Below are 72089 nucleotides of genomic sequence, written 5' to 3' on the forward strand. Positions count from 1 at the left end.
CTAAGCTATTAAATAAAAATAAAAATAAATAAAATAAAATAAAATCTTCCAAATTCTATTATTTTCTTGAAAATCAGCCAATGCCCTCTGAAAACAAAAACGTATCTACAGTATATACTCACAGATAAGCCAAGAATTTTAGGTGCCAAAATATACCTCCCAAAATGGATTTGGCTAATCCGTGGATGGGCTTATTCACAATCATATACAATAATACTTTTTAAAAGTACCTGTACATCCCATATATCTTCACATATAAGCCCATCTATCTTTGGATAAGGAGATCCTTACATTTTTAATCAAAATACCTTCCCTGGCCACCCAATACATTCTGAAGGTTTGGCAAGCTCCAGGTCCCATGTCTTATACATTGTCATCTTATGGGACCCAGAAGTGTGTTCTCTGCCATAGCAGCTGTCCTTTGCAACAGCATTCCCCTAAGATCTAGGTAACCCCTAACCCTGCCTGCCTTTTGTAATGTTCTGAAGTCCTTGTTTTTCATCCAGGCATTGGATCCAAAGAATTTGTGAAAGCATCTGGGCAAATTCTTTCAATTGTTGGATTGCTTTCAACAATATGTTTTATGCTTTATTATATTATTTATTGTTAATTAATGTTTTAATTATATGCCACTTTGAATTGCTAAGAAGGTGGCTATATAAATATTCTAATTAAATAGGTACCTAGATTTATTTATTTTTAATTCCATTTATATCCTGCCCTTCTCCGAAGACTCAGGGCGGCTTACAAGCTTAGCAGTAGCCCTCATTCTATGTATATGCCTGCTTATTAGGGCTTTCACACACACACCCAAGCGGCATTATTACAAAGTCAGCTTAATTGCCCCCAACAATCTGGGTCCTCACTTTACCTACCTCAGAAGGATGGAAGGCTGAGTCAACCTTGAGCCAGGTGGGATGCGAACCTGCACTAATTGCAGGCAGCTGGTGTTACTTAAGGAGGCATTAGCCCACTGCTCCACCAAGGCTCTCTTACTAAGATGCCCTTAGTAAGAGAAAGGCAATCCATATAAGAAAGGAACCAGGAAGGTAAGAAAGATTCAAGTCATCTCCTGCCCTAAATTGCAGAAATCCCCTATGTTGTGGTGATGCTGCCACCTCTTCTCCAGCTGGGAATTCTAGAAATTACAATCCTAAAATATTAGAAGATACCTGGTTGGGAAAGGTTGTTCAACCATTTCAATAGGCCAAGGCCAAGGTCTTTGCTTCCAGCTATCTGTCATTTCATATGAAGACAGCTCAAGTTTCAATAGGCAGTGAGTGGATGCCATCACATATGTCCCATTTCATAACTGAAAAACAATATTTGTGTGCTATTACAGTAGTTCTTTTAGGGATGTTTCTGTAACTCCATCAAGATCCATTTCTCTCCATGCAAAAATAAATCACATTGAGTTAAATGAGACTTGTTCCTACATAAGTTTTTACTATATTGCACCCTTAATGTGTTTCTGTCTTTGTCTCATTAAGTGATAATTAAATATATTTTGCTGATGTCCACCACCAAAGCTCCAAGCTGAAATAAAGAGAAAGGCAGAGGGAAGGAGGTTGACCACCAAGTTCCAAGATTATGTATATGTACACTAACTCAATAGCATTTCCCTGCAACCAAGGTTCACAAATTCCTCCATTCTGAAGATGGATTCTCATCGATTCACCAAACAGCAATTTTTGCTGTCAGCAGCTTGTTTTTAACTGCTCCTCACCCTCAGGAGGTAGAAGAGAAAGATTAGGTCTAACAGTAAATCCAGAGTTTTAGCCATTTCAGAGACTGATGGGGAAAATGGAAACAGAATCTCAGATGCAGGTCTTTTGATATTTAATATAAAGGCTAATACCATCTGTTTTTAGTACTTCAGATAATCCTTCAAACGTATTTCCAGGACGATGTTCATAAAACCCTCAGTATAATGAAATAAAAAGAAAATGATGCCCTCAAGTCACGTTTGACTCCCAGTGACTTCATCCATACCACTTTTTTGATGATGTTATAGAAATCATATGTCATTGCCTGGTTTTAGGTTTTTGTTGTTGCTGGTTTTGTGTTTACCTCAGTCTATCCAACAAGGCTGAAATTCCCAGGTGATCATCCAAGTGCTAACAAAGAGCAATTCTGCTTAGCTTTCAAGATCAGCTAAGGTTGGGCTAAATATTGCCACGGAGACACAGTGAAACATAACATTTTAAAAAGCTCAAAGAAAACAAAGAAATCAATAGTTGAACATACAAGTTTGTTTTTTAAAAATTGATTTAGTACTGAAAGTTATATGCCTTTCTTTAGCAGATGAAGACAGATCTATCTACTCAGCTATTTCAGTGTGAATCAACCTAGGTTGAGAATTTGTAGCTACTTAGTCTAAAATCATCCACTTAGCTCCAAGGTTGAGAATAGATCCTGGCCCCAATCCACTACCTTAACTATTATATTGCACTAACCAAAAGCATTTTCCAGTTTTCAGTAACTGATGACATTACCTAATTTGGTTAATGAAATGTGTGCAAGCAAGCTCAGAGAGCACCAAAGACTCCTCAGCTTTCAATAATTCTAATTCATCCAAGTTTATCACCCTTAAGCCATCAGAAGGATGATAGGTAACATAATTTTGTCGACTACACTCTGACAAAAACCAAATTAACTTCCTTTCCAGGGTTAAATTTTTGGCAAGAAGTTATTCATCTTACTAAATAAAAGTTGCAGAGAAAGTATTCATACTGAAATAATGCAAATGATACATAGAATTCTAACCATTGTAATCTGGTAATTTTACAATTACTTAGTTATGTAAAGCAATGCATAAATAAAAGTGTGCATTATTGAACTCATTATCCATCTAGTTGTTTCAAAAACCATTTGCACAAGAGAAACAGATTCTACTTCTAGTACCTTCCCATTTTTTCTGTACACACAGTTATAGACCAAAGAAAAGGATAAGCCATATTTTAACTTCTATGGGGCATTAGGAGATCGAGGCCATTATGGGATCACACCTCAGATACCACATTTTAATTTATTTTATCCATAGGCTTGGAAAGGGGATATCTTCTTTTTTTAAATTATTCTATTTCAGGTCCTACCATAATAATGTTCCAAGTGGCTTCAGATATCACAAAAGATGCATCAAGGGTACATGCTGGGCCTCAAATTTCTCATCCCTACTCTACAGATATTTTCAGGTAAATAAAAGAGATCAGAATTATCTCTTCTCCAAAACAAAGCAAGTTTGGTTCTAGTTTTATATTAGTATGGTCTGCGTTTTTAAATAAATTGGCATAATTTTCCCAATCTGGGAATTTGTGTCTGTTGATTTAGTTGTTTCTGCTTTAGTCTATTCTTTAAATAGCCACTCTCTTACTGTAGCTTGGTTGACATATGGCTGAAGTAGCTTGCAATAGCTCACTTTAAAGAGGGATTCCTTGACAGCTGGTACAGATGTTAAGAATGCTGCTGCAAGAAAATGATATTATCAAGTTATATAAACCACTAACCTATAAATCGTATACCTAATTCCCCAACTGTTTCTCTTAATGTACATGTTCAAGCGATTCCAATATACAAGAAAAAAATTGAAGCAGGTTTACAAAACATAATCCAGCATTGTCTACTTGAATGGGAAACCAACAAAACATCTCAGGGCTGTAGGTTGCACAAGGAAGTCAAATACACATCCCAAAAGATGACAATGGCAAACTACTTTCCTATTGTTGCCAAGAGATGACGGGACTGTATCCAGGTAGTCCAACATGACTTGAGGGGAAACAAATTCTTTATTTAATTTGAATTTAGAACAACAACTTGGCTTTCAGAAATTGGCAGTGCTGGGTTTTAGCAGGGTTATTTTTTCTGGCAATGAGAAGAGACACTGTTCCATGAAGCCCAAGTCCAAATAAGCACATTACTGTCCAAATAAAAGACTTAACTGCCTCTTCAGAATGTAAATGGCCATATACTGACTAATAGCAAACTTGATACCAAAGTAATACTGAGGACCAAGAAGAAGGCATGAGCCTCGGCCAATAATCTCCAGGATTTAAATAGAAAAATGTTCAGGAAAATAGTAAGATAAAATGTGAACAGAACAATGAAGACAGAACTAGCTTGATGGCTATATAATTTTATTCTGCAAAAGAGAGAAAAGTTTCCTGATGTTTGGTTCCCACATCTAGTGATATCTGACAGAATGCCTCTCTTCTGTACCATGAAGAAATGCAGGAAGCCTGCTGTGTGTTGATCTCGGCATCCTGCAAGGGGCAGAAATAAAACAGTTATATGTAATGGTAGAATTATAGATAATTAGAAATTACAACTGAAAATTAAATGAGATCCTTCTGGATTCAGATGTTCTGTACCAGCCTACTACCGGCCCTGCAGATAAGGCAGGGACAACCTCTTTACAAGAAGGCAAGAGGCTGGAACTAAGCCTGCCAAATTTATGGACACAAAAGCAAACAGAGCAAAAACAAGACACGAACCATGAAACAGGAGCTATTCAAACGGTTGCCTTCAGCAAACCAGCCCTCCCCCGCATTCCCCTTTTAAACAGTTCAGGGCGTGGCTTCTCTCTGCCTCCAAGGTGCCCCATTGCCTTCCTCTGTTTACTCCTGATTGACTGCCTCCTGCGTCGGGCGTACTTGAACAGGGCCAGCTGTGGGTCATCTTCATCCACGCTGTCAGGCTCACACAGCTGGGTCTGCGTCGTAACCAGGTGGGAGGGGCCTGGCTGAGGGCTCTCATCAGCAAGCTCTCCAACACCCTCAGCAACCTCTCCAACACCCCCTCCTCCTCCTCCTCTGAATCGTCCGACCCAACTGCCGAACCCACAGGCTGACCCTGAATCACAACATCAGAGACCGAAGGTTGCTCTGTTGGAGAATTGCCCCTTCCACTGGCTACAAGTGCATTTTATTTCTTTTCCCACTTTTTCAAATTCAGTTGAATGTTTTGTGCTCACTTTAGCAATGCTTCACCATGTATTTTGCAGAGAACACATATACCTTCATAAAATAAAATCCACTCCATCCTTCAAAGTTTATAACCCTTTCTCTTCTAAAGAGAATCAAGATGGCAGCTAAGTTCACATGACCAAAGCTATTTTACATAACATAGCATATACTTAAAGGGGTTGGACTTTGATCATGCATTTGTGTCTACCATCTTGACTTTGCTGACATCCAGAGCATGTCACTGCATGCACCCTCCTGCTATCAAACACCTTTACGTTTATTTTTGGATTGTTGCTAGATTCTGTTAACTTTCTGATTAATTGGATTTATAATTAACCTGATGGAACTTATTTGATTTAGGCACTGCCAGACTCCAGAACAATGCTGGGCGGCACACAATATAACAAAGAAACTAAAATTCAATATGAAGAAGAAAAAGCAAGATAAATAAAAAGTTATAAAAATACATAACAAGCCAGCTATGAATGCACAAAAACCTCACATTCAAATACTACCAGCTGCCCTAGCCAAGGATCTGGGAGAACATCCAGAACTTTGAAGCTGGCCGAAGCACCTCATCTCCAGGTTGTATGTATGTGGTAAGAATTACTACTATTGCATTTATAGAGACATTTAAAATACATGCAGTTACAGTATCATTTTTAAAAAAAAGAATGAAAAACCTATTTGCTTATTAAGAATCGATTTGTGCTGCCCAATATCAACAGTCTATTGCCAGTTTACACTTTCCAAGTAGTAATAATCAGTGATCAAGTAAACAATAAAAAATTCCTACAATTCAACCTAACAACTGTACAAAAGTAATTTTCTTATTAAGATTCTGTTATGAACTGTATTTTGGGTGATATTTCTACAGACTTTTTACATAGGCTGCTGGCTCAAGACTGCTCAAGCTTGAGGAACTTTTCTAGAATGACTCATTTCAGCCAATGGTGTGAAAAGTCCCGTGACTTAATTACTCCACTGAGTAAAATTTCTAACATTAATAATGTTGCTAAATTAGCTGCAGTGCATGCACGCTCTGTGTGTGTTTGTGTGTGTTTGTCATTTTCAGTCATTATTCCTACTGTTTTCTTCAACACAAACAATGATGAAAAAACAGATTTCGTAGAATGCACAGGAAGTGTTCCTTGATAGAATGGGGTCTTTTCATCTGAATCCTTCAAACACAGAGATTAAACAAAAATAGAAGTCTGTAAATAAGGAAGAAAGGAAAAGGGGTTTTTTTTCCCGACCACTATATCACATTTTGCTAAATCAAATACTGTAGATCGCTTCTATTTGTTTTTCAGGTATTTGTAGAATATATTGTAGAGTCCTGAACCTAGATGATAATAAAACAAAAGAAAAACAAAAACCCTAACCTTGTAATGGAGGCAAAATGACAAATGTTTTAAGCAGCCTATTATATATTTAAAGTAAAGGTAAAGGTTCCCCCGCACATGCGTGCTAGTCGTTTCCGACTCTAGGGGCTGGTGCTCATCTCCGTTTCAAAGCCGAAGAGCCAGCGCTTGTCCGAGGACGTCTCCGTGGTCATGTGGCCGGCATGACTGGACGCCAAAGGTGCACGGAACGCTGTTACCTTCCCACTGTAGTGGTCCCTATTTTTCTACTTGCATTTTTACGTGCTTTCGAACTGCTAGGTTGGCAGAAGCTGGGACGAGTAACAGGCGCTCACTCTGTTACGCAGCACTCGGGATTCGACCCACCAAACTGCCGACCTTCTGATCGACAAGCTCAGCGTCCTAACCCACTGAGCCAACCATAGCTTAATGGAAACTTCCTGCAACAGTAAACATATTCATATGACATAAGGTCCCCATCTAAATACTTCTTATATAAGAATTCATAGTAATTGTTCAGGATGACTGAAATGCTCAATGATACTAGGTATGTTTGCTGTGAGCTAATTAAATCCCAAAGAATGGAATTTGGAGAAAAATCATGGAAAAGAAGGAAAAAAAACAAGTCTGAAATTGGTATTTTTAAATAATGAATCTTTTCTCGGTGATTCTTTTGGCCTGATGTGGTATTATATGTAGATGCATAGGAGGTCTCATATCTCATTCTGACCTCAAATAATGCAATAGCTTATATTCCCAAATTCTGCACTATATTAAGCATAGGTCTGAACAGACACAACAGCTCTCAATTGCACTGTTTCAGTTCCTGACACTGTAAAAGAAAAACACTGACATGTCCAAACAAATACAGTTGGTACAGCAGAAGAGTGTTGCATGAAGTTTCTCCATCATCTATCAATAGCTATTTTCCCCAATAAAACTTCAGGCATCTTTTAGGGCTCTTCCAAGATCAAAGAAATGGCAGCAAAGCAAAACCCCACAGCTGTGAGTGCTCCATCACTGGAGGTTTTCAAGAATACTGTAGACTGGACAGCCATTTGTTCAGAATGGTATAAGTTCTCCTGCCTTGAGCAGGATTGGATTAGAAGACCTCCAAAGTCCTTTCCAGCTCTATGATTCTATTATTCTAAGATGCTACCCCATTGCTAGTGAGGAAATCACCTGTTGCATTATCAGTTAATTTTCCCTGTATAAACCGCCCTGAGTCCTATGGGAATAGGGCGGTATATAAATTTAATAAAATAAAATAAATAAATAAATAAAATGGGGGAAAAACTGAAAGGTTCAGCAAAGCCAGCATTTAGGCAGATATTTTCAAGAGTTTAATTAGTTCCAACAGGAATGGTCATCCTGGCTGGAAATGTTTGCTGCCTGAGGCAAAGCAACAAATGGCACACAAATCTTTAAGCAAAGCTTCATAGGACCCAAAGCCAGCGGAATAATTTGGGGCTGGAGGCAGAGCATCCCACAAGCCCTATTCTTGTGTCAAATCTGCAACATCACGTGATGTCACGCAACGTATTGGAGCCTTTTCACCATTGCTGGCAATAGGGTGGGCGCGGCTTCAGGATGACACGTCCGGCCCGCTGGCTGGCAGTTTGACACCCCTGCATCACCATGAAATGACCATCATTTTGCCATATTTTCATTACACCTCAAGGCAACTCTTAGGGTTCAGCCCTGAGATCTTAAAGTATTATGAATCAGAAGTAATGGCAACAAAAATCAAACTGCTATATAGCCTTCACTGTCTCCTTTTTACTCTCTCCACCACTCCCACTGTATTAGAAGCCAGCTTCTGAAGGAAATTAGTCTGGCAATATAATAAAAGTTTGGCCTGGGTAATTCAATTCCATCAATGAAGACACTAAGTGAGTATTAGGTGAATGGCCTGATGGAGGAAAGCTATCTAATTTATTTCAATCAGCCAAGTCAGAGATATGCAATTGTATTTTTTTTCTTTAATCCTCTCACTCTCTCTTCCCCTTCATTGCCTATGAGAACCAATTTTCCAACTCCCTGTGCTTAATTGGACTTCAACTTTGAACTGCTTCATGCTTAATAGAGCTTAATATTCACACTGAATATATTTAACAGGGCCTGGTTTTCATAATAAATGTTTCTGTGTCAAAAGAACAAGGGCTTGCCAGTACAGCAAGCAATGATGTAATCAGAGGTTTTTGGATCTTTGTTTAAATTACATTTCATTTTCCACAATTATAATCAGTATCATAATACATTCATGCTAAATTACCAAAACTGAAGTTGAAATATACAATAAAAAGCTTACATAATTGGAACAAAAAAGTAAAAAAGATGAAAAGATTAACTAAAAATCCAAAATTGTTAAAAAGTAGACAAGAAGGCAAGTAAATTTCTTGTAGCCTGGAACTGGTTTCAATGGAAATCACCCTTGCTCAAAAAAATGTATATAGTAAACTGATCCTTTAATAATCTCAAACTAATATCTAGCTTTTTCTCTGTAAGGGCTACTGTATATTCCACATCTTAGCAAACCAAAAGAGTCTTAGGCAAACTTGAAGGATCCTTGTAACATTTGGCTAGCCAACAACAAAAAAGTAGGCAGGGGTTGTGTGTGTGTGTGTGTGTGTGTGTGTGTTAACATCATATTTAGAACATAAACCTAACCAAATTTAAGCAAGAATGGTTCCCTTATATATCATACCTTATATAACAAGGCAAACATAAATTTTTATAATATGCTTTCTAAGGGAAAAAAATAAAAAAACAGAAAGAAACTAACCAAAAACCAAAAACAAATATTAATGCTTGTAAAAACATTGGTTAGCAGAAGGGCTACTGCATTTTAGATGTGATTTGGCAATTGCATTCCAACATAATTCTAATCATATGTCTTTTGATAATGTAATCTTCCCTATTGTAATTTGCATATTAGGAATTTTACTCATTAATTTCCATGAAATTGCATTCAAAAATAAGTGCATTTCAAATGCCATACATTGGATATGAAAGCCTCTTCCTTGTTGATGTTCGAGATGATATTCAAGAACTTTGTGTCTATATTAATCTATCCATGCTAACAAGAAGCAATTGGAGGGCTGAATTTAGCCCTAAGCCAGCTCCTACCATAAGTAACATATAAAATCATGCTAAATAAGTATCTTATAAACCTAGACAATTTTTACACAAACATCTAAGAGTCTGCCAAGTGAAACAAAATGGGAAATGAAAACTCAATATTTTGAGAAGTTATCATGGTATTCTTGGAATTGCAAAAATTATTCTTGAAATCATAGTTCTCTGTTGCTAGAAACATTTTCTTGCATTCATAAAACTAGTCATATGCAGAACCTTTGCAGTATTCCACATCAGCCAAGTTATATTTTTAAATTAATTCATTTCCATTCCTTTTTTCTGTGCATGGAATCACACTTAATGAGCAGACCTAAGATTTATGTGATGCATGTGCCTTATTGACAGGCAGGTTAGAAGGTTGGAGCTGTAATATTACTTATATTTGCATAAAATAAGGACTTTTAAATAATTTAAATGCTGATTTAGATAAAATGATACTGACCATATTATAATTAGATGGGTAAAGTAACCTTTGCTAGTTATCAGAAACTACTATAATACAAATAAGCTCTGGTTTTGTATCTAATTCATTTTCCTGCTGTCTTTGAAACTGAGAAAAGAGAACACGATAGAAAGAAGCACCCAGAAAATATAATTGCAAACTCACTCCCCTTCCAGGCTTAAGTTGTTACAACATTTTATAAATCACAAATGCTTAATTGTTAAATAAAATGTTTAGGGCTAATGCACACTCATACTCTTTCTGTGGTAGAAACTAGATGGCTGGCTACTCACAAAAACCGGAGCAAAAATTGACTATTTTGGATATACACTTAAGGACAAATTTGTCTTCACAGCATCAAAGAAAAGGAAAGATTTTTAAGAGAAAACAGCCTCATGTGGGCAAGCACAAAAGAATACCACCTGCCCTTTGGCTTTCCAACCAACTTGTCCTTATAATGATTGGTTCCAAAAAGCCATTTAATACACTATGAGTGCTAGAATAGCACTTTAATGAATAAATTGTTCACTGGCCTTTTTTACCTCAGTATGCCAAGAAAACTTGGCTACAGAACCTATTCTTCTGTCATAGCAAAGCAAGTGTAATTCCCTGCAGCAAGGCTAAAAAGTTGATGTTCTAAAACAAAGATGAAATTCTACTGATACAGTCCAACGTAAAACAGCTATTTGTGGACAGTCAAATATCCTTGCTTAGTATTCTATCTGGCCTTTCTCATATGGCATTTTTGAGGGAATCTATGCGATTGTGTTATGCAGAAAAATGTTATGGCTGTTTATCATAAAAGCCGAAACGATGGCATTTTTAACCAAATCTGATGTCTTCTTCCCCACCCACCCACCCCCAAAAAATATTTAAAATAAATCAGATTGCATACTTGGTATACAATACTTGGTATCAAAGACATAAATCCAAACTAATGGGGAGATATATAATTGGATCTGCTGGTGGGCTTGGGGTCCTGATAAGAGTTGTCTATGTTGGAGTGGTTGGTGGAGTAATCCCACCACAGTTATAGTTTTTAGTTTTATATGATTCTTGTTAATATAATTCTTGTTAACAAAAATTTAAGCCCCTCAGAGTTGCTTTGGATAATGAGATGGATGGCATAGAAATTTAATAAATAAATCCAAAACCTCCTATGATTGTAATATTGCAAGAGAGTTTCAAGCATTTAATAGAATGTTCTGAAAATAAGGGTACTGATTCGTTTCTGCTGGTTGAGGATTTTATAGCTAATAGACAGGATATTCTACACGTTGCAATCTGAATATGCCAGGTATGTAAAGAAGTATGCATTCGATCAGTGTTTCTTGACCTTGACAACTTGACAAATGTGTTTGGGAATTGAGGTACACATATCGTCAAGATGTCAAGATTGAGAAATACTCCCTTAAATACATGATGGGGTGTGTGTGTGACTGGATTAAAGGTTTATCATGATCAAATTATAACACAAGTTTCAATTATGGTTCCCAATCCAAGCAAAGAACCCAAAGTCAACTTTTCAAATGGCAGCTTCAGGCAATGAGAATTTTGTAGTACTACAGTGCTCAAAACTGAGTAAAATAATAATTGACTTTTATTGATCAGAGGGGCAAAATGCAACCATCAGAGAGAATGTTTCAAACTATGATACTTACTATGAATCAACCTATGTCTTTCTCCCTGCAAGCTTCCCACAAGCAAAATAAATGAGGGAGGGAGGGAGAGAGAGAGGGAGAAAGGAACTGACAGAAAGCCGGAAGGCACTCCCATTCCCCCTGCTTTTTTGCCCACCCATGATCATTCTGTTTCTCTGTTAAGTAAAGAAATATCTCCGAAACAATGACTCAATGGAGCGTGGATTTTGTAGTCCTATATTTTTCTCACCACAATTTTTAAGAAATCTAATAGAAGAAAAAGATGGAATAGAGAGTTTGGAAGACAGTAATTTCATTGATAGAACCATACTAATAAATATCTATGTGAAATATAATGAAACATCTGAGGAAATTATACTGACAAAGGCTAGTGTTGCCTATTAGCCAAATATTGGAGATATTAAGTTGACATGTACTAACCTTTCCTGTTTGGTGGCCCGGAAGGAAAGGGAGGAGCAGGGAAATGTGTGCATGGCCTGCCTCTGCGCACAAGCAAATGAGCATGCGCATGGTGGTGGTACTAGTGTGCATGTGCATGCACAAGCTGGCAGCGTGCACATGTGCAAATGGGCTGCTAGTGTCCGTGTGCTGCTGCTGGTGGTGCTAGCGCACCCATGCATGCACAAATGGGGCTGCTAGCACCCACATGGTGGTGCTACCATGAGGGGAGAGCTCGCCAGCTATTCGCGAGGCCCAGTGGCCAATAGGCCACAGCCCAGTATTGGGCCGCGAACTATAGCTTGGCGATTCCTGTGACTAAGATATATTCAAAAAATCTCCCAAAATATTTCTATTAAGATAAACATTGATGAAATTACCAAAGGTAATATATTGAAATGACATAAAGGTCATTCAGTCACATTATTTTTATACTATGTTTTATAATCATATTGTTTTTACAACCATTCAGCAACTACTTGAAGTTATGATGGTGCTAAAGGAAGTGACTTATGATCAGTTCTCAAAGTTTGATCAGACTTTCTGCAGTTTTGGATAATGTAGAAAAATTATTGGGAAGCACTGCCTTTATCTACTAAAGCACCAGACCACTCTGAAGCATCAGGAGGAAAAACTCAATTCTCCAACTGTTTTCTACAGAACTGCCTTTCTGACATTACTAAATGTGCCATTTCAGCCACTTGTCTGCATATGTTTTAAAACCTGACTGCAAAATGTAATATGGAAAAAGTCTAATGTGCAATTGATGCAGCAATCTGTGCACACGAATCTGACCTGCCCTAGAGCGGCTTCAGCTCTACTTGTTCACTGAATATGATCAGCCCTTAAAGCATTTATCAGACTGTCGCTTTGGTTTAGAAAGGAGAGGGATGCATTTTCTAAAGATTTCTTAGAATAAATGATAGTTTTGCATAGACAATTCACTTAGTTTTCTTGATATGTCTACAGTATATTCTTCTTTACACATGGAAGAAATATTTCTTTTTTATATATCTTTTATATATCTTTTATATATCTTTATTAATTATTTACAATAAGAATGACAACAGAATAATACATAGGGAAAGGGACAAGGGGTTTAAAGATACAAACCATATAATCACATAACACAAACCGTTGAAAACAAACAAACAAACGAAACAGACCGAGAGTTATATCTACTCTCCTATTAACAAAAAATATATCATCCCAGCTAAACTTTCCAATGCATAGAATATCCTTATCATTAAAAGAAAAACAAAACTACCATTGGTCATATTTTGTCAACCTTGTAAGCCTAATAAATTACACAGATCGATTAAGTGGGCAATCTCATCACTCGTCTCGAGTTGAACCTTCTTTTAAGCCATACAAAACATTTGTTCCAACTTATATTATATAGTGATTCACGTTTATCTTTTAAAATGTACGTTAACCTGTCCATCTCGGCACAATGGAGAATCTTGTTTATTATCAAATGGTCAGGGGGTATGTCTGGGTCCTTCCACAATTGGGCAAAGGCCATCTTCGCCGCTGTTGAGACATGAACAAATCTATACCAATCTCTTTTGTTGATATTGTCCGGTCTTATGCCCAATAAGTAGAGGTCTAGCTGCATAGGGAAACTCATGCCTGTTAATTCCAATAGCCACTGTTGAATTTTTCTCCAATATCATCTGGCATATAAACAGTTCCACCATTGGTGAAAGAAGGTACCCTTGGCTGAGCAACATTTCCAGCATCTATCAGAAGATCCTGGAAACATTTTAGCGATTCTAACAGGGGTGAGATACCAATGGTAGATCATTTTATAGAAATTTTCCTTAAAGGAGGAGGATAGAGTCAGCTTCATGGTCTTATTCCATAAGTTCAATATTTCTGTTGAAGGAACAGTGGGAAAAAGATTCTCAACCTAAAGTGGAACTGGTTTAGCGGCAAGGAAGGACGAGGGAGACGCGTCTTTAGTTAACAATCTTTATTAACTCAGCCCGGACAAACGAGAACAATACAACACGCCTTATATAGGCAGCTGTGAAAATAGTACAGCAAATCAGCTGCGGGAATTCTTCCCGCCGAGGGACCGTGTCCAATGGGTCAGCTGGCAGCTTTGACAATCTCCCCAGTGATAGCGCAAGCGCGTTAGCTGGGGGGAATCCCATCAGCTGGTTTTGGCGGGCGGGCGGTGTTTTGACACCTAGCCGCTGTCAGGGCGCATGCGTCAGTTTTGACAGTTCACGGCTGCTGCTGTTGACAGCCCGCGGTTTTGACAGCTTGCGGTCAGTGCGCATGCGTGGCGTTTGACAGCTGTCAAACCGCCGCATGTTAGACGGTCTTTAGTAGGCCGCGGGTGCGACTGCGCATGCGCGATTCTTTTGACAGCTGTCAGAGCGGCCGCGTAAAGCGGCCTGTGACAGCTGTCATTATTGTTATTAATATGTTGCACCCCTTCCCCCCCCCTTGGTAGGAACATATAACTTGAACTAAGTTTTTAACTGGTGTTGGAGCGCGTTGGCGAGCTTCCGGCCCATTCAAAATCCGTCAGGTATGCTGGAGGCCTCTTCGGTCGAGTGGATCTGCGTGGTGGAGGTTTTTCTTCTGTCGCGGGGGCCTCCTCGGGGGTGATGGGTTGGAGATCGGTGGGAGTAGGGATGTCTTCTGGGTAAATGGTGCTGGGGGGTTCGGGATTTTCCGTCGCTGTTTCTGGCGCGGTGTTGGTGGGTGCTCTGGGTCGAAGTTGATCGGTGTGTCTTCGCAGTGTGAGTCCACCGCCAACGTTGATGGTGTAAGACAAGGGGCCGGTTTGATCGAGAACTACCCCCTGGGTCCATCTATCCCTTCCCCCATAATTTCGGGCCCAGACATTTTGTCCCTGATTAAATGTTTTGTGTGGCAGGTCGTTTGGTTTTTCTGCTGCTGGCCTGTCAGGGTGCAGTCTGTCAAGGCGAGTTACCAGCCGGCGACCCCATCTGAGTTCTGCGGGGGATTTCCCGGTGGTGGACACGGGAGTGGTGTGGTGTGCGAGGAGGAAGCGGGCGAGTTGAAGGTGCCAGTTCCCGATGACCAGTCTGCGGAGAGAGTCCTTGGTGGTCTTCACCATGACCTCTGCGAGGCCATTACTGGACGGGTGGAATGGGGCCGATGTCGCGTGCCTAATACAGTTGCTCCTCGTGAAGATCTGAAAATCACGGGAGGTAAATTGAGGCCCGCTGTCAGTGATTATTACGTCTGGAAGACCATGGGTTGCAAAAACTCCCCTTAAGGCTTGTATGGTGGCACTTGTGGTGGTGCTTGAAACCGGGAGAACCTCCAGCCATTTAGAGTAGCTATCTACGATAATCAAGAAGGTCTGACCCTGGAATGGGCCGGCAAAATCGAGGTGGATGCGGGACCAGGGGTTGGTTGTGATTTCCCATTTGTGTACTGGGGTGTGGGGTGGGGCGGGTCTGCTTTGCTGGCAGAGATAGCAGCCAGCTACATGCTGTTCTATGTCCCTGTCTAGGGATGGCCACCAAACATAACTGCGTGCCAGAGCTTTCATTTTAGTGATGCCCGGGTGGCCGTCGTGAAGGGTTTGGAGAACCTTTGTTCTGTGGCATGGTGGGACTATCACCCTGCATCCCCAGAGGATGCAGCCTAAGTGGGTAGAGAGCTCATGGCGCTTTGCAAAATATGGTTGGATGGAGGGGCTGGGGCAAGAAGATTGCCATCCAGATGTAACCCAGGAAAGTACCCTGCTGAGGGCGGGATCCCTACTTGTGGCGTGTGCGATGTCTTTTGCTGTTATTGGGCATTCCGAGAGTTCTTGTATGGCCAGGACTTGGCCAGCTGGGGCTGGGTCTGGGTCCATTTGAGGTAGTGGGAGCCTGCTGAGGCCATCAGCGTGGAACATCTCCTTCCCGGGCTTGTAAACCAGCTGATAGGAATATGCAGATAGAAATGTGGTCCAGCGCAGCATGCGCGGGGACAGAATTTGGGGGGTTTGGCGGTCCCATGTGAATATGCCCAGGAGAGGTTTGTGATCCGTGTAGATTGTAAAAGGTCTGCCGTAGAGATAATCATGGAATTTTTTAATTCCAGCTACTATGGCCAGGGCTTCCTTATCTATTTGTGCATAGTTGCGCTCGGTTTTTGAAAGGGTCCTGGAGTAATATGCAATTGGAGCTTGAGTGCCATCGTTGAGGGAGTGGCTGAGGACTGCCCCAATGCCATAAGGTGAAGCATCGCAGGCGATGCATAAAGGTTTCGTTGTAATGCGATATGGTGGTATCGCTAGAGAGCAATTGTTTCAGCTGTTTAAAGCTGTCATTGTGCACTGAGGTCCACTGCCAGGGGGCTCCTTTGTCTAAGAGCCTATGGAGGGGCTCCGCTATAGTGGCTTTTCCAGGTAAAAAGGAGTGATAAAAGTTCAGGAGCCCTAGGAATGCCTGAAGCTCCGTTTTATTTTTTTGGAGGGGGTGCAGCTTTGATTGCTTGTATTTTGGAATTGGTGGGGTGAATGCCTTTGCCGTCTATTCTATATCCTAGGAAGTCTGTAGAGGGAACTCCTATTGAGCATTTATCTCGTTTGAGTTTTAACCCGGCTGCCCGGAACCTTGTGAGGACTTCGTGCAGCCTGGTTGCTAGTGTATGGGTGGAGTCGCCCGCGATGAGGACGTCATCAAAATACGGGCAGACTCCGGGGATGCCTTTAAGGGTTCGTTCCATAACTTCCTGGAATATTCCAGGTGCCACGGAGATGCCGAATTGGAGGCGGTTCACTTTGAATGCCCCTCTGTGAGTTACTATGGTCTGGGCGTCAGCTGTTTCCCTGGTTACTGGAAGTTGCAGGAAAGCATGTGCTAGGTCCAATTTGGCAAAAATGGAGCCGGAGCCAATTTCAGAGAGAACATCCCTTACTGATGGGACTGGGTACGCATGGGGATTGAGTGCGCGGTTCAGGGTTGCTTTATAATCTGCGCATATTCTCACTTCCCCGTTTGGTTTGACAGGCGTCACGATGGGGGTTTCCCAAGTTCCGCTGTCAGTGGGTTCTAGGACTCCTAGATCGAGTAAGCGGTCTAGCTCTTTGTCGATTTTTTGTTTTAAGGCGAAAGGGACTTTCCTAGCTTTTATTCTAATTGGTCCTATCTCAGGTTTGAACTTGAGGTCGATGGGGGCTCCATTGTATTTACCCAGTGACCCATCAAAGACATCTGCAAAATTTTTGCAGATATTTTCTAGTGAATGGGAGTGAATACGGTTGGTCCCTTCGAGGCGAATGCCTAATGCCTCGAACCAGTCCAATCCAATGAGGCTGGTTCTGGGTTGTTTAGTTATTTGGGCTGTTAGGTGTCCTGAAAAATTTTTAAAATCAACCTTCAGGGTGGCCTGTCCCTTTAAATCTATTTGCGTGCCCTGGAAATCTGCCAGCATAACCTTGGAGGGTTGGATGGGGATGCGGTGATTGGTTTTGCTAGCTATTCTCTGGAGAGTGTCCCCTGACAGGATGGAAACGGAGGATCCTGAATCGACCTCCATTTCGCAGGGGATTCCCTGGATTTTGACCCATGCTCTGACTTTGGCCCTGGGGAGGTGGTTTGCGGGTGATTTGGTTAGGGAAAATACAGACCCTACAACCCCCTGGGGAGGGCGGGGAAGGACAGTCCTACCTGCGGGGATCTCATCAAGGTCGTGGAGGGTCTCCCGGTTTAGGCTGCGACAAGCGGAGCGGATGTGGCCGGTCTTGCCACAGCCGTGGCACTTCGCATTCCTAAACCTGCAAGTAGCCCTTGCATGGCCTCCGCCACAGCTCGCACACTTCGCCCTGATGCTGGACTGCGCCTTCTTCGTGTTGGGGGCTGTCTGACGGTCTTGGTTGCGGTTCCCTTCCCGGCCAGCGACCATCCGATTGAAGCGAGAGAGAATTGCATCGACCCCGGAGTCGGGCTCCGGTGGCCCTTGGTCGAGCTACCTGGCTTGATGGACGGAGGTGCCTGAATTTTCGCCGAACGTCTGGGGTTCGTCACGATGGCTGTCCTCATACGCCATTATCTCCAGGGTGAGCTCTGCGAGGTCCATTGTGGGACTTGCCACAAGCTTCCTCTGCAGGCGCACGTTTTGGAGACCAGCGATGACTTGATCCCGAATTCGGTCCTCCAGGTCAGGGAAATGGCACTTGCGGGCGGCGTGCCTGACGGCTGCGATGAAAGCGGTGGATGGTTCACCGGGTTGCTGCCTTCATCGAGCGAAATAGAGTCGCCAATACAGCTCTGACCGCCTCGGCATGAAGTGTTTGCTGAGGCGATCTGTGAGCTCAGCGTACGGTACAGTGGCGACCGGGTCCGGGCTGCAAAGGCCAACGGCGATGTCATATACTGCTGGCCCGCTGAGGCATAGGAGCGCGGTGGCCTTGTGGCGGTCCTCCGTGATTTTGTTCACGAGGAGGTACCCCTCGACCTGGCCCCAATGCGACTCCCATCCTTCGGGGTGCCGGACGTCGAACTCCCTCACGTGTCCTAGGTTTGCCATGCTGGCACCAGAATGGCTTGCTTGTCTGGTCGGTGACTTAGCTCGTGACTTCAGCGATTGACCGGACAGCTACGCTCCTGGGCCGTGACTTCAGCTAGTACCGGGATCCCACCCTCGTCGCCAGGTGGTTTAGCGGCAGGGAAGGACGAGGGAGACGCATCTTCAGTTAACAATCTTTATTAACTCAGCCCGGACAAACAAGAACAGTACAACACGCCTTATATAGGCAGCTGTCAAAATAGGACAGCAAATCAGCTGCGGGAATTCTTCCCGCCAAGGGACCATGTCCAATGGGTCAGCTGGCAGCTTTGACAATCTCCCCAGTGATAGCGCAAGCGCGTTAGCTGGGGGGAATCCCGTCAGCTGGTTTTGGCGGGCGGCCGGTGTTTTGACAGCTAGCCGCTGTCAGGGCGCATGCGTCAGTTTTGACAGTTCGCGGCTGCCGCTGTTGACAGCCCGCGGTTTTGACAGCTTGCGGTCAGTGCGCATGCGCGTGTTAGATGGTCTTTAGTAGGCAGCGGGTGCGACTGCGCATGCGCGATTCTTTTGACAGCTGTCAGTGCGGCCGCATAAAGCAGCCTGTGACAGCTGTCATTATTGTTATTAATATGTTGCAGGAACAGTTTAGGAGAAACTGCATTTTTATTTTACCAAATGTAAAATATTTTATACCAGAGGTATACTCTGTGTTACACTAAGAGCTGCCAGAATAAACTTGTAAAGCAGGGTTGGTCAATCTTTGAGCTTAGAACTATTATGCATCTTCCAAGATCCTTTTCTGTGCCTCCCTTCCATATAACTGTTTTTGTTGTTTGGTTGGTTGGTTGGTTTTTGCTGTTCTCCGTATCTCTCCAGGGACAAAGGTTTAATTTGGGGACCAGTTGACGTTCACCTGCCCAAAACTACTGAAGATATTCCAGGTATTTTGGAGTGATATCTCCAAATTGTCTTGGAGCTCTGAAAATAGTCTAAGACAGTGTTTCTCAACCTTAGCCACTTTAAGAAGTCTGGACTTCAACTCCCAAAATTCCCCAGCCAGCACACCAGGGAATTATCTGCAGTGCATCTGGGAACTACCAGAAGGTTGTTAAGCTTTTAAATATCTCAATTTTAAAATGGCATTGCTGATAATTATTGTGTAGATTAGAAATATAATAAATAAATAGCTATGATAATTTCAACTATCTTTCATTTTGATCGATTATGTGTCATCAAGACTATCAACTCTTGTAACCACATATATTTTCTCCAGGATGATCTGTCCTCAACTTGGTCCTTCAGGTGTTCCAAAATGTGCACATAACTGCTATCATTCTAGTCAATCCAACTTGCTATTGGTTGTTCTCTACTGCACTTTCCTTCCAAATTTCCCATCAGTACAGACTTCTCCAGACAGCTAAGCCTTCACATATAATTTCAAAGTGTGGTAATTCGAACCTTATCACAACTCAGAACTCTGATTTGATACATTTGGCATCAATGATATACATAAAATGCTGATAGATTTGTTTGTTCTTAGCTCTCCATGGTGTTCTCAGACCAAGTTCCAACACCAAAATTCAAAAGCATAAATACTCTATTCTGCTTCTTCAAAGTCCAATTTTCTTGTACACAGAGTATCAAAAGGAAAACCACTGCTTGAACTATTTTGTTCTTTGTAGGTCTAGGTCCATACCATCTTCTGAGAATCTTCTCCAAGGCTTTTATTGCTACTCTACAAAGTCTAGCCTGCAGCATATTTTTGACTGCTGATTTTTCTTTTGATACTCAATCCTAAATGACAAAAAATTCTACCACTTCAGTATTTTTAGTCTCAATTCTAAGGCTGGTTGCTGTACCCATTATCATTAGCTCTTTATATTTAATCTTACTTCTGTTTTTTCATTATATTCCTTGATTTTCATTACTAGAGCTTGCAGATCATTTGCATTTTCAGCAATCAGTCATCTAATAGAGCAACTATGTCATCAACGTAGTTCAGATTATTGATGTGTCTTCCTCCAGTTTTAGAATTTGCAAAATACTGCTTTCCTGTAATGTGATGGAGAGGCTCACATTTCCTATTTAATGTGTATGGTATAGGGATTTGAGATTTTTTTTCTCATTAAATTAAAAGGCTTTAGCTTTGATGGCGAATCTTGTTAACATGGTGCAATTTTCAAACATTAAGGAAATGCTGTATTTTCTCTTAGACTTATATTTCTGCTGTTTTTTAAAATACATTTTAACATAATCTCCTGCTCTCAAAGGGACTATAATGGAATTGATATGTTTAGTTTAAATTATGATGCTAACTTGGGGATGCAATAGTATCTTTGAAAAGTAGTATATTTATGTATGCATGTGTGGTAGAATATTAGCAAGCAAAACTTTCCCATTCTTACAGCAAATAGTGTTTTTAAAATTAAAAAAGTAACTTATGTCTGGTGAAAATAATGTAATAGTATCCCTTCATCTATATCCCTCAATCACATTGCCATAGTCCAAAACTCTTTTAAAGTCTGACCTGACTAATCCTACAGATGGTTAATTGCAGAACTTTAAAGTGTATAGACATATTTTTAAAAGTTTAAGCTTTTCATATTATACAAATGTTACTTGATATAACATTTGTTTATTGAAGTTTTTATTGTTTGAATGTTTTTGTTTTAGAATTTTAGAACTGTAAGTCAGCCAGAATCACTTGGTTGAGTTGAGAAGCTATAGAAAATGAATGAATGAATGGTGTTTTCCTCTACCTCCAAAACCACAGCACCTAACAATCTGAATGGTCAGTTGCTTGATCTGCAGGAACTTTACCTTCACCCTGCATCCTCAAACCTTTACTGCCTGGCTTTAACTACTCACAGAGATCATGAAGAGGAAAAATGACTTGATACCTCCGTAGCTCCTTCTCCTCTAAGAAACTACCTGGATACTTTCTATGAGACATCTGCATTAGTTGTCAGTGTATTTCCAAGTTTGCTTCAACGTATTATTTCTAATACAGTCCTAAGTGAACTTAAGACAAAGATCTCAGCAGATATATTTTGATCTTCTGTAATCTGGTTTCCTTCAAATGTTATGGAATACTACCACTCCTAGAATTGCCAGCTTGCATAAAGATCAATAAAATTGAGGGACTCTGGCAGCTCGTGTTCATTTGTCATGTCTCAATATGCCATTTTATCTAGTTTAATTTGAGTCAATGAGAACTCTAGGACATATTTTAAAATCTGGAGAGGTTTTCTCCAATTTGGCACCCTCCAAATTGTATGTATTATGGCTAAAGTTTCCCAGGCTTAAAGAAATGTTATGATTTAAATCCTGAGCTAAGTCTTTGGGGTCCATAGCCATGGTCTGTGGCCACAAAAGGTATTTAAAGGGGGTCCATGGTGAAGAAAAGGTTGAGAACCACTGCTATATACTAGCATACATTTAAACTCAAGCTTCTAAACCAATATAATGAATTGCTTAGCAAAAAATAAATACAATTGGTACATACTTACATGTAAAAAGAAGTATTTCTGAAAAAAGTACCATAGTGATCTTAAATGATTTAGGCAAATTACAACTATTATTTCAAAGAAGTATTAGTTTATGTGAGCTTCTTAACATTTTTATAAACATTGCATTAATTTTTAAAACATTATACCCAATAAATAGGAAAGATTTTTAGTCTATTTATCTTTTTTAATCAATTAAGTTTTGCTTTTCTAAATATAAATATATTCCGAACTATGCACACTATTACTCTATAAACAGACTTAAAGATATCCATCTATCTGTTTTCCCCGTCCCCCAAATATCTCACAGATTTTCATCCCTTCCTGTCACAGATAAACATTTGCAGCAAGAAATCTTTAACATGGGAAAATTTGCACGTAACCTGAGCCCAAGTTCACATAGTTCCAGCTTATACTATTTACCCACATGGACATAATGGCCTAACAACAGCAACACTGAATAACATTAATGCAAATAAAATTAAACTTCCAGATATTCACAAGCAATTTAAGCCTTGTGCCACTCATTACTACCGATGTCATAGAAAAGATTCAAGGATTAATGCATTTTCCTATTGCTAGTTACATTTGAAAAGGAAACGATAAATTCAACAAGGATATTTTCATCACATAATATATCTGAATTCTCTGAACATTTATGGTGCAATGGACAGGTGCCTACAAAAGGTCTAAATGTTAAATTTTATAATATATTTTATCTCTTGCTACTGTTTGTACAGCATGTTTCATACACGTTTATTTTGCTTTGCAATAGATTCTTCCTCATTACTTCCACACCTCATGTGGCCTAAGCATTAGCAGAACAAAATAGTTTTCAGGTGTAAAAGCTTTAAGGAATATTCCCAAGATACCAAAACAAAACGCTTTTACAGAGGCCTCTGATATCAGCCAAGAGAGGCCACACATCAGGTTATCATGAATCGGAATGGAGACTGAAAGGTACAACAAATGTCAGAAAACCATACCTGTCATTACCTGTCAACATCTCAAGATTCAGTTATCAGGTTTCCTTGCTACGTACATTGAAATATAAGCATACCTCAGAGATATTGCAGATTCAGTTCCAGACTACTACAATGGATATTGAAATAAAGCGCATCACATGTTTTGGTTTCCTAGAGCATAAAAAAGTTATGTTTATGCTATACTGCACTCTATTAAATATGCAATAGTATTGTGTCTTAAAAATGTATGTTCCTTAATTAAGAACACTTTATTGCTAAAAATACTAATTGTCTGTGTCTTCAGCCAGTTATAACATGTGGCAGGGGCTGCCACAAAGAAGAGGGAGTCAAGCTATTCTCCAAAGCGCCTGAAGGCAGGACAAAAAGCAACAGATGGAAACTAGTCAAAGAGAGAAGCAACCTAGAGCTAAGGAGAAACTTCCTGACAGTTAGAACAATTAACAAGTGGAACAACCTGCCTCCAGAAGCGGTGAATGCTCCAACACTGGAAGTTTTTAAGAGATGGCACAGCCATTTGTCTGAAATGGTATAGGGCAGACATGTCAAACTCGTGATGTCACATGATGTCGCGAGACATATCGGGACTATTTTGCCATTGCTGGCAATGGGGTGGGTGCGGCTTCCGGATGACGCATCCAGCTTGCAGGCTAGCAGTATGGGGTTCCTGCCTGAGCAGGGAGTTGGACTAGATGACCTCCAAGGTCCCTTCCCAACATCATCATCATCATCATTAAACTTTTATTCATTTAACATGAACCTCAGTTCACTGCACATTCAAATTGACTGGCACTAATGGTTGACACGGGTTGCTGCCAGCATCCTAAGTATCAACCAGGTATCTCCTTTAAATCTAAGATGTTCCGAGTAGTGCAGTTTTTTGTAGCTTTGCTGGAGTTATTGCAGGAAGCTGCAATTTCTTGATGCATTTTGCAAAGTTTTTGGACATAGTTCCCAGAGCCCCGATGATAATGGGTATCACTGTTACACGTTTCATCCATAATCGAGCCGTTTTAATGGCCAGGTTGCGGTATTTTGTAATTTTTTTCAGTTCTTTTTCTTTGACTTTGGCATCTCCTGGTACAGCAATATCAATCAACTGTACGCTTCAGTTCTCTACGACTGCAATATTTGGCTTGTTGTGTTCCAAATGGCAATCTGTCTGTATTCAGAAGTCCCACAAGATCTTCACTCTCTCATTCTCAACAACTTTTTCCACCCTATGTTCTCATGACTTTTCGGACACAGGCAAGTCGTCTTTTTTACAATGCCCAGTGGATTATTTTAGCAACTCAGTCATGTCTAGCTTTGTAATCAGTTTGCACAATTTTGCTGCACTCACATATTAAATGTGAAACAGTTTCAAATTTGTCGTTGCAAAGTCGGCAATTTGGATTGTCAGTAGATTTTTTTATATTCGTTTTCATGGCATTAGTTTGTAGTGCTTGTTCTTGAGCAGCCAGTATTAAGCCTTCTGTTTCTTTCTTGATGGTTCCCATCTTAAGCCATGCCCATATCAAGTTGTTATCACATTTTCTTTCAATGTTTTTCAAATGCTGTCCATGCAAACCTTTGGTTTTCCATTTATTTAATCTGTCATCCAGCCATTTTTCCTTATATTCTGCCTTTGTTTCTGTTATTTTTATAATGCTCTCTGTTTTCACAGCCCGCAGTAATTTTTCTGTACTTTGATTTACATAGTCATTCAAACTTCATCTTTCTTCTTCTACAGTTTGGTGGATTTGCAGTAGCCCTCTGCCCCCTATTCTTCTTGGCAGGTACAATCTGCGAATGTCACTTCGTGGATGTAGAGCGTGATGCATATTCAAAAGTTTATGCATTTTCCGGTCTAGGTGTTCCAATTCAGCCAAAGTCCAGTTGATAATTCCAGCTGGGTAGCGTATCACTGGGACTGCCCATGTATTAATGGCTTTAATTATATTTCCAGCATTCAGCTTTGAATAATTATGATTATGATTATGATTATTACAACAATCAGTGGTTGTTTTTCCCTTTCACCTTGTGGAAGGGAAATACCACTAGTCTAGGAGAATCTATCATATACTTTCCTTCACTTATTCTCCATTAAAGCTGTTAAGGACACCACTGGTATGGCATTAGGATGAACCCAGAGCATTTATGCTTGCATAACTATCTGCCAACTCAAGGACTGAGGGTCAGTGAATAGTAATGGTAGTACTGTATCACTGTATTGAAATGTCTTCTTTTTTTTTTTCTTCCATTTAGCGGTGCCTGATTCTCAAGAGACCATCTGAAAAGTTCCCGCAGTTTTCTTGGCAAGATTTCAGAAGTGATTTGCCATTGCTTCCTCCTCAAGGCTGAGAGAAAGTGACTAGCCCCATGTGACCAACTGTCTTTGAGTCTTAGGCAGGACTAGAATTCACTCTCCCAGTTTCTAGCAAACTGGGTCTCCACTGAAAAGGTATATTGTACCGTACCTGATAAGATGGAGCAAAATATATTTAAAATTAAAAGTCTGGAAAAGACAATCTGCATTTACCTGGTTCCCTCCTTTTTCTTTCATTAAGCAGCACTCTAAGTCATTTTGTATTAAACTAGGAAGGGAAAAGGGAATCTTTATTTGAAGTACCCCTTATAAAGAAAATGGTTGTGTTCACATAAACCACAAATGATAAAGAGGCTGAGATCACAGAAAAATCAACTTTGGCTTAGCAGAGTATAGAATCCCAATATATCCAAAGAATCCTTAGATTTCCCTTTTTTTTCTCTTGCTCCAAGCCCAAATCTGTTAATTCCTTTTACTGTACTGGATCAGTGTTTCTCAACCTCTGCTGGGGAATTCTGGGAGTTGAAGTCCACACATCTTAAAAGTTGTTGAGAGTGAGAAACACCCACAGGCAGGCAGGCACGCACATGCGGGGGGGGGGGAGGGAGAGAGGGAGAGATACTTTTACCTACTTGACCCTTTTCCCTGCACAAGAAACCACTCAATAAATCATAAAATGGCCACAACGTAGACACTGTGGCTTGAGCAAAGCATGCTTAAGCAAACCAGGAATTCACTGATATCCAAGTCCTGTCTAACTCCGATATTTTGTCCCAGACAAGAAGAAAAGGGCAATCTCAAACCGGTGGAAAGACACGAAGATGGAACAAGCAACCCAGACCGGCCATGAGCGCAGCATCCCGGGGGCAACAGCTCAGACCTTCGCTTTTGGACACTCCCCTAAAGCGACTAGAGGTCTGGCGGTCACATGGGCTCTCTCAACCAGGTGGAAGGACGAGTGCTTTGAACTGCGAGGGTTGCCAGCTTGAAGACTTTTAAAGTTCAGCCCCGTTTCCGCGGGAATTTCTGCTTCCCCGTCAGAAATGCCTAATTTTGCAAGGTAAAGCCAAAGAGAGAGAGAGAGAGAGAGAGAGAGAGGAGGGGGGATTTCTGTTATCTGTTATCTCCGCCTTCTGTTACACTTTATTTTCCTTTTTGCACTAACCATTGCATGCCTCCATCTCGGGAGACGCGCTTGTAGCGAGAGAGGATGCTCTTAAGCCGCCCGAACCCCACCTGCCTATTTTCTTTCGCAGTTTATCTTTATGCAACGATTTTTTAGCCTTTCTTCTCCGCCCTTCCTCATTCTCCGTCCTTTGATTCGAAGGTCCGCCTGTCAGTCACCAGCTTGACTTTTGTCTCTCCCCACCTTCCTGATGGAGTGTTGATGCCCCGCCTTCTTCCTCTGCTCTTGTCCAGCCTTTTTGAAACAGGCTCCGATTGGGTCGATGACGTGCTTGTCCTGCCGCCGGTCCAATCGCAGCTGGTTTGCTTGCCAACGAGCGAGCCGGGAACTTGCAAGTACGGTAAGTGTGCGACTGTAGGAAAGGGAGCGCAGTAGCTTTTAGGAAGAGGCGGCGTGGAGGGTCGTGGGAACGCGTCACGGCCTTCATAGCCTAGGAGAGCAGCCAGGCTTGGCTCCAAAAGTGTGGGAGAACATCACCAGCGGGATTTGCTGGGAATGGAGGCGATTGGAAAGAGGGCGGATGAACCCCAGAGTTGATATTTCTAAAATACATTTATAAACACGCGCAGGAACCCAGATTTAAGTGCCCCGTGGGACAGAGAAGGAGCTGTCATCACGGACCCAGTTTGGCAGCTAATGGTCTGCCATCCTCTACATCTGGTTCAGAGCAGGGCTTTGAAAGGAAGGGATTTGGGTTCTGAGCCATTTGCTTCTCGGATTTTGCCATGCACGATTTCCAGACTTCCAACTTCTACTTAAGAAAATTCCCATCTAGACTGATGGGAACCTGAGTGGAAGAAACCAGGGCAATCAGTAAAGGAACTCGAATAACTATAGACCAGCTTGCTGAAGCTTGAATCAGCCCCAGTCAACATAGTCCTTTTGACTAGGTAACGGGAGCATAACTGGGGAGCACTAGTCTATAGAAAGTTGAACAAAAACACATGTGTGTGTGTATACGGGGTGCAGGGTGGTATGTGTACATTTATTTTTATCCATATGCCCCACCATGAAAGACAGAGCAAAATACTTTTGATACAACAGGCCTAATTCTGACTTTTTTATTAATGGATGGATGGAAAATTTTGAGTCCCTGATTCAAACCTTAAAAATGTAGAATTATTTGTGGCTTGGCTATATTATATCAAGCTTCAAATGCAGGCGTTTAATTTGTTGTGTTTTGAGGCAGTTGCTTTTTCAGAGTTTATTATCTTGTTAATTATCTACATTAATTAATGTCTTTCTTTTAAAATCCGGATGCCTACAGGCAAGGCTGGGTGAAGTATTGTCATATGGTGGTGTGCTGAATCTAATAATTGAACTTGAACTTATTTACATGAATAAAAAATTGCAGTGATTGCAATGGCAGTTCCTAAGCACATTGACTTGGAAGAATAATAGTGAACTTACTTTATTAAAGAATAACATTTGAATTATATACAGTATCAAGGATGAATACTATATGAATACAATTCTTTTACAAATAAAGTCAAATTGCATCACTGTATTTCTTTTTCAGTTCAGAAAAGGGCTTATTCATAGTTACTCCAAACTGTTGAATTTCAATGTACGGTATGTAGTTCTCTTTGGATTCAAGTAATGAATAGATTATGGGAGCTAGCTCTATAGAACACACGATGATTCTTCTATTAAATGTGATGCATATATGTTCTTTAAAACAAGGAACACCAGAATAATTGGTAAAATTTGTAGATTTGTAGAATGTTAATGTTTGGTTTCCCTTTTGACAGCAAGCGCATAAAGGGAGAGAATGGATGGTGACTATGATTTTTTAAAAAGTCTGCAGAATAACTTGCAAGAATTGAACCATCTCCGGGTGAAATACTTAACATCAACAAAAAGTCCATCATCTGTTGGGATTAAGTCATTGCTTTCTGATCAACAGCAACTGCCAGGGGAGAATATGAACATCCAGTCATTTGCTCCTAGAAAAAGTATTCGCCATCGTAATCCATATTGGCCTGATGAAGAAATACGGACCTTCATTGAGATCTGGGGTGATGACCAAGTCCAAGCCTCACTGGCCACCAACTTTCGGAATGAGGCACAGTATGAGTGGATCTCTGATAGGATGCGAGAATACGGCTATGACCGGGATATGAAGCAGTGTCGCTTGCGTGCCAAGGAGCTTCGACGAGGATACAAAGCAATTATTTGTGGAAAAAACTCTTCTGTGAGTGGTCAACGCGCCTTGCCATTTTACGATTCTTTGAACAGTTTCCTGTGCATGCACAAGGGTCTTGTGGTGTCCAAAGTTTCTCTATCTATAGATAGGAGGAATCATGAAGTCCAAAAATTGGACTTCAAGCAAGAAAAAAATGAAAAGTTAAGCGTTGTCTTGGTTTCTGATGATGATGAAGCATCCATCCCAGAACCTACAGATGACTCCAATGGCTATTTTCAAGATGCACAGATGGATTCCGAACCTGTAAATGCCCAGTCTCCAGATGATGAATGGGAACCGCACAGAGAAGATGGCCTTCTTGCGGGAGATGTGGCTTCACCTAGTTTCCCTAATACAAGAGGAGATGGTCATTCCATCAGCTCAGGTGAACATTAAGAATTAGCACCATTTTCAGAAAGACAGGTTTTCTGGTGTTATGATTTAAGCTAAATTAAATTAGGAGAAGCTGTGCTTAATTTCTTTAAAGTGGATAGGGAAATACTATCATTTAATGTTGCATAAAATTTACTAACCTAAGTGCACAGGTTTGGATATTGCTTACTTATTAGTTTGCATCTGTTCAGAGGTTGTTTCTTTTCCTAATTTGACTTGCCCCCCAAAGGTTAAATGTTAATGAATTCTGGGGAGTTTAATGTGGATTGTGGATTGTCTTTGATCACTTAATAACTCCTATTCCTTGTTTTCAATGTAGGCCCATCTGGCACTTTTTCCAGGGCATCCCTGGTTGATGCTGACAGAATAAGCAACAACTGGAATAGGAAACAAAGGAGACAAACTGAAACTGCTTCAGACATAGTAGATGCCATTTCCCAAGTGGGTGATAGACTAGTAAATGCTCTGTCTGATTTGCACTCAAAACACAGTGAAACGTCTGAACTTGCACAGAGTAGAGCATGTGATTACCATAAGGAGGAATTTACCATACTTGCCAATCATGTAAATCAGGCTACTCAAAACATGGACAGACTGATTGCTCTCATGGAAACGTCTACCAGACGGATAGCAGAGGCCATGGACAGACAGACGGTTGCCTTGGAGAATCTGGCACAATTGTTTGCTGCAAGAGCACCAGGAATTTCAGTGCCCTTGGCATCCCAGGAGCAGTCTATGATGGTGTCTTCTCCCAGAAATTGTGTATCAATCCCATGCCCCCCAGCAGAATTATACAATACTGTGAACACTTTAACAGGAAATTGCACTTCTAATCAGAAAGCACAAGGTTTGCCTGCTGAAGACTCTCAGCCAGTGGCAAAGAAAATAAAAACGGAAAAAGACTAATAATTTGCTCAGAAATCCTCAAATGTTCTGTTGTTCTCCCATAAGATGAACATTTGTCCTTATCACTCATTTTTAAATGCAGTTGGGGGAAAATAAGGAAAGTGAATGGTATAAGAAATATTGTGACTTATTTTTTTAATAAAAAGATTTGTAGCAAGAGCAATATATTTGTAGGTGGATTTATGTATAGTATGGAAGGATGAATGCTGCCCATTGTGATGAAATTGTACAGTTCCTTGACGTTCCATTCTGTAGTTTGATTTCTGTTTTGCCGCTTGAAGTATGCAACAGGTTGTTGTCCTGTGCACACTTACTTGGACATAAGATATGTAGGTTTTATTTCAGATTGTTATTGTGGTCAGGATGTTGGTTTTGGACCTGAAGAACATATTCAGAATTTAAGCACAGCCATGCACATAGTGGATGGCTTTTAGTAGATTCTACTGAGGCACAATTTTTTTGATCTCTAGATGGGTAATACAAATTACTTACATCATTTGCTGATTCAAAGATAAACTGTTTAAAAAGTTGTGAATCGTGCTCATTTTTACTGGCATAGAAGATAAAAGAGTAGAGAACTCTTTGTGTGCTATATAAATCCTGTTATTGAATCAATGAGATATACTACTATTATTGGGCATTTTTCTCCCTAATTTCACTGAAGCCATGTGCCAGATAAATCAATTGGTAACATAAAATTTACTCTGTTTTTTTACATACACTTTTTAATATTGTGCTGCTTTTAGAAAATTGCAAGCCAAGCCCCTTAAAGCCATATTCATGCACTTTGAAGTTGAAATGAAGCCAAATGCATTGGGAAAGGAAGTATAGTTCCATAAGATCTATGTGATTGAAACACTTGTTTTTAAAACACCTGTTTGAAAAGTGAGGAAACAGTCTCATTAATTGTTGAACACCATTTCCCATCGCCAGCAGCCACCACATCCCATGGCAGGGCTGTTGAGAGATATGTTTGAAAGCATTTGAGGAGCCAGCTAACTTTCTCACCTCTGGACTGAATTCAGCATTTGTTTCTAATAGCAGCAAGCAAAGGGTCTTGGGCAAATCACCAGGGATGACAAACATCTGGCTTCTATGGTGGATATAAAAAATCTATATACCCCTGCTAAAATGCCAAGTTTTTTGAGATGTAAAAAAGTCAGAGCAAGATAAATCACTTGAGAATTTTTTGACCTTTAATATAACATATAAGCTGTACAATTCAATTGAAAAGCAAACAAATCTTTTTGGGGATAATAACAAAAAGTTAACAATGACATGATTGCATAAGTGCATAAAGTGGGATTTTAACAGGTGTGTAGACTTTTCACAGTGCTGCTTCATGGAACTATTGCAGAGCTCTTCGCTTTTGGGGAGAGAACCTATTGTGACTTAATGAAATAAGTAAATGTAGTCTTATTCTTTAGGTAAGGGAGTCATTTTTAGTATATTAATCTCGTGATTAATACAGTACCCTGTATTAAGTAGTCTTATTAGAGAGAGCAAGAATTATGGGGGTGAGAGTCCTTCCTGGTAAGCATGTTCTTTTAAGATATTTTGGGTAACACCCACTATCTTTTACTGTGGATTTTGTTGGTGGCTAATGGGAATCAGGTCAACATCATCTGGAAGACAAGGTTGACTATCCCTGACTTTCCCCGTAAATGGGAGTCTTATTAAAAGCTTTCTTTTCTTAAATTTGGGAAACTAAAATTGTATTAAAAGAATATCAAGGCCTAATTAGTGTCATTTTTCAGACACATAATTCAAGTAAAGTTTTCTCTTCATTTCTGTTCCTTTTTTCAAATAAGATGCCAAAATTGCTTTCAGAAACGGCTCTTTTTGAGGAATATAATGCAGTCCGCTTCCTTTTCCTTCTACAGCTGTTTGGTTATGTGCTATTACTCTAGTCTCCACTTTCCCCACCTAAAAAAACTCTATTCAGTGGTAGTAGGATAATTAGACATAAGAATAATAGTCCATTGATGGAATCTTTTTTCTCATCTACCTGTTGCCTGACGGGGATGGGGAAGACATTAATTTTGTCCAAGTATGCCTTTCTGTAGAATGCAACTTCATTTTTCCTCTGACACTGGAAACTCTTTTTGAAAGTCTAGTTACCATATGTGAAGGGACAGCTTTAAATGTAACCCAAATGTGAATTCTGTAAGACCATAAAGATTAAATATATTCATTTTAATATAACCATCAAAATTCCTACTTTGATGTTGCCTCAGTTGTCTTTGAGGAGGCCATTTTTGTTGCATTTCAGGTGCAGATTGTTTAGGCTACGCTCGTATTTGACCTTTAATTGGCATGCTGAGGGTTATTCTTGAAGAAGTGAAGAAACAAGGGAAAGAAAACAAGTCTTAAGCTAGAGTAAAATGAAGTAGATGTACATTGGATATGATTACATACATTCTTTTCCTCTTTCACCTTAAAAATCACAATTTGGTGGCAATTTCTGGAGGCATTCAGTTGCACACAGAATTGTTGCAGGGCTGCATGGGGTTTTGGGTTGTGCTCTGATGAGAGAAAAGTTTGGAGTTATCACAAAAGTTGCAATATTGTGTAGAATGGTTTTCAGCTGGCTGTCTCCTTTCCATCCTTTGTCCTCCAGATTTTTCCCTCAAGACTTATTTAGCATGATGTGATGAAAGGCTGATATTTAATACGTTATTATTAAGGCAGGGAGGAGGGGTTGCCTTTCTTTTTTGTTTTGGAGGAGTGTTTGCCTTATAATTTGTACTTCTGGAAATCTTAGGTTACCCCTCCCAACATCATGATTTCTCTTTTGTATTGTCATTGGTTTCATGTTTATTATAATGTTGTTGGCAATGACCACTTGAATGTATTATTGGAGAGAGTAAGAATTATGGGGATGAGAGTGTTTCCTGGTAGAAAAGAGAATAGAATACAGCATATATATAAAAAAAATGTGTATGTGTGTGCGCGCACACTATAATTGTCACTTGGAGAAGTGATGCAGAAAGGCAAGAAAGTTGGAGAAGATTGGCAATGCATTTCAAGTAGTATATACAAATAAAGTGGTCACTTCTATTTTAAAAGGTATATCTTTTTTTCTCCTCAAATGCCTATTTGAAACCAGTATGTGACATCTATTACATAAACTCAGGGTTATATATTTCCTATATATTTATACAATAGTTTTCTATTTAGCTTTCAGAAGCTAACACCTTTTTGTATGCCTAATTTATCAGTAAAGTTGGATAATAAAAATTGCGTTGAAGTAGCAAATGATAGTTTATTAAGATCAGTTCATATGTTCATTCCAAAATAAGTTATTTGGATAATTTGAGTTTTGTTGAATGCACATAGACCTAATGTTTTATAGGATTGTGGTTTCTAGTGTGAGACAAGTTACTTAAAATATCTATACAAAAAATGAGCAGGAGAGAATCATTTTAAAACAATTCCATTGCAATTGATGTTGTTTTTCTCTTGGATTTAACAAGAGAAGAAGAACAGTGACTGATCTAAATACCATTTGTGAAATCAGCCTAGGGATTTCAATTAAATCTCATAAAAATAATGCTTCTAAGGGAAGAAAGAACATATAACTTTGTTTATAATTGGGGTATAAGTACAATTAAATCTACATATAATTCCCAATAACAGCAGTATGTTTTTGTGCAAGTAATAATCTACATTAAAGGACCTAAAGTAAATTAACATATTCCTAATAAGTATTCAGATGTTATTTCATAGCAGTTTATCAGGACATTGAATAGCAAGGGTTAATGTTAATTAAATTTGAAGGCTTAAAAACCTTTAGCTGAACAACCTTTAAATATAATTCAAAAATCACTATTTTAATCCATGTAGTAGACTGTCAAGGTATATGAGAAGCAGACATGGTAATTACAACTTTCCCCACTGTAGCAGTCTTCATTTTTTTATATCAAATTTACTTTGCAGACATTGTAGTATGCAGTTAGGCCATCTTTAATGACTCAAATCATTGCATTTCTGTAGGTATATGGAAAGTGTTTCTGTATTTTATGATCTGGGAGTTTGGGGCTAGAAGCTTTCTTTTGCTATCTAGTATTGAAAAACAGGCGGGAGTATTTTTCTCCTGGCCACTTCAATTCACTGATCTCCTCCTCCTCCTCCTCCTCCTCCTCCTCCTCCTCCTCCTCCTCCTCCTCCTCCTCCAGCATACAAGAAAAAAGGCGATGTAAATGCTGAAATGAGCAGGATTGTGCATCTTCTATATTTTGCCCTATCTGCTTGTTGTCATCAATGGATATTATTGGAAACAATCATACCTCTTTGCACTGCTGATAGTGGTTAAAAGGACAATAATCAGAATAGGACTTTGAGACCCCAAAAATAGTTTAGCTATAGTTTATAAATTAACTTGCTCTTTGGGCTAAGCTAATTTTGGTTCAATTAATAATTTAAGTGTAGGTAATTGGTGACTTCCAAATATTTTAGACTATCACATTCATTAGTTCCAGTCAGCATTTCCCCCTCAGAAAACCAAACCAAAGAATTTTAAAGCAAGAAAAGGAACTAGTTTAGCCACTAGTTCACAGCTAAACCATTCATTATACCTCTTCATATTTTACTATCCTTCCAAATAATCCTTGGTTCCATTCCATTCATACACAAAACACTAATTTATACATTGTCTCACTTTTCCTTCATATATCTATTTTGCTTTTCCATCCTCATTCTCTCTATATATTCAAACCATTTCAACATTTTTCTTTCCTATGGGTAATCCTCGATGTACAACCATAAGTCCAAAATTTCTGCTGCTAAATGAGACAGATGTTAAGTGAGTTTTGCCCCATTTTATGATCTTTCTTGCCACAGTGGTTAAGTGAATTACTGTAGTTTGTTACCTTACTAACACAGTTGCTAAGTAAATCTGGCTTCCCCATTGACTTTGCTTGTTAGAAGGTCACAAAAGGTGATTACGTGACCCTGAGACACTGCGACAGTCATAAATATGAGTCAGTTGCCAAGTGTCTGAATTTTAATCACATGACCATGGGTATGCTGCACTGGTCATAAGTGTGAAAAACTGTCATAAGTCACTTTTTTCAGTGCCGTTTAACTTCAAACAGTCACTAAATGAACTGTTGTAAGTTGAGGACTACCTGTATTTGTATTCATTGTTATATTCAGTCTGTATTCAGCCAGCACCCTTTAATTCTGGATTCTCTCACTTGTTGTTTTGACCATATACACTTCTTAAGTATCTCATTCCTTTTGCTAATAACATTTTAATTAAATTTTAAAATTACAAAGATAAAAAACTAATATAAACTAAAGAGAATATTAACAATAACAAAAGAAAAATGCAAAAAGAAAAAAGTGGGAAAGGAAAAGGGTGCTTTCTTTCTAAATAATATAGACAGAAATAATTTCCCCCTTTTTCAAAAAAAAAATATAAACATTTTCAATAGCTTAACAGCTTCTCTAAGATTTCAACCAAAATTCTCTTTCTCCCATATGTCATTTTTATCTATCGGCAAATAATAAAACCTCATTATTTCAAACTTAATCAGGAAAGTCCATTAAGAGCTACCAGAAATGACTATATAGGCATTTTAACTTCTAACTTTCATTATTCTTTCCCATAGTTTATATTATACTTTGTTATTTTCTCTAAAAAAAACCTTCTTCCCATATCATTTAAACTTAAGAAAAATTTCATTAAGAGCTACTAGAAACAACAAATTGAAATATTAATCTTTAATCCCTTCAAATGATGCAACAAATTTTTCATCTTCTCTTCATCTCTTCTAATTATATCATAGCTTATCACTGTCTCTAAAAATATAACAAAACTCTCTTCTTCCCATAACAAATATTTAAAGCCTCATCATTCAGTCCTAGTCAAGAAAAACCCATTAAAACCTGATAGAAAAGAGAGGATTATATACAATTTAACCTTGATAAAATAGGCCCACTTTGTAAACCTTAGTTTTACTTTTAGAAGACTTAATTATTCCCTTTAAATAATGTCCCAAAAGCTGATTTTTCCTCTCTTGCTTTACTCAGGAATTTCTTCATAGGTATAACACTTCTCATTTGTAAATCAAAAGTAAGAAAATTAAGCAACTCACTTTTCTGAATTAAGATACACATATCTCAGTCTTTCTTCTGGTTTATTATTTGTGTGTCCCTTTTAACTGTTGACACCTTGGTCAGGTTTATTTATTGGTGTTGTATAATATCTTTGTCAATATCATTTTTATATCCTGTCAATTTTAAATCCATGTCCAAAACAGCCTGATTTCAGCTAGATCCTCTTCTATCTCTTTGTTTAAGCCCATTTTTATTATATCAGACAGTGTAAAGAGTAAGTTCTGGGTATGTTATTGCCAAATGTCCTTAAATTCTTTCAGTTAAAGTATTTTCTCCATTCTCTCTTAGTGAGAGTTTTCCTTTAATTATAATCTTTAATTCTTTCTGGATGTAACTAGACTTTGGGGGTCTCCTTTTGCCTGGTTTTCTTCAATCGGAACGTTTCCCAGAAAGAGATTTCTTACACTTAAACTCAGTTCTTCATATATTTTAATAGAATTTTAAACAAACAATAAATATTCTTATAAATGTTTCCAGTCAACCTGGCTCACAAGTCCATTTAAAATATTTCCAAAATCAACCTACTAATTGTTTCACTGCTTCTTTCCAAATTAAAAAAGAGTTTAAAAGTACATAAACCTCCTTTTGCTGCAGGTTGCAGAAAAATCATCCAATGTACTAAAACTTGTCCTTCTGGAGGTTCTTAGTGTCCAAAAAGCGATTTATAAGCCATTTCCAATAAAAGTGATTAAATGGGGAGGTGGGCAAACCCACCTCGTGAAAGATTCTGACCACAACTTGGGCAAAACTGTTTCTCTGATTCCCAGAGCTCTAAAACCTGTTGGAAAAGCCTAGTTTATGGTCCCATCGTGGGAAACATCTGTAAGGAGCCTTCTGGGCAATCCCAAGTCCAGTCCTTCTCTGGAAGGTATTTAGGGAGCCAGTTTTAGGTGTCTCATTCCCACTGCATTCAATTTATCTTTATGTTTCTCCTCACATACCCTCTTCTTATTTCCATTCACCTTAAGATGGCGCCGACAACGGCAGCTTTGGTGAAATGCTCTCTGATAGTTTCGTTATTTTTTATTATTCTCTGTGATTCACTTCGGATTTCATTTCATACTATAACTGAGAAAACATAGTTTACTTTGTATTTTTAAATATTTTAAATAGAACTGAAAAACTAGGTTTAATAAGCCGTATATAGATAAGAGATGGGATGTGGCAAGAAGAGATAATTTATTGTATTTTAAGAGAAGGTGATAAGTTACTAAATTTGTTTATACTTGTGATGAAGGAGGAAATCAAAGATAAAGATAAGATAAGATAAGATAACCTTTATTGTCATTTTTTTACTGTGTGCACAACAGCACACATCAAAAATGAAATTTATACACACATATACACAATTGTGTTCTTGCAGAAAAGGAAAATGCTTTATCAGCTGCTGGATGAAGGTTGTCAGCACCTCTATTGAAGTGGTGGGGTTGCTAGATTCTGTTTCCCCCTTTGAGGTTATCTGCTATTGGTTTGCTGAATCTAGACTTGTTCCTCTTTTACCATGTTAAGCTTGTTAAACTGTTAAGGCTGCAATCCTTCCTGTCTGTTCTCCCATACAACCTAAGTCTTCCTCCACACACATTTTCAATCAAGTAATATCAGTTTTTCCTTTTATAATTGGAAACCAGTTGAGGTCCAGTGCTCTTCAGGCTACTTTAAAGTCACAAGGGAGAAAACAAAGAGGAGGAAGAGCTCATACTGGCTACTATAAGTGTAACTCTATGGAGATTCTCAGTCATCCAGGTTCATGGTTGTCCCAAAGGTGTTTTTTCAAGAGGCAACTGCACTTTCTTGTTTTTCTTTGAAGATGTTTTGCTTCCCATCCAAAAAGCTTCATCAGCTCTGACTGGATGGTGGGGAATGGAAGGATTTATGTTATTTGCAGACAGCTGGTCATTTGCATTCTTTTAGAGCAGGGGTGTCAAACTGCCGACCCATGGGCTGGTTGCATCATACGGAGGCTATGCCCACTCCAGTTCTGGCAATGCAAAAAAAAGTCACGATATGTCACGTGACGCGGCAAGTTTGACACCCATGTTTTAGAGCGTCATTGATACCATCTACACTCATCTATGTCATCAGGGTCACCTGAGTAGTGCAAATGTGTGTGGAGCCTTCTTAGAACTGCTGAAAGGACTGTGTTGTAGACTGGGGATACATGATGTTGTATCACTCCCTCTCTGTTGAGAGAGGGCTGTTCAGTTTTGGCTTAGATGGCCTCTTTAACCCCTCTTTCAAACCAGCAGTCTTCTCTGTCGAAAATATGGACTTTGCTGTCTTTAAAAGATTGGTCTTTGTCTTTTAAATGCAAATAGACTGCTCAATCTTATCCTGATGAGTTTGATCTCCTATGTTGTGCCATACTTTTAAGAAGTGGTTGTTTTGTTTCCCCAATGTACAGATCTGCACATGTCTCACTGTAATGTACTGTAAATACTATGTTGCTCAGTTTGTGTCTGGGTATTTTATCCTTGGGGTGGACAAGCCTCTGCTTTAATTTATTCTTGGGTTTGAAGTGTGCACATAGCTTGTGTTGGCTGAAGATCCTTCTGAGCTTTTCAGATATTCCTGCAACATATGGAATGTCAACATTGCTTCATTTATTGTTCTCTTCTTTGTCTGTTATAGAGGAGTTCCTGCTGGGTCTTTTTTGGGATTTGATGATGTGTGGCATAGCCACATGTTCTGAAGGCTTCCTTGATGTGTTTTAGTTCTTTTTCTTTCCCATTTTTAGCTTGGTGATGTAGGGTTCTGATAACTCCCATTTTGTGCCTCAGAGAATGGTGAGAATCAAAATGTAAATATTCATCTCTGTGTGTGGGTTTTCTGTAAACTTCAGTGTTAAGGCTTCTGTCTTCCTTAATGTGTACTGTACAGTCCAGGAAGGCTAGACTACTTTCCTTAACATCTTCCCACTTGAATTTCATGTATTTGTCCACAGAGTTGATATGTTTGGTGAACGCTTCCAATTCTTGTATTTTGATCTTGACCCAGATCTTGGTCTGGGCTGAGGTTGATTCTGTCACCTAAGGTGCTGTCTTGTAGCAGTCATTTCTTCAGTACAATGACACCTTCCATTCCCCACTATCCAGTCAGAGCTGAAGAAGCTTCTTGGATGGGAAATGAAATGTCTTTAAAGAAAAACAAGAAAGTCCAGTTGCCTCTTGAAAAAGCACCTTTGGCTACTATAAGGTTTTCTTTCCACATGGAGGGACTTTATTTCTTTCTTAACCAGTGGAACACCTTGCCTTCAGAAATTGTGGGTGCTCCATCACTGGAGATTTTTAAGAAGAGACTGGACAATCACTTGTCTGAGATGGTATAGGTTCTCCTGCTTTGGGGGGGGGGGCTGGAAGAGAAGACCTCCCTTCCAGCTTCTATTCTATTCTATTCTATTCTATTCTATTCTATTCTATTCTATTCTATTCTATTCTATTCTATTCTATTCTATTCTATTCTATTCTATTCTATTCTATCTTCATTCACCTCTGCTAGTTTTCTTCTCCAAGGTCATCTCTGTGGTTTTCTACAGCAACCTAAACCTCTCCTAGTTGGTCTGCTACCATCACAAACTCTTTCTCTTTATGAGGGTTCATAGCAAATAAACAGTTGTTTCTGTTTTTATTTGCAGGATGGTAAGAGCACAGTGAAATATTTCTTCCAGTGTTTATCATCTTTTCTTCCTGAGAATGTCTCTGCGGAATAAAAATGACTGCAGGCTGAAGTGGGTACTGAAAAACAAATTAAAGTTTCTGTGTTTGAGTAGATCCTTGGCAGCAATAATGTATTTGCATATCCCTATATTGTTTAGCTTCAGGCTGGAGGTTACTGAAGACCCCTTGGCATAATGTGCCAGGGCCAAACATTTATCATCCCTCATCAATTAGCAATTGTGAAGTATTAAAAATCCAATGTGTTTGTTGAGTTCTTCAAAGATTGCCTGAAACCTTTTGATGCATATGAGTTAGGCAGTCTCTCATTCTATAATGTTGGAGTGGTTTCATTGTTCTGAAACTGTCACTTTGAAATCTCTGATTAGATGTCCTGGGAAATTAAAATGCCCTGATATTTTTTGTCCTTGTTTTGAACTGTAATGTCAAACTTATGTGCATTAATTCTTTTGCATGAACTTTGACCTATTTGTCCAATTAAAATTAGAAGGGACATTGCTGGTAGATGATGGTGCCTAACATATTGGGGGGAGAATAAGTGAATGCAGCTCTAATTTTGTGTGATGATGATGTTATCCAACTCTTGGTTATTCTATCGGCCAGATCTTTTCACATCTTCCGATCTTGCACTACTTCTTTGAGGTTTTATATGCTTTGATGGTGTTTGTGTGTAATAGTTTCAAATGTGGAGAGAAGTAGACATCTTCAATAGGTTGGGTGCAGAATCTGGTTTCCTTATTAGCAACATTGCTCTGTTATGTCACGTATATGTTATGTTATGTGAGAATCTGTTTCAAGTTCAGGATTCCTGAGGTGGTGTTTTTTTTACTTCAGCAGAAATACAGTTAAAAGCTTTGGAGAACTCTACATAGTTAGTACTATATAGTTAGTAGTCAGGTTTTCTGGACTTCAGGAGATCAGTACTGATCAGTCTCAGCAAGTCTTTTTCAGTACAACAGTTCCTTGAAATGTTTGTAGAAATGATAGTCTGTGGGGAATGATTGGAAGTTTCCTGGTATGTGTCAAATAATTGGTTGCTAGGGATAGTTTTTATTTTGTTGGGTCTATCTTGTCTGTTTGCTCTCTGGGGCTTGGATGGTAGATCGTATCCAGCTCCAGAGATTTGTTAATGACCCAGATATTGAAGTGCTGGGCTTCTAGGAATGCTCTGGCTCGCCTGCTGTTTGCATACTCAATTATTTTAGTCAAATGTATGATTTGTATGAATGACATAGGTAGCTGTTAAGAATTTGAAATCCTGGTTCTTTATTGCAGATATGGGTTCTTTAATTCTTTGATGCAGCTGCATACTATCTGTTCTTTGTAGTGCAGGTTGCAGTCTTGGTAAATTTTTCATACAGTGTTCTGTCTTTCAGTTTGCAAAGAATCCTTTCATGGTGTTTTTGTAGGTTTCTGGTGTGGTGCCTAATGGATGTTCTGGGTTTTTTTATATCATCATTTTAGGATGAAGTCCTCTTCCGCGTGTTCCCAACCAATACAGTCCTGAGCTTTCTTTTGCCAATTGGGCCTGCAATACTTGCTGATGTCATCGATCCATCTTGCTTTAGGTCTCTTTCATGGATGTTTTTTATCAAGTGGGATCCATTCTATGACTGCCTTGGTCCACCTGCCATCATTTCTTCTTGCTATATGACCAGCCCAATTCCATTTCAATTCTTTTACTCTTTTGATGATATTGTATATACTTTCGTTTGTTCTCTAATCCATGTGCAGGTCTTTCTACCTTGTCTTGTAATGCCGAGCATGCATCTTTCCATGACTCTTTGCGCCACTTTTAGCTTTTGTATCAATGTTATATTTTTTTTATCTTTTGTGTATATTTGTGTCTTTCTATTGGTTTCTTTCCCAGAGCACCTTTAAATGAAATGGGGTTAGGTCAATAATTCTTGAATATATTTTGGAGGTGGTTAAGTTCTGCTTTCCTGAGTGTTGGTGAACTGCAGTGCATTTGGAAAACAAGTATTTTTGTTTTAAACCAAACCTTTAAATCCTAAAAGTACCGGTAGTTTGACAGTGGCTTCATCTATATTCATCTTCATCCTGAGATAAAAAGAGGAACTCTTCTTCCTGAAGGAAATTAATGCATAAGTGAACCAGTCTATTGGAGTGAATGGTCAAAACAACTTGAATGAAATAGATTTTGTTTTCCATTTTGCACTTAGCTCACTCAGAAAGATAATCTGCCATGTTTTTGTATTAATCTGATAAATAAAATAAATCTTCATTAAAATCTTCATTTAGTATTTCTGAATACACTCTCAGAATGTTCACTCTTAAAAATACATTCTGTAAGATGAAATATTTCTAAATGCCAATTAATATTTTTAGCCTAGAACTGCAAGTTCTAATTAAGTTCCAAATTATCCCTGAATCCGAAAGATTTTGATCACCTATCAGAATTTTTAAGTACTCAACTGGGCATACTCCCAAGGCTTTTTCTGTAGTTTCAGAGAATAATTATCCTCCTTCATCAGGATGTTTTCAGACACTTTCTGTTCAAACTCCTACTTTTTATCATTGTTGTTGTTAGTTACAAAGTTGTGTCCGACCCATCACAACCCTATGGACAATGTTCCTCCAGGCCTTCCTGTCCTCTACCATCTTCTGGAGTCCATTTAAGCTCACACCTACTGCTTCAGTGACTCCATCCAGTCACCTCATTCTCTGTTGTCCCCTTCTTCTCTTGCCCTCAACCTTTCCCAGCATTAGGCTCTTCTCCAGTGAGTCCTTCCTTCTCATTAGGTGGCCAAAGTATTTGAGTTTCAACTTCAGGATCTGGCCTTCTAAAGAGCAGTCAGGGTTGATCTCCTCTAGGACTGACCGGTTTGATCGCCTTGCAGTCCAAAGGACTTGCAGGAGTCTTCTCCAGCACCATAGTTCAAAGGCCTCAATTCTTTGTCGCTCAGCCTTTCTTATGGTCCAACTTTCACAGCCATACATTGCAACTGGGAAGACCATATCCTTGACTTTATGCACTTTTGTTGGCAGGGTGATGTGTCTGCTTTTTAGTGTGCTGTCTAGATTTGCCATTGCTTTCTTCCCCAGGAGCAAGCGTCTTTTAATTTCTTGGCTACAGTCCCCAACTGCAGTGATCTTGGAGCCCAGGAAAATAAAATCTGTCACTACCTCCATTTCTTCCCCATCTATTTGCCAGGAATTGAGAGGGCCGGATGCCATGATCTTGGTTTTCTTAATGTTAAGTTTCAGCCCAACTTTTGCACTCTCCTTCTTCACCCGCAACAAGAGGCTCTTTACTTCACTTTCTGCCATTAGAGTGGTATCATATTTTAGGTTGTTGATATTTCTCCCGGCAATCTTAATTCCAACTTTTGATTCATCTAGCCCTGCCTTTCTCATGATGTGCTCTGCATATAAGTTAAATAGGCAGGACAACAGTATACAGCCTTGCCGGACTCCTTTCCCAATTTTGAACTAATCAGTAGTTCCGTGTCCAGTTCTCACTGTTACTTCTTGACCCACATATAGGTTTCTCAAGAGACAAATAAGATGGTCTGGTACTCCCATTTCTTTAAGAACTTGCCACAGTTTGATGTGATCTACACAATCAAATGCTTTAGCATAGTCAATGAAGCAGAAGTAGATGTTTATCTGGAACTCCCTAGCTTTCTCCATGATCCAGCGTATGTTGGCAATTTGATCTCTAGTTCCTTTGCCTCTTCGAAATCCTTCCTGTACTTCTGGTAGTTCTCGATCCACATACTGCTGGAGTCTAGCTTGTAGGATTTTAAGCATAACTTTACTAGCAGGTGAAATGAGTGCAATGGTGCGATAGTTTGAACATTCTTTGGCACTGCCTTTCTTTGGAATTGGAATGTAAACTGATCTTTTCCAATCCTGTGGCCACTGTTGAGTTTTCCAAATTTGCTGGCAAATTTAGTGTAGCACTTTTACTGCATCGTCTTTTAAGATTTTGAATAGCTCAGCTGGAATAGTCTCACCTCCATTAGCTTTGTTGTTGCTCAGCTTTCCTAAGGCCCACTTCACTTCACATTCTAGGATGTCTGGCTCGAGGTCAGTGACCACCTCATCGTGGTTATCAGGGACGTCAAGTTCGTTCTTGTATAGTTCTTCTGTGTAATTTTGCCACCTCTTCTTAATCTCTTCTGCCTCTGTTAGGTCCCTGCCATTTTGGTCCTTTATCATGCCCATTTTTGCATTAAACGTTCCCTTCATCTCTCCAATTTTCTTGAAGAGATCTCTGGTCCTCCCTATTCTATTGTTTTCTTCTATTTCTTTGCACTATTCATTTAAGGAGGCATTCTTATCTCTTTTAGCTATTCTCTGGAATTCTGCATTCAATTGGGTTTATCTTTCTTTTTCTCCCTTGCCTTTCGCTTCCCTCCTTTCCTCAGCTATTTGCAAAGCTTCCTCAGACAGCCATTTTGCTTTCTTGCATTTCTTTTTCTTTGGGATGTCTTTAGTTGCTACCTCTTGTACAATGTTGCGAACCTCCGTCCATAGTTCTTCAGGCACTCTGTCTATCAGATCTAATTCCTTAAATCTATTTGTCACCTCTACTGTATATTCAACAGGGATATGATTTAATTCATACCTGAGTGGCCTAGTGCTTTTCCCTACTTTCTTCAGTTTAAGCCTAAACTTTGCAATGAGAAGCTCATGGTCTGAGCCACAGTCAGCTTCTGGTCTTGTTTTTACTGACTGTATAGAGCTTCTCCATCTTTGGCTGCAGAGCACATAGTCAATTTGATTTCTGTGTTGACCATCTGGTGATGTCCATATGTAGAGCCATCTCTTGGGTTGTTGAAAAAGAGTGTTTGTGATGATTATTATATTCTCTTGACAAAATTCTATCAACCTGTGCCCAGCTTCATTTTGTACTCCAAGGCCAAACTTGCCTGTTATTCTGGTTATCTTTTGGCCTCCTACTTTAGCATTCCAATCTCCCATGATGATAAGGACATCATTTTTTGGTGTTAGGTCTATAAGGTGCTGTAGGGCTTCATAGAACCAGACAATTTCATCCTCTTCAGCACCGGTGGTTGGGGCATAGACTTGGACTACTGTGATATTGAATGGTTTGCCTTGGATTCAAACTGAGATCATTCTGTCATTTTGGGGATTGTATCCCAGTATTGCTTTTCCTACTCTTTTATTGACTATGAAGGCTACTCCATTTCTTCTGAGGGATTCTTACCCACAGTAGTATACCTGATGGTCATCTGAATTAAATTCACCCATTCCTGTCCATTTTAGTTCGCTGATACCTAAGATGTCAATGTTCAGTCTTGTCATCTCTTGTTTGACCACGTCCAGCTTTCCTTGATTCATGGATCTTACATTCCAGGTTCCTATGGAGAAAAAATCTTTACAGCATCGGACTTTCCTTTCACCACCAGATACATCCACAGCTGAGTGTCCTTTCGGCTTTGGCCCATTCGCTTCATTCTTTCTGGTGCTACTAGCCCTCTGCTCTTCCCCAGTAGCATATTTGAGGCCTTCTGACCTGAGGGGCTCATCTTTCAGCGTCATATCGTTTTGCCTTTTGGTACTGTCCATAGGGTTTTCATGGCAAAGATACTGGAGATATTTCCTTCTCCAGTGGATCACATTTTGTCAGAACTCTCTGCTATGACTTGTCCATCTTGGGTGGCCCTGCACAGCATAGCTCATAGCTTCATTGAATTACGCAAGCCCCTTCGCTATGACAAGGCAGTAATCCATGAAGGGTTTTTTATCATTACATTTATACAAATCTCTTGCTAACAAGGACATCCACAGACAAGCATTTCCTTGTTTTACTAGACTCAGAAAAGTTCCTAAATAACCGAAGCCCTACAGGACTGTTTTAGTTTCATTTTTTAAAAAAATAGATGTTAGAATGGCAGTAATAAAGAACAACTCAAAGGCATCAACAGCTTTAAAAGGGTATTTGTGACTTTTTAAAGACTGCAAAGTGGCTCCAGCAAGTGTAATTGACAGTAGTGAATAGATGCCAACAATGGCCATACAATTACAATTATACTGCCACCATAGTAATGTGCACCAGTTAAGACAAGAATTATTTCTAGGTATACCATACACAAGGCTGGGAAAATATCATCTTGCAAAAGAAACACAGCTTGAATCTTAGGAATGATATACTTTTAGGGGAAAATAGTTGAAAAAGATTTAATAGCACTTCTTTCAGACCAAATGTTGCAACTGACTGTACACTTCAACATGCAGAGATTTCAGCAATCAGGTGACTTAGGCTTTTGTACATGCCCCCAGACTCTGGAAGGATGCTTCTTGATGAAGGTGCTTTATTTATGATAAAAGTATGGCCATAGTGATGCAAATTACTTTTTTCAATTAAGGTTCATAGTACTTATCTTTTTGTAGACTTCCATGCCCCTCCCTAGTTTTGCAGGTCACTTGGGCTCCTATAAGCTGTATGACCTTTACAATACAGATCTGTTGCAAAACATGTCTTTTGTATGTGACCAAGAAATAGGAATTTATCATAGGACATATTTTGTCATTCTTTGCTGGTATGCCTCGTAATAGCAATAGCACTTAGACTTGGGGAATAATCCAGAGAAAGAAATATTTTGGGAAATATTAAAAAGGCAGAATATATTTTTCCAAAGGAATAATGGAGATGATCTTTAAAAGGCAGAAACTTCTCCCTCCCCCCAATCAGAAAACTCAGAAGAAACCAGCTTTTAGAAATGCAGATTTAATAATCCATTCAGGAAGTTTGGAGCTAAGAAGCTACAAGCTATGAGATTCGGAAGACAAAGACCTCTAAATCTACATACCCCACCCAAACTCTAAAAACATGACCTTTGGGGACATAATAGGATTAACCCACCAATACCAAAAGGGCACACTCAGACTCAGGTCAAAGTACATGACCCAGGAAATACAAAGCTTCAAACAGGAACAGGAAACAACATCAAGAGCCCCAGAAGGTATAAAAGCCCACCACTCCCAGCAACAGGTGGTCAGCTTTTCCAGAGCCACATTTCTGTCTGACTTGCCCTTCAATAAACTCCAACCTTCTTTCTAAAGCAGTCTCCATTTTGTTTATTCCCAGCTTGGACTAGACCCTGATGAAGATTTTTCTTTCTACAGCTTCTATACGTCTTCTTAGTGCTTTACAGCCCTCTCTAAGTGGTTTACAGAGTCAGTATATTGCCAATAATCTGGGTCCTCATTTTACTGACTTCCGAAGGATGGAAAGCTGAGTCAACCTTGAGCCGGTCAGAATCAAACTCCTGGCAGTGAGCAGTGAGTTAGCCTGCAATACTACCATACAGTATATTCTCCAGCATGATAGATGGAGAATCCACAAATGGGTTAACTGTCTTCCTGCCCAATTAGACTAAGTCAGTCAAACCTGCCACGCCTCTCCTGGGCCAGGACACCTCCCAGTCATGACTTAGTCTGTGCCCAGAATAGACGTGGTAATTTTGGCTCCTAGAATCTTGCTGAGTCATTTTTTCTGAATAATTGAGCAGGTCATATATATTTTTTCCCTTCATAGATTCTTCAATTAGATAGCATTCTTCTCAGGATACAGAGTTTGCTTTTCTCCTTCCAGCTGTAGCTCTGATGGAGCTGTAGTTCTGATTGAGCTTTAGCCTTCTGGAATTTTCAACTGTTTCACTGTTGCAAGTCCATGGGGAAGGTTTTTCAATTAGATAGCATTCGCTGTAGTTCTTCTCAGGATTGGAGTTTGCCCTTATCTTTCTCTCAGAAGCTCCAGGCTGTTCTTTCGCAGCACGCTAGTTGCGGCCGCCATTTTGAATTCCAGCTTACCAGCAGCTGACCAAGAGGAGGCTCTTTGACAGAAAGCCTCCGCTGCCTTTTTAAGCGTGCCAATAACATCAGAGGCACGCGAAGACTCTCAGTACTGACTGCCTTCTCTACTGAATTAAGGGGGAAGGACAGGTTGCTTCTTTTTTCACTACCAGCAGTAGCGGCTGCCATTTTGGGCACCACAATCACATTGCTTTTACTCTGAAAAGGCTTGTGCAGCCTTCTTTGCTAGCTTCTGGGAAGGGGGGGGGTACATTTCAGCCCCTCCCCCCCAAAAAAACCCCACAGACTTCAAAGGGGTTTACCTTGCCTTCCAGCTCAGGGAAGTTGGTCCCTGAGCCTCTGGTCAGTTGCAGGGGTCCTTTTTCAGGCTCCTCCTCTCACAATCATTGCAGAGGGTTCTGAGATCAGATCCTTTCTGACTGTAGCACAATCATTGTTTGCCTTTCCCGAAACCTTCAAAGTGCATGGTCAAGTACAGGAGGCTTCAACTGGAGCAATAGGCCTCAACCTAGGCCTATAGGTCTCATTGTCCATTCAACAGAAGAAGTGTGCTGGCCGTGCCATTCTTGGCCTTGCCGCCACCAACTAGGACTAGTGAGCTGGCTGTTATCACTGAGATGATCTTGCCACCACAGTAGACTTGGCCTGTGCTCCAAAGGTGCTTCAACTAGTCTTAAGGCCATCAGGAGCTTTGCAGGTGTGCCAGTTGTCCATTAAGTTGGGCCTGCAGCCACCATTGCCATAGAGTACTTATTGATCCCTGGGAGTGGCACACAGCCTCAGATCAGTACTCTGCTCCTCTGTTTGATATCCCTCAGCATTCCACTGAGATATCTCCCAATTGTGGTGGCAGACAACACTGCACCTCTGGCTTCACATGGTGCCCCTACCACTCCTGTGCAATCAAATCATAAGTCCTCCAAAATGGAGGCTGCTGGAAAGCTCAAGGCCAAAGCCAAGGCCATCTCTGGCAAAAGGTCCTCCAAGGTGGCAGAGAAAGAGGCCAGCAGGAGGCACCAGGCCTTAGAAAGACAGTTTGCCAAGGCCCAGAAACAGGGCACGATGGGTGCTGAACAGGTCTCTTCTCCTCTGGCAGAGGACTCTGTATTTGGCCCACAGCTTGCTCCTCCTCTCTCATCTTCCCAGAGGGTCTGGTCTCCAGAGGGGGATGATGATGACCAACCTTATCTTCCCAGGGCTGAGCAAGAGGAGATGGTTTCCTTTACCCAGGGACCAGGTATCCAACTGATGCCTCCAGTCCCCAGAGCAATGCAGTCCAGGCCCGAGGCCACCTTTATGCCCACAGCAGCCGGTCTCCGGTCCTCAGAGGTGCAGGGAGTGTGGTCACCAGAGCAGTTTCAGGCTCTGATCTCCCAGGTGGTCGCCCAGGGATTGGCCTTATGTCAACAAAGGTATGCACCCAAATCAGTGGCCTCATTGACACTGCCTTATTTCCCCCAGTTGGGAGCACCAGAATATTCTGACCCTATTTCTCTCGCCCGGTCTCCTCGCAGCGAAGTATCTTTTTCTGAGGAGCACAACCCGATGAAAATGCCACTCTCGGAGGATGTGGATCTTACTCCGGACCCTCCTCCCTTTGTTGGTCTATTCAATCTGGCGATCTTTAAATCTCTGCTTCATAAGGCCAGCGCTACTGCTAAGATTGGTCCTGACCAGGTTCCCCATCCTGGTCCGTCCACCAGCCAAGATCACAGGCTAGTATTTTCAGAGCATGTGGTCACTGAGCATCACATCCCCTGTCCCCCTCTCTTCCTCAACACGGTACGGAAGCAATGGGGAACACCTGGCACTTTTCCCTATCCAGGGGGGATGGACAAGAAGCTCTTTAATGTTGACCCGGCCTTTTCAGAAGTGCTAGAGGTTCCTTCCATGGATGAACCTCTGACTCCACTCTTCTCCTCCTCCACAGTGTCCAGTGATATGGCTGAGACCTTGAAGGCAGAGGACAGGAAATCTGAACTTTCCTTCTGCAGGACCCACCAGGCCTCAGCATGGGTGGTGAGGGCGGCCACATCCACCTCTTTCTTTGCCAGAACCTCCCTTCTCTGGCTCTGCCAACTTCAGGCCAGAGTACCTCCGGAGGAAGTCCAAATGCACCAGGACTTAGCCAAGTTAGTGGCTACTTCGGAGTACATGGTGGATGCATCTCTACATGCCGCCAGGTTCTCTTCTAGGGCCATAGCCTCCAGTGTTACTGCTCGCAGACCCCTGTGGCTCAAACATTGGCGAGCAGATGTTAAATCCAAGTGGCACTTGGCAGCTGCCCCTTACCGTGGTGGTCAGCTTTTTGGGGAGGCCTTGACACCTTATTTGGTGGAAAACAAGGACAAGCATAAGATGATGTCTCATCTTCTTAGACGGGCAGATAGACGGCCTACCCCGTATGTCCACAGACCATTTTTCTGGTCAGGGTCAGGATTGGAGCTTGCTCAGCCCTCCTGTTCCTTCCCTCCCAGGTCTGACCATCAATTCGACCGACCGGGGACCACAGACAGTCCCAGGTCACAATTCCAAGCAAAGCAGCCCTTTCGAGGCATGGGGGGCCTTCTCTTCAGAAAGTCTAAATGACTTCAGGGCAGTCTCCCCAATTGGTGGCAGACTGATGCTTGTTCAAAAATGGGAGACCACCACCACAGATGCTTGGGTCCTCAAAACTATCAGGAACGGTCTGTCCCTAGAATTCATGTCCGTCCCCCCAGAGCGCTTCATTCCTTGTCCACTATCAAAAAATGCAGTCAGGAAGGCTGTCATGTCAGAGGCTATTCAGCACCTCTTAGAAATAAGGGCCATAGAACCAATCCCGGATGGGCAGCTAGGAAGGGGGTTCATTCCATCCTCTTCATCGTTCTGAAGACATCTAGAGGATGGAGGGCAATACTCGATCTAAAGGGGCTGAATGCTCATCTCACATACAAGAAGTTCAAGATGCAAGCACTACAGTCCATCTTGGCCAGCATCAGGAGGGGAGACTTCCTGACGTCCATCGACCTCACAGAAGCATATCTTCACATTCCCATCCTTCCCGGAGGTTCCTCAGGTTTTGCTACAAGAATCACCATTTCCAGTACAGAGCCTTACTGTTAAGCCTTTCGTTGGCCCCAAGAGTGTTTACCAAGATCTTGGTGCTGACCGCGCATTTGAGGTCCATCGCCGTATGCATCCAGTGCTATCTGGATGACATTCTCATCCAGTCCTTATCAGTCCAGGTGGCTCAATCGGACCTGGCTTTGTCTATCAAGACTCTCCAGGACCACGGGTTCTCGGTGAACTTTCAAAAGAGCCAGACAGTTCCCTCAACCCGCCTTCTTCATTTGTGCGCACTCATAGACACCAAACTATGCAGGGTCTATTTATCTCAGGAACGTCAGGACAGCATCAGAGCCCTGGTCCTTCAGGTACAGAGGGAACGTGTAGTCACCCTGGCCGTTCTTTCCCAACTGTTAGGGAAGTTGGTTTCCTGCATGGGAATAGTCCCATGGGCCAGACTACATTCCAGGGACCTGCAATGGTTCTTGCTCCTGTTTCAGAGACTGGGCACCAGCTCCTCCAACCAAAGGGTAAGGGTTCCGTCTGGGACCCTAAATGCCCTCTAGTGGTGGACCTCACCAGTGGTAGCCAGGTGCTCTTTGTTCCAGGAGCCTGTTCGGATCACCCTGACGACGGACGCCAGCCTGTTTGGCTGGGGGGCCGCATCCAGGGTCTCAGTTGGCTCAGGGCTGGTGGTCCCAGTCTGACCTACAGCACAACATAAATTGGTTGGAGCTCAGAGCCATACATCTGGCCCTACACCACTTCCACAACAAGGTGGCGAGACAATATGTCCTGGCCCTCACGGACAACGTAGCAGCAAAAGCCCATGTGAACCAGCAAGGGGGTACCTGTTCCAGGTCCCTTATGGCCGAGGCCCAACTGTTGGGCTCTTAGGCAGAGACCAACCTCTCATCACTCAGGGCCGAGCACATCTTGGGGGAGGGAAATCAGCAGGCGGACTTTCTCAGCAGGTCAACAGTGTATCATTCCAAATGGCACCTGCATCCCGGTCTCTTTGAAGAGATATTGGAGAGGTTCAGTCAGCCGGTACTGGATCTGTTTGCTTCTCCAGCAAATTCCCAGCTTCCAATGTTTTTCTCCCAGTTCCCCTCTCTGGGGACAGAGGGAACGGATGCCCTCCACAGTGGTTGGCCCGGGGGCTTGATGCACGCCTTTCCGCCTCTCCCTCTGATCCCGGCAGTCATTCTCAAGTTACTGCAAGAGCGGGCAGAGGTGATACTTGTTGCACCACACTGGCCAAGACGGCTGTGGTTTGCCGACCTTGTGAGTCTGTCAATCTCTCCCCTGTGGAGGATTCCTCCAGATCGCGTTTCACTCAGCCAGGGAGCTCTGCATCATCCAAAACCCCAGTGGCTCCAGTTGACCACCTGGCACTTGAGCGGCAGCTCCTGACACATGAGTCTTATTCATCGGAGGTAATTACGATGATTCAGGCCTCCAGACGGCCTACAACAAACAGGATCTACGACTCCACTTGGAAGAGTTTCTGTAGTTGGTGTGCAAATAACCAGTTAGATCTTTCGGCTGTTACTATCCCGAGGATCTTGGACTATTTATTGGAGGGGCTCAACAAGGGCTAGGCACCCAATACCATCCGCCGACAAGTAGCAGCTCTCTCCACTGTATTTACATGGGGCAATTCAGAGGCATTGGCTCAACATCCTATGGTACGCTCATTTCTCAAAGGAGCAACCAACACCAAGCCTCCCGTGGTTCACCGGTATCCCTCTTGGGATATGTCATGGGTCTTGCAGGCCCTTACCTCTCCTCCATTTGAACCTATCAGGACCTGTACTCTGCGGTTCTTGACAATTAAGGTGGCCTTCTTGATAGCTGTCACGTCAGCTAGACGCATTTCTGAATTGGCAGCTCTGTCTTTCAGACAGGACTTATGTGTTTTTCATGCTGACAGGGTGGTCCTTCGATTGGATCCCTCCTTTATTCCTAAGGTCAATACCTTGTTTCATAGAGCGCAGGAAGTCATTTTGCCAGATTTTTGTCCTCATCCATCTCATGCCTTGGAATGGCAGTGGCACACTCTGGAAGTCCACAGGGCTTTACGCCACTATAATAAGCGGACAGCATCTTTTCACAAGTCGGAAACCCTTTGTTTCCTTTCAACCATCTGCTATGGGGCGGAAGGTTTCTGCCACCACTATAGGCAGGTGGATCAGGGCTTGTATTGCAGGGGCGTACCAATCTCATTCCCTGTCATTTCCCAGGCGTATCACTGCTCACTCCACTCGTAGTGCTGCAACTTCTGTGGCTTGGGTGACACAGGCGTCCATTGAGGACATTTGTATGGCGGCGACATGGTCCTCGCCTTCCCCTTTCATGAGGCATTATAAACTGGATAGGTTTGCCTCCGCAGACACCTCATTTGGCTGGAGAGTGCTGCAACAGATAGTGCCACAGGGTGGGACACAGGCCCAGACTGATTCCCTCCCATAGGGACAGGACAGCTTTGGTATGTCCCATTCGTGGATTCTCCATCTATCATGCTGGAGAAGGGACGGTCTTACCTGAACGCCTTTTCTCAGCAAGATGATGGAGGATCCACACCCACCCCTTAGTGTCCGTCAGGTCCTGTGTCAGGGGTATGGGAGCCAACATGTTGGACTGTCGTCATTTGCTTCGCCTTCGTCATGACTGGGAGGTGTCCTGGCCCAGGAGAGGCGTGGCAAGTTTGACTGACTTAGTCTAATTGGGCAGGAAGACAAGAGTTAACCCATTCGTGGATTCTCCATCATCAAGCTGAGAAAAGGCGTTCAGGTAAGACAACGCCCCTTCTAACCACTGTGCCACCATATACCTTGGCTCACAACTTTAAAAATGAAAACTTGCACATTTACATCTAATAAAAGTATTGTATTGATATGAATTTAGATAGATTTACTGTAAAACAAAAGGCATAATTTATTTCGGGGTCAACAGTATGTTCTTATGAAACAGGTTACTAGATACTAAAGCAGATAGGTGGTTAGGGAATCCCACATGCATATCTGGGCGGAAACAAAGTCATGGGTAGTCACAAAAAGACCTAACAATTGTAACCATTCATTTCAAGAGAAGCAATCCTTCACTGCATTTAATTTATGGCAGATTAAATAAAGTACAATTTTTGTTCCTATTCCTTTTCAAGACTGATCCCAATATTGTCTGATGCCACAAAACACATGTATCTTGGGCTTAAGCCATGTATTCTTACTCCTAGCCCAGTTTATCTGAAAACATGAAATGGCTCATCTTTATTCTGATCCTCTTTTGCAGGGATCCGTTAATGCTTTCACATCCTTGTTTGCCTTTTCCTTAAAACTCTCACTAGTAGTCCACATTTATGGTTTAAATTTCTCTAGCATGCCTCACCTGGTCAACATTCACCAAAAGGTAACCTCCACAGGTATAGAAAACAAAGTTAGGCAGACTTCAGGCAAAAAAAATATTCCCATTAAAAGTTAATTGTTTTTGTTATTAACCAGGCTCTCTGCTCAATCCCCTTGAAATTTGCTCATCAAGTCTTCCTTTATAAGCAATAAGCTCATACAGCAGAATATGTTGGTGGAATCAGATTTGCAGAATTAGCAATAGCATTTAATGCTTCCCTTCTAATCTTTTAATTAGACAGCTCCAGCCCAAACCACCCCCACCCCAATTCTTAAATATGCAGTGATGGCAGCCAGCTTTCCAATATGCTGGACTTTTAACAGCATTGTTGCCAATTAATGTATTTAATAATCAACTGGCTGGGGGGAATGTGTTAACTGAAGCTCAGCATATTTGAAGGGCCATCCCATAATGATAAGTCTCCAGAAGTGCTAATACTCAGCCAAAAAAAAAAATCTCTCCAATTTTTCCCAACCTGATCTAGCATTTGCATCTTAAATAGACAACAGGATTTCTAATGTTAGTCTTGTTTTATTTGTATCTTTTCCATTCCTTCAGAGCTATACAGCTTGCCTCACAACAGCCCTGTGAGGTAGGTTATGTAGAGATAAAGACTTGCTCAACAGCAATCATGGCAGTGTTGATTAGACTGCATAAATAATGAAAGAAATCAATGATACTGCTGGTTTTGAGGGAAATCCAAAGCAGATTAATAGCTTAACTTGAAGACTTACAGTTGCAAGCTTGAATTTTCAAGAACTTATCAGGCATGATTGATATAATTCCACTATTTAAGATAATCACCAGGCTTTGCTACTCAGAAGAGATGGCTTGTGGCTTCTTTCCTTATTTCCATTGACTAAAGTTTCTGCATCTCACAGAAGTGGGAAAGGTTTTTGATTTTAACTAATGAAATTCCTACTTTCAAAAATGAGAACTTAAATTGATTCTTCCCTGGAATATCTGTATTTGATACAATCAATATCAGTTTAAAGACTCTCCCATATTCTTACTGGTGTAACCTCATGCTAACGTTCTTCACTTCTCTCCCCATTTTTCCCTTTCTTGCCTTACATAAAGTCTTGGAAATTCAGACTTCAAAGGTCCCAAATAAGATATTGGTTTACAGATATCAAAGACATGTATAGGGTGATTGACATTTAAATGCAAATTTAAAATGTTCAAGTAGTTCTGAGAAAGGCTTTCATACTGTTTCATATTAAACACTTTGCAGAGGCAAGCTTAAGTATCTGCCCCTGATAATAGAGAAGCGGATGTGGATGTACAGCCTTTTTCCCTTTCTACTGCACCATGGACATCAACCTGCAAAACAGCAACATGAGCCTCTGCCCTAATAATACAGGTTTGCAATTAGATTTGGACACCCAGAAGCTGATTCAGTTAACAAATATGATTGATTTGGCAGGATCTTTCCAATCACCATGATACACTTCAAATGAATAGCACAAGCCCCAAACAAGGCACAGCTTATCCCAGCCACTGCTGTGCCTGCTTTACTGTTCACATCAATGAGACCCATTTCATTTGCAAGAATATACCAATGTCCTCTGCAGCAAAACAGTGTATGTGGCTTTCAGACAGTCAGAAGTAAATTTACACCAGCTGTGGCTTTTCTTGTGCAGTATGTCCCATGCCTTCAGCTTTATACATAAGTGTTCCCAAAGTCTCCTAAAAGAATGTGCACCCAATACATAGACTGTTTCTTTCAGATAGCTGGCTTGTTCCTTAGGTCAATTTATATTCTGCTGAGCTAGAGCAATCATGTTGACATCAGCGCCTTCTGGTGGACCCCGGAAATATTACACAAAATAGGTTTGTGTGTTGTGGCTTTTCAAGTAATCCTGGATCTTAGTAAGGAGCAACAGATGTTGACAAAAGGTAAAGGCAGTGATTTTATTAGTTTTTAGCCAACAATGCTCTGAGGAAGTGGTTTCAATTTTTCATAGCATATCAAATCGTCTTCTGGGTTTAGTCTGCCATGCCCAACCCTGCAAAGCTGAACAGAGTTGGTGGAAACTAACTAGATCCAGACATCCAGGGCTGTCTCATCAGTGTCAATTCATTCAGCTCATAGGTCCCCCTTGTAGAGCAGTTGAAGGCAGGGACAAAACAGTAGTTGTTTCCACTTAACACAAATTACCTAGGAGCTACACAGGAATATTTCATAAGGCTGCCACATTCTTGGCATTCAGCTAGGCCCAAATTTTCTACAACCCACTTAGAATCAGAAACTTAGTACAATTCAAATCTCAGAGGTCACAAAAGAGAAGTTGCCCTGAAAAAGTAAGTTATTTTCTCTTCCTCTCTTCCCCCACTTCCATATATATATATATATATATACATAAAAACCAAAACTACATATTCAGGGGTTCTTCAAGATAGGATCAATGTTCGAGATATGTGATTATGTTTCAAAACACCCAGGACTTGGCGAGCTTTGTCTTGCATGATCAGCTGATCTTTGGAACCACCACAAGCTACAGTTTTCCAAGCATTGGACATCTGCAAAACAGAGAATACAAGATATCCATTGTACATGCATCTGAATAAGATTTGCAAAAGATTTAATTTAATGTGGTAGGAGATTCCAACCAATTGTGGATTATCAATAGACTGCAAAATAATGTTGACCACAGCTACAAAGAATTTGTAAATGTCCCAAAACGATGTTATTTCAACATATCCTTATTTCTCTAACAGATAATAGCAAATAAATTAAAAGAACACATTGGGAATGTAACTGCCTGCTTAAAGAAGTAAAGTGGTTATTTTTTCCTACAGAAACTGACTGAAGAACCTTTGAAATATTTCCATTTTTAATAGGTTATCACAACAGATTTCAAACCAGACCACACATCAAAATGGCAGGAGAATGAAGCTTATGAAATACACATTAGCATAGAAAGGAAAGAATAAAAACAAAGCAATGCATTTGTAATTGACAGACATGAAATCATTAAACAGGAAGACAGAATTTTTTCCATGGGATTTTTGCCCAGTGGCAACCATTATATTGTATAGTAAACTGAATTACTTAAAAAATAACAGCTGACCAAAATTTATAATCAGTTTCAAAGTACAAAGGTTAGTTGACACAATGACAAACTGCTTCCACATTGTGACATAGAAAACTTCAGACGTGTCTATTCAAGTCCTCAGGAGACAAGCTAAACATGAAAGGTGACTTTACTCTTGATTCATAAATTCAGAGATGGATCTTATAATCATATAAGTTGGTAGGAGCATAGTACAGATTTTAGCATCCCATTTTTCAAATCCCTAAGACTGTGGCAACTAACAATGTCCATGACTAGCTATACCTACCAAAGTTGGTACCCTGAATTTACTTTGGTTTCTTCTGGAAGATGGAATCTTGTCAGTCTTTATGTGCATAAATCCTCTGTTGAGTAAACTGTTGTCATTCTTGCTGCTTGACAAGGAAAAGTTTAGGGACTGCAAAGAAAATTTCAGATATCAGTCAACCAATGAGAAAAGCAAGTTGACATGAAACATACTTACTGATTTCTTTCCAAGCCATTCCTATTAATACATTATAAAGCAAGCAGAAAGCATGCATTTAGTGTAATCAGGAAATGCCCTGATCTTTCAGGTATGGTATCAGTTTTCCAAACAGGAAAAATGTTTTATTTGTAATACTTTACTGTGTTCAAAGTAATAATTCATCAGCATACAGATAGTGCTTGACTTACAACCATTCATTGAGTGACCATTCAAAATCACAATGGTACTAGAAAAAGGGACTTACGATCATTTTTCATATTTATGACCATTGCAGCATCCAATTGGTCATGTGATCAAAATCTGGACACTTGGCAACTGGCATGTATTTATGATGGCTGCAGTCTCCCAGGGTCATGGGATCAGGTTTTGCAACCTTCTCACAAAGTCAATAGGGAAGCCAGCAGTGATTGACTTAACAACTGTGGCAAGAAAGGTCATAAAATTGGCCAAAGCTCCCTTAACAACTGTCTCGCTTAGCAACAGAAAAATTGGGCTCAACTGTAGTCATAGGTCAAGGACTACCTTATCTATAAGAATAAGAAATTTCATAACAATTATTGCTGAGTAATGCAAACGATCACATTTGTGCTTTATTTCAGTATGTTAACTATGGAGATCAATTATCACCAAAGCTATGCAACAGTACTAATGAACATAACATAAACAGAACTTATTACCATAATTCAGAATAAATAATCACTCTCCCCAGAAAGCTTCACCATATTGGTTGCAAAACTGCCTCGGTATCATAGAAGTAGCAGGCTATGTCTTCCTGGTTTAGCAATTCATAAGACAGCCGGGGCTGAGTAAATGTGATATGCAGTTGTATCTTCAGCTTTAAAAACTAGTGTATTAATATGTTGCTGAAAAGGGCACAATAATGCATTTGTTTAACTTGTATACTGCTTTAATTGGACAGTTTTTTCCCCATCCAACAGCCCCAAGGACCAAGTCAAGATCCCATCTCTCATTCGATCCAGAGTGGGGATAATTCACCTGTGCTGGCAGATTACCATACCTAGCAGCTTAATATAGATTTTAAATGAAATGGGAAAGAAAAAAAGTTATATTGGTCTACCAATATACCGTATTTTCCGGCGTATAAGACGACTTTTTAACCCATGAAAATCACCTCAAAAGTTGGGGGGTTGTCTTATACGTCGAGTCGTCTTATACGCCGGAAAAATACCTCTTGGATCTTTTCTCTTATCTGCTGGGCGGCGGGATCGCTGGGTGAATGGAGGTAGGCATGGTGACCTGTGGTAAAGCAGCTGACGGCGAACGGGTGATGGAGGGCAAACTCTCGTCAGCTTCTGGGGCGGCTACTGCAGCTGCCGCCGTTGCTCTCTCTAGGACTGGCCATGCTAGCACCCCCAATGCTGGCTGTCAGGTCCCCGATGAGAGGAGGGGCAGGCAGTCCCCAGAGGCGCCCCGCTCGACCGTAGGAAAGGAGCACCTTTGCTCCCGCCGAGGCACCGCCTGACTCGTGCCGACCAGAAGAATTGCTTGCCCAGTCACGGAGTGCGGAACTGAGAGCAGCAGCGCACCAGGTGAGAGAGCTCAGAGAAAAGAAGGCGAGGAGCCCATTTGGCGGGGAAGGAGCAAAGCTGGGCAAATCACAGAGCAGGCAGAGCAAAGAAACGTTACAGGGGAAAAGGGAGCCGGGTTTAAAAGGCAAGGCGGGCAGGACGTGGAGACGTTCTGCAGTTAGAAGTAACGAAGGAGCCTCCGGGCGCTTTCTGGATCGGATTGTGCAAACTGAGCGTGCCGCTACAGTCCTCGTGTTTCCCAGGGTTGCCTGTTGTGCCAGAGGTATTCCCTGTAGCCCCAGATTCTTTAGCTCCCCACTTTCCTTAATTCGGGTGAATTTTGTGCTCCGTGGAGAAACATTAATACACAAATGCCGTTTGTTTAACCGTGCAAAACTCGGGGGAAACCTTGGTATTTGGGAACGGAAAGGCTTAAGCCTTTTCATTTCTGTTTTATGCACGGGCTGGGAGGGTCACGAAGTTTACCTCTTTTATTTTAGCAACATCGTGGCACTTATAAAAAAAGGGTACTAACGCTAAACGAGTTGTTAATATGCAGATTGTGTGCCAGGAAGTGAAATATTGAGTTATTAGCCCAAACCCTATAATTTAACACGAAAAGTAGGAGGTCGTCTTATACGCCGGAAAATACGGTAGTGGAGTATCTAAGGGTTCAGCCTCTTCTCCCCCACAGCTACTACTGGAATTGCCTATTTAAGAAGAAATGAAAGCACTACAACATTGTGCCTTGAATGCCCAACCCGTGCAGGCAGTCCAAAAGTATGCTGTGGTTGATGGCACCAAAAGCTATTGGGAAATCAAGCAGCATAAAGAGGATTACACAGAGCACACAAGTCTCATCACAGCTGAACCTTGTGAGATGCCAATGCCCATGCCCATGATTGAGAAAACCTAAATATTCCTACTTCCCCCAGGTTCTTCTATAACTACCGTATCACTTTCTCCACAACTTTCCCTCCAAAAGGGAAAGTTTGGGACTGGAAGATAACACAGCCACTTCCAGAGATGAGCTCGTAAGCAGAAGGTGTATCGGTACCTGCTTTAAGATGGCTGGCATATCCCTCTCACATAAGACTTTTAAAATTTAGAAAAATAACATTTACTAAGGAAGCTGCTGCCTTATTAAAAGTAATGAATTGAATTTTTGTGTTCCAAGGAAGTTTTTGATCAAAATTTGGACATTTTGCTATTTTAATGAAGTTCCACAGTCATTTTTCTTCAATACTATTAACATTTGCCTACTCTACTCTTGAATCTGCAATTCCCCACCTCATTTTTTTTCCTACCCAGAATGTGTTTATTATATTTTTGTCTGCAATAAAATTGAGCCACTTATCTACAGGCTGAGAGATGTGGTTGCTAAAAGCAGCATGGGCCCAACGCAGCTTTCCTGAAACTCTACAGAGGCCAACTATTTTGCAGGATGGATGATAATAAGCTGCTGCCTTCTAATTTATAGCATTATAGAAAAGCACATTAACAAGTCAAGTATCAATTATTACATCAGAATTAACGGTGCACAAATACACAGTAATTATTTTTTTTAAAAAAATCACATGGGAGTTTGTTGTATTTTATTGTTTTTTTTATAAAAAAAATATAGTTTCAAGGTAATTCATTAGCATAGACAGATAATACCTAACAGTTCTCACTAATATGCTTAAGTGCTCTTACAAAAATTGTTATCAGAAGGAAATGTTTCATTACCATTTCTGGCACTGAAAATTGCAGGCAAGCACAATACGCTGGTAAAGTACAAGCAACTGCTACACGAATAAAAAACTATCAATTCTCAAAGTACCTAAAAGAAGGGCAACTTCTAAAAAAAAGGGATAGCTCTTCTTCACGAAACGTTGCCAAGTTTTATGTAAAATAGAGGTCTTTTGCCAGTATTTGCAAAAACCCAGAACTGAAAACATTAAGAGTTCCTAAAGCTAAATCTCTGTCTCATGAAACAGGAAGGGTTTAAAGTCTGTGCATACAATTATACCTATACATGTACAACAGAACGATTGGTTGTGTAAGAACGTATGAAATTGCCTTCTGGAGGAACAAAGACTGGGGAGATATCAACTTTCCTATTGCAATGAAAGAATATTGTAGCAAGCAGGTAAGCAGATATTTTAAAATTGTTACCAGCTACCAATTTACTCTCCAGGGGATCACAGCTCACCTGAGTTCTTTTGAAGCAAATAGGGTTGCCCACAGAGGAAACAGTCAGCTTCAAGTCTTCATCAATAACGTCCAAAGCAAGGGATTTCCTGACCTTCTTAATTGGACTCCTGTGCAACTGAAAAAGCAATGGAATCAAGATATTTAGGCTTTAACAAGGAAAAATAAAACAAAATGACTCGTGGATTTTAACTCCCAGAATTCCTTAGCCAGGCACGCTGAGGAATTCTGGGAGTTACAGTTGCAAGAAAAAGTATGTGAACCCTTTGGGATTATGTGGTTTTTTGCATGAATTGGCCATAAAATGCGCTCTAAACGTCATGTAAATCACAACAATAGAAAAACACAGTCTGCTTAAAATAATACTACACAAACATTAGCTGTTGTCATGTTTTAATTGAAGATAAGATGGAAACATTCACAGTGCAGGATGGAAAAAGTATGTGAACCTTTGGACTTAATAACTGGTTGACCCTCCTTTGGCAGCAATAACCTCAACCAAACGTTTCCTGTAGTTGCAGATCAGACCTGCACAACGATCTGGAGTAATTTTGGACCACTCCTCTGCACAAAACTGTTTCAGTGTAGCAATATTCTTGGGATGTCTGGTGTGAATCGCTCTCTTAAGGTCATGCCACAGCATTTCAATCGGGTTGAGGTCAGGACTCTGACTGGGTCACTCCAGAACGTGTATTCTGTTCTGTTGAAGCCATTGTTTTGTTGAATTACTTGTATGCTTTGGGTCATTGTCCTGTTGCATCACCCATCCTCTGCGGAGCTCCAGTGGCGGACAGATGGTCGTACGTTTTCCTGCAAAATGTCCTGATAAACTCTGGAATACATTTTCCCATCAATGACAACAATCTGCCCAGGCCCTGAGGCAGCAAAGCAACCCCAAACCATGATGCTCCCTCCGCCATGTTTTACTTTGGGGATGAGGTTTTGATGTTGCTGTGCTGTGCCATTTTTTCTCCACACATAGTGTTGTGTGTTTTTCCCAGACAACTCAATTTTGGTTTCATCTGTCCATGTTTGAAGTTTGCAAAAGAGCACCTGGATGTTCCACAGCATTACTGGGAAAATATACTGTGGACAGATGAAACCAAAATTGAGTTGTCTGGGAAAAACACACAACACTATGTGTGGAGAAAAAATGGCACAGCACAGCAACATCAAAACCTCATCCCCAAAGTAAAACATGGCGGAGGGAGCATCATGGTTTGGGGTTGCTTTGCTGCCTCAGGGCCTGGGCAGATTGTTGTCATTGATGGGAAAATGTATTCCAGAGTTTATCAGGACATTTTGCAGGAAAACGTACGACCATCTGTCCGCCACTGGAGCTCCGCAGAGGATGGGTGATGCAACAGGACAATGACCCAAAGCATACAAGTAATTCAACAAAACAATGGCTTCAACAGAACAGAATACACGTTCTGGAGTGGCCCAGTCAGAGTCCTGACCTCAACCCGATTGAAATGCTGTGGCATGACCTTAAGAGAGCGATTCACACCAGACATCCCAAGAATATTGCTACACTGAAACAGTTTTGTGCAGAGGAGTGGTCCAAAATTACTCCAGATCGTTGTGCAGGTCTGATCTGCAACTACAGGAAACGTTTGGTTGAGGTTATTGCTGCCAAAGGAGGGTCAACCAGTTATTAAGTCCAAAGGTTCACATACTTTTTCCATCCTGCACTGTGAATGTTTCCATCTTATCTTCAATTAAAACATGACAACAGCTAATGTTTGTGTAGTATTATTTTAAGTAGACTGTGTTTTTCTATTGTTGTGATTTACATGACGTTTAGAGAGCATTTTATGGCCAATTCATGCAAAAAACCACATAATCCCAAAGGGTTCACATACTTTTTCTTGCAACTGTAAAGTCCATGAGTCATAAAAGGACCGAGTTTGAAGACCCCTGCACTAACCTGTCAGCAGATCCCAATTGCCTGAGCTATAATTGTTCCTCTTCCCCAAACCTGGACAGGTAACCTGCTACCTTCAAACTAATTTCAAAAGCCGATTAAATGCAAAAGTCAGGCTACATCAGTCCAAAAGAGTTTGTTCTTTCCTCCCTGGAAATTATTCTTCAAACTATTTCTTCCCAGCCTCCTTCTTGCTGGGCAGGAAAGAAGTTCAAGAGAAAAAAAAGTCCCCAACAGATGATCCACAAAGGGCATCATCAGGAATAAAGATTCCATCAGCCTGGTCTTCAACCTGGCTAACTTCTGCAACAAGACTTTTAACATGCAAAGGTCTCACTGAAGACAGAGAAGTGGAAAATTAATGCTGTACCATGAATTTTAAATCAAACACCCCATGGTGCAAGTAAAATGGTGTTGGTTTGCTGTTGTATTTTTAAAAGTGGCATTATCTGGGAAAGTTCATTGTGGCATCCCAACCAGTATGGAGCAGATCTAGGCTCTGTAAACTTTAAAAGTTACAAGGACAATTAGAAGGAAATATAACGTTTAGCAGACATGCTTAATCAGATGCTTACACCCTGTTTTCTCTTCTGTTTCTCTGGCTTCACGTCATCTTCTACGATCAGTTCCATTCCAGTCTCACTCCAGAGTACTTCTTTCAAATCCTCTTCAAGATTAGGTGTTTGGAGCTGCAGTTTGTGATATAAAGTTGGGTGGGGAGCGAACAAGATGTGATTAATAGCAGAATCATGACTCAACATTAGGCATTTTGTTCTTTACCCTGAAGGAGCAGTTCCACCCGTTTCTAAAATAGTAACTTTGCTCACAGATACGCATAAACTTTATGTTATTTATTCCTAAAGGGACATATTTGGAGGGGGGGAACTTTGATTTCTCAAAAAAGAGGAAGATAGAAGAACGCACAAGAACTTATTAGGTGGGATGGGCAGATTGATGAAAAGAAAAATAAAGGGATTTATATTAAAATCTCCTACCTATAATAATCATTATTACACCTTAAAACCAAAGCAAACAACTTTTTTGATCATTGGCCTAATTTCAAAAAGTCTCTGCAAATAATAAGTTCAAGTCAATACCTTATTCTGGGAGCCCACCAGATGGGGAGATATATGGAATTTTGGAAATGATCACAATGATCATTTAGTCCAACTCCCTATAATAAGTAAGAAAATTATTTAAACCAGCCTTAGGAGAACATAAACATGGAGGGGAACCAAATTTAATTCACAACTGGAATCTTTTTTGGCTCCATTTCTTGGGGCATATTAGGGGGACTGTTACTCCAGTGGGGATATACGATGCAAACATAGAAAGAATCCATGAATTGGCTTAATACATACCAAAGGCCTTATTGGGCCATATTTCTCTAGCGCATTCTTAAAAGGAGTTGGCGTATGAGGTGTATTGTCTGCCATATATTTCTGATCAGGAGTTACAAATCTGAAAACATACATGCAGAAGAGTAAAGCACTATCATTTTTAAATCTAAGACTGGATTCAGGTAAATGACAAAAGAAACAGTCAGTGAAAGTACTGTTAACTGTTTGGGACCTTAGCCTGAGTTGATTTAACTTATGAGGAGGCAGGCAGGACTGCAAACCCTAACTTAGCATCCCCTACGAGCCCACATCACCCAATGCATTTATATCTAAAGGATATGTAAAGAAAACAAATGGTGACAATTTATGTATTTATTTATTAAGCTTATTTACTGCCCATCTCACAGCAAGGCAACTCTTAAATCATTTGTAGTAAAATATTTCCAATGTGCATTCCATTTTAAAGCATACAAAAGTTCCTCTTGTTTCACTCTTATCTCCTATATGCTTTGCCTAAATCTCCAGCATTACAAGGTGCAGCTTGGGAGGAGAAAGATAAAAAGAAGACTTACACAGAGGTCTTCTGCAGTAGTGGGGTCTTATCCCTGTGCAGTGGGGTTGTCACAATCACCTTCTGGCTGCAAACGGGTGTGGAAGTTAAGGAGGGGTTCTCCAAATCAAAAGTGTCTTGTTTTGCCCATAAATTCAGAAACTACATGGTAAAAGAAATTAATATTTTATTTTTCATAAAGATGGAAGGGATATCTCATAGTAATGGATGTTGCTGAGATGAGGTAACAGGGTCGAGGGGAAAATGAATACTAATATAATTCCTCATCTTACAAGAACTTCAGGACTGAGCAGCAGGTCTGATTTGCAACATCCTGCTCATTTTCATACCTGCAAGATATAAATTCTACCACTTTCACACAATGTATAATTTCAATCCTCACCATCTCACTCTAGCAACTCTTCTCTGAAACCATGGATAGGTACAAATGTATAGAGCAGTGATCTGACTCACTATAAAGAAACATTTTATGTTCCTCGTATGCAGCCTGTCACTTCTAAAATACCCTAAAATTCATCTCTCTTTCAATAGAAAGCACCCAAAAAGCAGAGGAAAGGGAAAAAGAAAAAAAAGTCTTTTATCTTCATTTTAGGTTCCATCATATGCTATAATTACTGATGCCTTTACACACAGGTCACACAGTGAGAGATCTGCTTTGTGCTTAAATGATAAAGCCGTCTGATGGTGAGTAGTCTATTCACAGAAATATAATAAAAACAGGAATATTGATCCTTACAATAAAAATCCTTTCCAGACAGCAGCCTCTAGAGCTCACAAAAGGAAGTGTCAGAATCCATTTATATCACATTCATAAATGTATGTTTAAAACATTATCCCCCCCCCATGGATTCTGCCATCTCCCGAGGAAGGAGGAGCGAGGAGCGCATGTGGATTCAGCCTGCCTTAGGTTATTTCAAAGACCAAGAGAAACCTTTTGAACTGGGGGAACAAAGGGGAGGGTTAGGGAAGAAGGCATCTGGCCTGTGTCTCCATTTGAATCTGTAAAGGAAGAAGGCAATAACCATAAAGATTCGAAAGGGATGACACGAAGTAAAATGATGGGGGGCTGACCAAATGGGGTTGAGGGAAGGGGTGGTTGAACCGGGAACTCTTTATAAAGTTTCAATCTGTAAAACAATACCAAGTCCTGTGTTGTATTTCCACAACCAAGCATGTCCTAGTAAAATTCCTTTTGGACTAGAACGGACTCCAAGATCTTGGTTTTTGTTTTCCTAAGATGTGGATTGGGGTGGGTCCTGACAGGAAGTTAGATTTGGGGCTTGACTTATTTCCACACATCGATGTGTTTCCCCTCCATACTAATCTGGAACAATTGGTATAGAGGACAACTGTTACTTAACCTTTAACCTGTCTCAGGGCATGTTGTCTTATTTCCCAGTTGGATTCAAAAATTGCAAATAAGCCAAACTTTTTAAAATAGAGGAAGAATCCTCTAGGAAGGAATTGTTTTCTCTTCTTGGCCTCAGGCCTGGATTAAAAAGCTAAAGTTCAATAGAAACACATTAACAATTCCTGGAAATATTATTTGAAATTCTGTCAGTCAGTATTGGATTTAATAGAATGGACTAAATCAACTTATGAATAAGAAAGAAAATATATTTTCAGATCATTTCTCTTACTTTTAGACATGGGAACTGAGGTAAAAGTTTATGGGTAATCCAAAGCTAAAATTTAAATTCCTATAGCTTTTAATACCAAATTCTGATTTTTAATTGATATCAGGTCTGCAAAGAATGCATTTTCAAATCTTAGAAACCGATATAGCAGGAAGGCTCCTATATTGGCAATAAACATGACACAGGATGTCAGCATGAAAGCACCTGGTAAGAGTTTTACAACAACTAACATCCAATAGCATTTGTCTATGTTCAGTCATCTGTAAGCAAGATGCTCAGGGCACTTTCTATCTTAAATTTATTATTGAGGCCAAGCAAAAAACACCTAAGTTGCTAGTGTTGGGCTCATGCATTCAAAAAAACATAAAATTACAAAACAAGGCTGGAGAGTAAATGCCTAACCCACTGGAATGGTAGGAACACATTCTAAATCCACAGAGATTTTACATATGGATAAAACTTTTTGTAAGCAGAATTTCAAAAGGAAGAATTTGAAAAATCAAACCCCAAATTGTCACTGAAGCTATTTTATCAGCCTTACAGCCACAAGTGGTCTATAAGTCCACACATCTTAAAGTTGCTGAGGTTAAGGAACACTTCTTAGAGGTAAACAAAACAAATATGATGCAGAAGAAAACAGGTGCCCTAAAGTGAGAATCGGGCTCGGATGTAAGAGATTACTATGGGTAGACCTTGATTTATGACGGTTTAATGACCATTCAGTTACAACAGTACTTAAAAAATATAACTTGCAACTGACCCTCAAACGTAAGATTGCTAGTGTCCCTGTGAGTCCTCTGATCATTGTTTCTGATATCCCCAGGGTACTTCCAACAAGCAAAATCAATGGAGGGAGCCAGATTGCTTAATGCAGCGAGTAGCCCCCAAATTTTGGGGCACCAGAGAACGAAGGGTGCGTGTTTTCATGTGCTGCCTATATCCCACGGATGGGACTTTGCTTGTTGGCGCAGACTGGTTTCTGGCATGCTGCAGATCAGTGTCAGACCATGAACCAGGGTTTGGGGACTGCTAGCTTAATGACTGCAGCAAAAAGGTTATAAAATTGAACACAATTCATTTAATGACCACACTACTCAGTGATGGAAGTTCCAGTCCCAACTGTGGATTTAAGTCAAGGACTACCCGTACTGTAGAAAAATTGCCTTGGTGTACAAAAAAATTGCCATCTATTTCTGATTTTATCAGGATATAAGCATGCCAATTTCTAACATTTAAAAGCACCCAGAATGGTTTTGTGTATCATTTTCATCTCATATCAAGCTGAATTTTCTTTGAATTGATGCCCTGTGATACAATTACAACATCCAAAATTCCCAATCTGCTTGGCCAGTTTCTTGTCAATTAGTCATTTTAGCCAGCAATTCTAAAAGGTGCAGACTACATCAAATTAAAAAACCAGATAGGAAAAGATGACCGAAACAGGCCAAAACTCTATATAAGTTATATATGGTAGTTACTGATGACTGTTTTCCATTACTCTGAATTCCCCCCTTAAGCACACATTCCACCAAATAAAAACAGGATGCTACCAATTGTCAAAATTGACCATTATGTCATTAAACAAAAGAGGGCACCTTGGCACAACTAGCCTTTATCTTCTTTATATCCATCTCATTGCCAGTTCACACCAACCTACCTGGGATGGGGAGAATGGCAGAGTTTTGACGGGGGTGCTTTTAACTGGTGTGCTCTTGGGTGTCATGCTGTTATAGGAATCAAGGAAGGAGAGGTTTGTACTGGTGCCACCCTCTAAAACTGGTGAGAGACTAATTTTCCTCTTCTTTTGCCTCTTGAGCACAGCAGGGGGTGTGCCAAAGCTCATGTCTGTGCAAGGTGAAATGGGGATGAGTTCACCCTTGCTGCCTTTGCTGAGATCCGAAATGGTGTGGCCATCTAAACGGTACTCTGTAACATTCTGTGAAGAGCAGTAGGGTTTTATAGAGGCTTGCTTCTCCGGACTGTTGCTGTTACTTGCAGATAAATCATCAGGTAGGTCAAACTGAGAGAGATCACACCAGCCATCTGGGTCCTGCCAGAATAGGAATGTAGGAATGTTCAAAATAAGACACAGGTCTAAGACAAGATTGCAGACAATGAACACAGGAACAGGTAAAAAGTTTGCTAATAGCTTTGGATTGTAAGATGCTTATCAGCAGCCAAAAATCAATCCATAAACCTCTTATGGAAGATTATAGACCACTTTCCCACACTGCTTTTGTGCCCGTTGGTAGATTTTGAGCACATTAAAGGCAACTGGGCCAAATCACCCAGCCGGCTTCTCTGTAAAAGAGGTAGAATCTGGATTTTCCCACTCATAATCCAGTACCTTAACCATTATATCACATTCAGTTTATGGAAATGGATATAACCAGTGGTCACATATAAATCAGCAAATCACCAATAAATCACAAAACATTTAAAATCAACTCACAATCAGCATATACTGTATACACATTCAAAGATACAGTTACAAAGGTTAAGCCATACAAAATGGAAATCAGATTCACTTCAATACATATCATCCACTGAGCCCTCCACCCAAAGGTCTGTTTCCTTCAAATAATCTTTCCTGCCACATTCTCCTTCTACCGTTGCTTATGTAGTTCACTGGTTTTCAAATTGGCAACTTAAAATCCATACACTTGTAATTTCTTTGCTAACTGCAGAATTCTGGGAGTTAAAACACTGGTGTAGTTTATCAAAATATTCAATTAATTCATTTCTTACAGATTCAATCATGTCCAGAGCTTCTGAAATAGCTGGGGCTGCAGCAGTACACAAATAATTGCCTGCTTCAACCACCCATGTACATGCAGAACTCCCATCCAAAGGATCATCTGGCACCAGGGTTTCTGATGCTCCACTGACACTGGGCTCCACTAGGCTTTCAAGCATTGGTTCAGATGGCAACATATGCAAGTCTGCTGGCTCTTCATCAACAACTTCTGTCTTTACTTCCAAAGTCTGGACCGGCCAGTTGGTCAAAAAATGCTGCTGTGAAAGATGAGTGAAGATTTGTATCACTATAAACAAAAACATGTTCAAAGTTGTAGATTGTAAAATCAGAGGTAGGAAGAACACAAACAAAACCTACCTTCTTCTTATCAAATACAGGGGGGGGGGAATTGTAAATCCAGATGTTGGATTTCAACTATGTCACCACCAATATGGTCAAAACTGAATAGCAGCTTCCTATCATGTTTCTGAAGCAACAGTTACTTCAATGATTTTAATTTAGTTTTCTTTCTTGCATCCAAATTCCACATCCCTCCTCAGTCCTTTAAAGAACTAAGCCTTGCACAAAGAAAGATTATGTCCAAATCTCAGCATTCTGGAGATAAAATATTCCATTCTACCTGGAAATATTCTGCTTCCCCCCTCCCCCCAAAATGTGATCATTTAGCAATTCTGGGTATAACTTGTAGTTTTCTGGAATAAATGTTCAAGACGACAAAATGATTTGTAATGTTCCAAGCGTGACCATTCATACCATGAAAAATACAAAATATTCCAGCAGTACTTTACAATTCTATCCCTAGAAATGTTGCATTTTGCACATCCATATTTCATCAAGCACTATGATATATAATCTTCAAAACAGTTTGTTATTCAAATGTTCCATAGGCAGCTGAAAGATAAATGTTTTGTACTACCTGATTTTCCCCTTCTGATGTATTTTGTCCTTCCTTGCCTTCCACTTCCACCAGCAAATAAAGGGGTTTGGATTCTTTTGCTTCATTAAGAAAGCTTCCTGTGTCCACCTTCCTTTTGATTGTAGAATTCCAATGGTTTTTCACAGCATTATCAGTCCTTTAAAATACAGTAAATGCATGCAGGAGAAGCAGCAGCAGCAAGCATTGCTATTCTGAAAGAGGGCTGCTTCAACAGGTTTTAAACATACCTTCCAGGCAGCATCTTGGCAATCTCAGCCCACCGGTTTCCAAGTATCCTGTGAGCCTCACAAATTATGCGGTCTTCCTCTTCTGTCCAGGATGATTTCTTGACTTCAGGGTTCAGGTGGTTGTGCCAACGTTCCCGGCATTGCTTTCCTAGACGGCCTTTCAAATGCTTGGCTATGAGAGTCCATTGCTTTGTACCATATTTTTTCACCAATTCAATGACCTCATCACAAAAATAAAATGGGTTACATTGTTTTGTTTACTGGATGCTCTTTTGACCCTTGACATTCACCCATTATACAAGGATCCATGTGGAAAGATGCAGTTAAGCAGGGCCATGCAATTTTGATCCACTCTGGGCGATGTTGGCCTAAATAAAGACACTCATTTTTGTTTTTAGGCTCTCTTTAGAACTGGAGAAACCAACCCAACTTGAGCATAAGGGTTTAATATCTTGAAGGGGCAATTTTAAGCCCCGTAAGGGATTTCATGGCATAACTCATTATCAAAACAAAAAAGTTTGCCCAATATTGGGGATATGATGGAGGCTACAAAAGGAATCTTGGAGAGCCCAGATAGTTCAAACTGCAATAAATCTTTGGATTCTCTATTATACTACAAAATTTTATAGATTGAAGGGAGCAAAACATCTGAATTATATCCCTTATCTTCCAATGGGAAGTTGAACTCAGATTGACATCCTTCATCCGTATAGATGTAAATCCAGATTCCTTGTCAATGTTCTGGTGGAAATTCTGAAAGGGCACTAGGTTGTGAAAGGCTTGCTTGCGAATTATGCCCAGCAATTCCTCCAGTTGGGTTCATACTGAAGTTCCCTATCACAAAGAAGATAGCATTTCAACTCCTCGGGTCCAGAAGTAACTACTGAACAATGAATTACCTTCTGATCTTCTTGTTTAGTCCAGGGGCCTTTTACAAGAACAGGATTTAGCACTCTTAGCCAGCGATACTGACATTGCTGTTCAGTGCGGTTCTATGAGCAAATTTAAATAGGTTTATGTTAAATGAAACATTAGTAAGACAGACAGAAATAAAAATCAAAGGGAACAGAGACATACATTAGCACTTTAACCAGCAGTTAAATTTCTGTAAATTTGGCTTCCTATTGTTTCTATTGATAGGGAAAACAACAAGAAGAAAACCTACTCAAATGAAAAACTCCACTTACAGGAAAATGGCTTGCTAGGAATTTCCAGTCATGTCCAAATTGTGACACCAGTGAATTCAACAGCTCATCCTAAAAAGAGCAAGACTGTAAGGATACATCACAACCTAACACAAAATAAGGAATAGAATCTTGAATTCTTATGTGATTTGACCACACTGAACAAATACCTTTAGGTAGCAAGTCACACTGCTATCACAAAGTATACAATGCAGCAGAAATAGCAT

General features: G+C 40.5%; 2 protein-coding genes and 1 long non-coding RNA gene across 4 annotated transcripts in view; 1 reads left to right on the forward strand and 2 right to left on the reverse strand.

Annotated features, from left to right (window-relative positions):
• Window positions 1-4116: 4116 nt before the first annotated feature.
• Window positions 4117-26514, reverse strand: LOC310637947. Its single transcript, XR_014492003.1, has 2 exons — window positions 26453-26514; window positions 4117-4259 (listed from the first exon to the last, which is right to left on the reverse strand). It is a non-coding gene; the product is annotated as an uncharacterized lncRNA (long non-coding RNA).
• On the forward strand, window positions 26144-30120 carry LOC310637946 (uncharacterized protein). Of its 2 annotated transcripts, none has more exons than XM_083358581.1 (3): window positions 26144-26347; window positions 28225-29043; window positions 29371-30120. In XM_083358581.1, exons 2-3 carry the CDS (start codon window positions 28245-28247, stop codon window positions 29955-29957), a joined length of 1386 nt encoding a protein of 461 aa, XP_083214707.1. In that variant the 5' UTR covers window positions 26144-26347; window positions 28225-28244; the 3' UTR covers window positions 29958-30120. The 2 variants fall into 2 exon arrangements, with proteins under 2 accessions (XP_083214707.1, XP_083214706.1); XM_083358580.1 differs by lacking the exon at window positions 26144-26347 and adding an exon at window positions 26643-26813.
• A 25748-nt stretch (window positions 30121-55868) lies between these two features.
• The window catches only part of MYBL2 (MYB proto-oncogene like 2), a gene marked incomplete at its 5' end in the record, with an annotated part of 18527 nt that continues 2306 nt past the window's right edge, over window positions 55869-72089 (reverse strand). The window contains 12 exons of the mRNA XM_083357614.1: window positions 55869-56539; window positions 57362-57490; window positions 61283-61399; window positions 63784-63897; window positions 64570-64669; window positions 65121-65260; window positions 68414-68806; window positions 69505-69771; window positions 70431-70587; window positions 70679-70899; window positions 71578-71670; window positions 71866-71934. Coding sequence (XP_083213740.1) covers window positions 56411-56539; window positions 57362-57490; window positions 61283-61399; window positions 63784-63897; window positions 64570-64669; window positions 65121-65260; window positions 68414-68806; window positions 69505-69771; window positions 70431-70587; window positions 70679-70899; window positions 71578-71670; window positions 71866-71934 — 1929 coding nt within the window. The 3' untranslated portion in view covers window positions 55869-56410. The remainder of the gene's footprint in view (window positions 56540-57361; window positions 57491-61282; window positions 61400-63783; window positions 63898-64569; window positions 64670-65120; window positions 65261-68413; window positions 68807-69504; window positions 69772-70430; window positions 70588-70678; window positions 70900-71577; window positions 71671-71865; window positions 71935-72089) is intronic.

This window comes from Vipera ursinii, assembly GCF_947247035.1.
Source record: "Vipera ursinii genome assembly, chromosome: 3".
In the NCBI taxonomy this organism is placed as follows: Eukaryota; Metazoa; Chordata; class Lepidosauria; order Squamata; family Viperidae; genus Vipera; species Vipera ursinii.

Bases quoted from the DNA above. Each gene is read 5' to 3' on its own strand.
- LOC310637946 (XM_083358581.1), top strand. From the start codon at position 28,245: ATGGATGGTGACTATGATTTTTTAAAAAGTCTGCAGAATAACTTGCAA. The intron at 29,044-29,370 runs GTGAACATTAAG...TTTTCAATGTAG, and splicing joins TGGTCATTCCATCAGCTCAG to GCCCATCTGGCACTTTTTCC.